The sequence below is a fragment of the Vulpes vulpes genome, chromosome 1 (genome assembly GCF_048418805.1).
Source record: "Vulpes vulpes isolate BD-2025 chromosome 1, VulVul3, whole genome shotgun sequence".
NCBI classification, from domain to species: domain Eukaryota; kingdom Metazoa; phylum Chordata; class Mammalia; order Carnivora; family Canidae; genus Vulpes; species Vulpes vulpes.
The window spans coordinates 66,101,381-66,162,328 of record NC_132780.1 but is presented as its reverse complement, the minus strand read 5'-3'; the positions used below and the strand labels follow the sequence as shown (position 1 = coordinate 66,162,328).

Below are 60,948 nucleotides of genomic sequence, written 5' to 3'. Positions count from 1 at the left end.
AAGGAGAAGCTGATGCTTCTGACTTGGCTCTCCAGCCCCTCCTGCCTCTGCTCTTTCCGGGTGGGCAGGACCGGGGAGGGCTGGAGACCACTGCCCCGGCCCCCTCGTGGCCTCTAATTGTGCTCCCCGCTCACCCCAGCAGCCAGATGACCCAGTGGACAACAGACACTTGGCATCGTTTTCCTCGTCTGTCCATGAGGCCTGGAGGAAGGACAGAAATAGGCGCCCCTGCCGGGCTCTAGTGGTTTCTCGGGGTCAGCCAACGGTCCCTGCGGCCCATCTGCCAAGGACACAGGGCACTGGTCCTGGCCTCCCTCCTCCTCCTGCCTGGCCACCCTCAAGTCGCAGATGGCTGGGGTCAGGGTGATGGGAGACGGAGCCTAGATGAGCCTGGCTTGTACCCAGAGTAGCTGGTCAGAAGCCACATGGCCCCGATGTGCCCAGGCCTGCCTCCCGCAGGTGCAACAGCCGGGCCTGGTGGGGCCTGGGGCGTGGGGGCAGCCGGGGGGCACCCTTCTGCGGCGGATCTCTGGCGCCCTCTGGTGGCAGCCGGGGACAGATGCAGCGACCCCCAGGGCCTTCCTCCAAGCCCTGCCCCTCACCGCGTCCCTGTGCCTTGGCGCCTTGGCGTGTGCAGGGCCCGGCACCCCCAGCTGGCTGCCACCCTGGCTCCTCGGGCGTGGCAAATCAGTTTGGGGGCTGAGCTCCTGTACCCTCGCTTCTTTGAAGGAAAATGATCCCCATAGACAGAGCTCAGAGCAGACTCAACCCCTTTGTTGCTCTGGGGACTGGTCCTGGTATGATTTTGGAGACTCCTGGGAGAGCCGCAGCCCTGACCTCACGCCATCCTGCTCGGGGGCCCCTCCCTCGGCTACTTGCTCTTGGGGCCACCAGGCTGGGTGACCTCCGGGGCCTGGGGCCTGGGTGCTTCCTACACAGGGGCCAGACGGGCAGCCTGGGAGGCCGCCCACCACCCCTGCCCCTGGCAGGCACCCCGCTCTGCTGGCACCTGCCCAGGGCGGACACTTGACGTGTATCTGGTGAGGGGACTGGGTGACCGCAGCGACCCCTGGCAACCCCCGGGCCCGTCCCCGTTCAGGCTGCAGATGAAGGAGGCCAGAGCAGCCTTGCTTCTCTCCGAGGCACAAATTTGGTAACTGAGCGCCCCAGGGCAGGAGAGGTCCCCGTGGCCCCCCATCCAGGGAGTGCTTGGACACAGCGCATGTTCACCGGAGCAGCCCCCGGCGGCGGCGAACGTTCCCAGCTTGGTCCTCTACCAGTGTGACGTGGCTGCCCGGCCCCCGGCCGCCCCAGTGCAGGCCGGTGCACGTGCGTGTGAAGGCGTGGGTTCAGTCCTTTATTACACGGGCCCGGTGTGCACACACACAAGACCCGCACCCCCCCCCTGCCCAGCCATGTGCATGCACGCACATGCACACACGGGCTCCAGCTCCACCCTCCGTCTGAGCTCCCGTGTCGCTGTGTCGCTGCGGCCGCCCCAGCACGAGCACCAGAGACGGGGAGGCGTCACGGGCGCAGGGCTGTGTGGCAGTGGGCTCACCATCGCCCGCTGAGCGCTCGGGGCCTCCAGACAGGCAGGAGCCGGTCCCTCCAGGTCAAGGGGACGGCAGGTGTGCGGGTGCGGATCTTGGGTAGGGGGGAGCCCAGAGGGGCCCCAGGTCAAACAAGCCGACCCATGCCCTGAACCCCACTAGGAGCCTCCGGCTCGGGGCTGGTTATTACCCGTCTCACATCCCTGCTCTCAGGGCTTCTGGAAGGGTTGCGAAGCCCACCTGGGGCTAGGAGGCAGGTAAGACAGGCCCTGCTTTTCCTCCCGGGGCGTGCAGTCCCTCCACCGGTGGAGGCCACCTGCAAGCCGGGCTCAGCCTCAGGGAAGCCAGCCTGCCTTTGAAAGGAAGGCACAACTATGCAAATCCTCCCAGCGTGGGGTGGCTGTCGCAGTGCTCCCCACCCACGTGGGCCAACCCATGCTGGGGCTGCGGCTGCGGCCCTGCACCTGCCGTCCAGTGCTGCTTGCTCACGGGCTCTCGATGCACCCACGGCACAGAGAAGGTCAGCTGTCCCTCAAAAGCACACTTTCCCAGAAATCGCTGCCGCAGGAGCTGTGAACCTGCCAACCAGAGTCGTGGCGAAGCTGGGAACACAGTCCCAACCCCAGCCCTGGAGCGTGGGTCGGGTGCAGAGGGTGGCGGGGGGCTGGTCCCTGCTCCACCCCATCTCACCTGCAGTCTTGGACCCCTAGAGGGTACTCAGCACTGTCCCAGGGCAGGAGCCCTGGCCGCCCCTGTGGGCAGATCACCGCTGCCGTGTGACCTGTGATGGGAGAGGACCAGGACACCGGGCTCTGTCTTGGGGCTGAGGGAGGAGGAGTCAGAATCGAGATGATGGCTTCGCTGGTTGACCAGCTGCCTGTCTGGCTTTGTGAGCTCTGCAGGGACCAGGTGTCCAGGTGACCCTGCAGCTTCGGGCATGGTGCCTCCCGGGATGTCTGTGCCATGTGGGTGGTGGACAGGGGTCATCCACCAGCCAGGCCTGGGGTGACAGCCGGGACCACACCTCACAGAGGGATTGCAAACACTGGGCTAGCGGAAGCCTGTGGCCAGTGCAATGACAGGTGACTGCAGCCTTGGGTCAAAGACTCCCACAAGGCTGTGCGCGTGGTCTGGCCCTCCATCAGGGGTCAGTGCAGAGGGAACCTGCGGGGTCTCGCCACCGTGTGGGCACGGCTACCACGTCCTCCTTCCCAGAATAGATGGGGAAGGGCTATCCAAGGGGCCAGCCCCCACTCGCCTGGAGACCGCATGGTTGGACCCTGACTTCCGCCTCCTGGTCACACGGATGGATGGAGCTTGGACCCGTCATGGCTGGCACGAGAGTGGAACCCTCCAGGTCCCCTCCAGGCCTGACGTCAGAGCCAGCTCCACACCACTGACAGGTGATCATACAGGAGGGGGGGCAGGGAGGCGAGGGGAGGGCCTCAGTCAACCAGGGCGTGGCCAGAGCCTCCAGTGCAGGAGGGGGTGAGGGCCAGAGGCTGTCCTGAGGTGGGAGGAGGTGTGGGCCAAGCCTACTGGGCGGATGCAGCTGTGCTGTGTAGACAGAGCCCCACGTGGACAGGACTTGCCACATGGACAAGCCATGTGTGTAGACAGAGCCCCGATTGGACAAGCCGTGCCTCGTGGATGCAGCTGTGCCACGTGGACAAGCCTTGCAGCGTGGGTGAGCCCCAAGGGTGCAGACCCCCATCTCTAGCGTCTACACCACAAACTCCTCCAGGAGCTGGTCCTCCCTGCACAGGACCAGGTAGAGGCTGTTGGTTGACCTGCAGGTTCCCGGCGGTGTGTGGTCCAGGCTGTGGTGGGGTGGCTCTGCCTCTGGCATCTGTAGGGGGACAGTGCGAGTGCGTTCTGCTTCCTGCCCTGCCTCCTCATCTTTGGCCACGGCTCCAAGTCTGTCCTCCCTGCACCCACACCCCCTCTGTCCCCGCCCCCAGATCCCTCACTGCGCCCTGCTGGGCCCACTGTCTGCACAACCAGCCTTCTCCTGTCCCTAGTGCCCGCCACAGGTGCAAGCTCTGTGGGCAGGAGAGGGACACGGGCCAGGACGGCTCAGGCAGGGAGCGGCTCCTTCTGCACCGGCTCCTCCCTCTCCTCCCCTGTCCTGGGTCGCCCCTGGGGCCCTACGCAGAGCCCGCCCCTGTCGGACTTGGTTACTATTTGAATGATTTTAGGGATAAGACCTGGAAGCGTCCTCGGAAGTCAAGGAGAGCCTCCTGCCTCTATCTCCTGTGTGAGGAAGCCTGTCCAGTGCCCGGGCTCTGAGGTGGCCGCCGGGGGGGGGGGTCCTGTCCAGGTGGGGGTCCAGCTCACACCCACCACACCGAACTACTGCAGCCACTTCGCATCCCACAGGGTGAGCTCACCACTGCAGAGGGGCTGAGCGCGCTGGCGATGCAGGCTGTCTCATCGCCCTTTGGGGGGCATGTCCTATCCACTGTCTCTGCCCAAGGACCCCCAGGGGCCCAGGGCACCGACCCTGCCCAAGGCACCGGCTTCTCTCTCTATCCCTGGGAAGTCACATCACAGCCTTATGTTCTCTCTGTCCAGGGCACCACCCCCAGGTCTGCTCCAAGCAAGGTGGGGAACCCTCTGCCCAAACCATTGGTGTCGGTCTCTCCTCTGCCCCAGGGGGACCTGGAGCAGCCCCTGGAGTGCTCACTACCCGGGGTGGGGGGGTGGACTCTGCCACCCACTGAACACTCAACCAGGAAGGTGGAGACCCCAGGGGGCCAGCCCCTGCCTGCCTTGTTCCCCGGAAGCTACCCCACCGCCTGACTACAGGTCCAGGGGTCTCCACCCAGGGACCTCTGGTGGGCCTAGACGGGCCAGGAGAGCAGGTGCCAGAACCAGCCTGGGGCTGCCCGGCCTGGGGCTGCCACGGGAACATACCTGGTACAGGGCCTCCGCACACCTGCCCCTCATCCTGATCAGTGGGACCTGCACGACTGCCGAGGCCTCCGGGCCAGAGGCTGTGAGACAGGAGGAGGCGTGAGCAGAGGTGGGATGAGCCCCCGCCGCCCAGCTTCTCCCCTGGGGACCCTCACTCTGACTTGGGACTGGGCCTCCATGCACCCCCCTCCAGGGCCCTTGACCTGCAGCGTGGTGGTGGGAAGGTCGGCGGCGGTCACACCCTGGTCACCCGTGCTCCCCCTGACGTGTCTGAGCCTCCTTGAGCATGCAGGCCACGCTCTGGACCACCTGGCTCCTCCTCGCCCATGGAAGCCCCAGCCCCAGCACAGGATGCCGGCCCTCGGGGCCCCCATGGGACTAGCCCTGCAGGGTCCCTCTGCCGTAAGCCTTGCAAGGGTCCGGGCCCTCCCCACCCCCATCCCGTGGGCTGGCACCGTCCCATCCTTCCTCACTGGCACCAGGGCTGCTTTGGTTGACCAAACGCCCTGATGTCCAGTCACAGCGCGCTCTTACTGGGCAAGCTCCGTATCATTATTATCATTCACGTTGGATTGCAGACCACGAGCTTGGACAGAAACAGATGGAAGCCACGTGGTCCTTTACCACCTGCCCCTGGCTGGCCCTGGTGTCCTGAGGTGACCCTGGGTGACCCTGGGTAGCCCTGGGTGGCCCTAGTGGCTGGGACCTGCAGCTGGTCCCCACGAATGCCCCTCGCAGCCAAGGGTGCTGCGGATGGTCAGGGAACAGCAGAGCCAGTGGGACCTTCCTGAGGTGCCGGGGAAGGCGCTCCAGGGCCCCACACGCCCAGACCGCCCCAGAAGCACCCCTGAGGGCTGAGCTGAACAGACATTGGGTCCTACAACTCCTGGGGCTTCTCATCTTATGATTTCACTGACCCGTGTGGCTGCAGAAAAATCTGGGTGACACTCCCTGATGGCCAGATGATGAACGAGGGGCCCCGAGGAGCCTCTTGTGCCCAGCTGCAGAGAAGGCTGCAGGACCCCCATCATGCTGCACCCCACAGAGGGCCCTGCCGTCCTGTCTGACCCCTGATCCCAAGGCCCACCTCATGGCAGGGGAAGGGCGAAGGAGTCGCAGGGAAATCCCAGTCACCGCAGCCTCTCTGGGGACGGTCTGTGCTCATCACCCTGGTGCCCACAGCAGTGGCCCTGCCAGGGGCCGGCTGGGGCACACTCACCGTCTTCCCGGGCCCGGCCATCCCCCTCTGGCTGGCCTCTGCTGGCAGCCTCTGTGCCGTGGCCGCTCCAGCTGGAGCTGGAGCCGCAGGGTGGCATCTCCACGTGGAGGGCCTCAGCACCCCGGGGCTCGTCCACTGCCATCTCCCCGGCCTCTCTGACGCCTGACGTGTGGGAGCTGCTGCGGCTGTCAGCTGACCCAAGGGAGAGGCGACGGGGGACGTGCTGGCTGCTGCCCCCGCTGCCCAGGGAGCCCATGCCGCCCGAGTCCGGGTCCAGGTCCAGGTCCAGGTCCAGCGTGTCGCTGATGTAGGACTCACGATAGCGCTCCTTCTCTGTGTGGGGACAGGACCGACAGTCCCTGTCGCTTACACCCCGACTGTAGGTATAAGTGTCTTCCTGGAGCTGCAGGCTGCCAACAGTGGCCGCCCACCGTCAGCTGGTGCTGAGGCCCAGGAGGCACAACATGAGGGGTTTGTGGCCCTGGGTACCCCCGTCACAGCCCAGGCTGCCCAGGTGGCATCTGTCACCCTCAGCCAGTAAGCTCCTGATACGTGCCCCTTGTGATAGTTTCCCAAGGGCTCTTGCGTGGCTCTCAGCTCGAGGGACCCCGAAGCCGTGCCTGCACGCAAGCAGCATGGTCACAGAGGCACGCCGCTGCCCACACAGCCACGGACCCAGGAACCACCCAGCCCCTTGAGAACTCTGACCCAGAATCCAATAGGTCTCTAGGCCGCATCTTTAGAACTGCGCCCCGGTAGGAGTGGAGCTGCCTCCTCCCCCTCTGAGGGGGTCACAGGAGCCAAGAGGCCACGCCCCACAATGGGACCAGTGGAGGTGCCACCAGCCGCCGTGCCCTGTGCCCGGCGCAGGTGAACCCCGGTGCCCGGAGAGTCGGGAGCGCGGGTGGACGGTGCGCACCTTCGGCCTCCTCCCGCTGCCGTAGCCTCTGCAGCGCGGGCCGCAGGCTGAGGTGGAGCTGGTGGCTGGCGCTGAGCAGCTGCAGCAGGTGGCGCGAGCGCCAGGCGCAGCCCGTGTAGTACACCAGCTTCCGCGCTGACGGCAGCCCGTCCAGCCGCATCTCGAACTTCTTCCCCTGGACAGAGGAGACCAGGTAACTGCAGGGAAACCATGTGACAACAGGACAGAAGTGTCTGAAGCAGCGGCCCCGACCCCAAACTAGGAAGCCAGCCGGTGCGCAGGCGGGAGGTTAGGGGCACGAGTCTAAGGTGGACACCGCCCTCAGCCTTGGCCAACCCGGGGGCTGACCGCATTGCAGGACGGGGCGCCAGGTTTCGCTTCGCCGTCCGGAGCAAGGGTCCAGGGCCACCGTCTGCCCGGGGCCTCACTGTCCTTGCGTTCAGCCCGAGTGCCAGGCCCGGCTGGGGAGGCCTCGTGAGGCCAGGACACACAGCGGGGGCACGTGGAGGCTGTCACCCCAGAGGTGCGTTTCTATGGCTGACTTCTCACTTCCCTTGAGGGAGCCCGAAGGTCGCCGGGGATCAGAAGGCGAAGGCCGGGGCAGCCACGAAGCACTTCCCAAGGGCAGGGCCACTATGCCCTACAGCGAAGAGCCAGGCCCTGGACGCCCCAGGTGCGGGGGCTCGGGCTGGGCCCCACGGAGGATGAGGGCTCAGGGGATGGCCTGAAGTCCAAGGGTGGGCTGGGCCCTCCCACCTCAACCCCGTCAGCTCGTACCAGAAACGCCACCTTCCCAATGTGGGACCAGGGGAAGTCATAGAGCAGCTCGGGGGCACGGTTCACCTCCTGCAAAGGAGAGAGAGCCACTCAGGAGGGTCCACCCGAGGCAGCACCCAGTCAGCCCTCCAAGAGGAGGGGAGGGGTGGGGAGGTGGAAGGAGGTGGGAGGAGGGGGAGATGCACCGAGGGAGAGAGAGGAAGAAGAGGGGAGAGAGGTGGAGGGGCAGGGAGGAAGGAGGGAGAGGAGAAGGGGAGGAGGAAGGGAGAGGGGAAGGGTAGGAGGAAGGAGGTGGAAGGGGGAAGAGAGGAGAAAGGAGGGAGAGGAGAGGGGAGGAGGGAGGGACAGGGGAAGGGGAGGAGGAGGGAGGAGGTGAGAGAGGAGGAAGAGCGGAAGGAGGTGGAAGGGGGAGGAGGGGAGAGAGGAGGTGAGAGAGGGACAGGGGAGGTGGAGGAGGGAGAGGGGAAGTGGGGAGAGAGAAGAAGGGGAGGAGGAGAGGCAGGGAGGAGGGGCAGGGAGGAGGGGCAGGGGGGAGGGAGGACGCTGCAGGGACTCTTCGGTACCTGGTAGACTTGCATTCCCTTGAGGGTCAGTCCCAGGATGATGGTAGGTCTGTCCTCCTTCTTGTCCTAGAGGACATGAACCTCAGAGAGGCCCAGAGCCCTGTGCCGGGCGGTGGGTGGGTCCCGCCACGACAGCAGGGCCCTTTCCCTGTGAGGCCAGAGGCCTGGTCCCACCTCCCTGCCTCCTTCACCTGCTCTAACTTCTGCGTCCCTGGTAGCTGAGCTCCTGGAGCCCCACTCACGGGCCCTCCACCCAGCTTCCCCCAGACCGTGCTGCCTGCAGACTGAGGCAGGAAAATGCCAGAATCAGTCCCATTCCACAGACGGTCCCCCTCGCTCGGGCTCCAGGTGGGGCAGCTCCCACCATAGGAGGCCGGTGGGGTTGGGGCCCAGGCCAGCTGTGGGGATGCCGTCCACCCTGTCCCAGGTCAGGGCCCGGTCCCGGGCTGGCTGTGGGGACACTCTCCGCCCAGTCCCGGGGTCAGGGCCTGGGCCCAGGCCAGTGGTAGCAACACGTCCTGGCTGCCCCATGGGCTCAGCTCATCTGGGCCCCTTGGGCAGAGCAGGTGTGGGGCAGCCTGAAGTCCTGGGTCCTGCAGGGCCTGACCTTGTACAACCTGAAGAAGTGGACGGGGACGTCCTCGAGCCGACAGGCCTCTCTGATGAAGCACAGCACAGCCTCCTTGGGGTTCAGGCCCCGCTGCTCACGGTGCATGGCCGGCGCGTGCCTGAGGATGTAGGCGCGGCCCCTCTTGGCGATGATCTGGGGAAGGGCCGCAGGCCTGTTGGTCCCTGCCTGCTCTCTTGTCCCCCGCCTGCCCCTCTGGCCTCCAGGGACTCCGCCCCAGGGCCTGGGCCCAGAAGGTTCTCCACTGCGCTGCTGAGTAGCAGGTGACCTTACCCACGGCGGAAAGTAGGCCTGAGGCTCGAAGTACCTCCCCGCGTGGACCGGCTCCCGGTGGTTGCCCAGGTCGGCCTGCAGCCCGTAGGCGGCCAGCAGGAAGTAGGCCTCCTCACGGTGGGCGCACTGGGACCTCAGCACCCGCTCCTTCAGGTGGCAGTAGTACAGGTGCCTGGCCGTCTGGTCGCTGGAAGGCAGCAGGTGGTGCCGGTGGGAGGCGGCTCCTGCCCCGCCACAGCCCGGGGCCCGCCTGCTGCCCCCCCCTCAGCCCTCAGAGCTTCTCCGAATCCCAGGGGTTCCCGTCCCTGTCACACCACAGGCCACTTTCCAGCGTGGCACAGATGGCCTTGGCCGGTGACCTCTGCAGCCGAGAAGCCCGGGAGCCTCGGTGCTCAGAGTGGAAGTGCTGAGGTCAGGCTCATTCCCTGGCCAGGTCACGCCCCGGGCCGCATGGGCAGTGCTCCAGAGAAGAGCTCATGCACCGCTAGCTGGGATCCCATGGGATCCACTGGGACCCGGCCCACCCAGCCTACACGGATTTCCTTCTGCTAATTTCCCAACATGACAGGCAAGAGCAGGCTCAGATCTTCTAACACTAGTAACGTGATTGGTGTCACAGCACGGGGCCACTACTCTCCACCACCCTCCACCTTCCAGTTCTCCCATCTACACTTCTCCAGAACCTTCCAAATGACCACCCACTCCCCACTCTCCAGAACCTTCCCCACAACCACACGTGCCCACTCCTTCCTCCCCAGCCGTCTGTCACTGGCCCTCCGGCAGGAGCTCAGGGCATCCTGGGGGCCGGGCCCCGCTCACCTGGTCCAGTGGCTCAGGTCCCCACGTGGTACCCGGGGCAACCCCTTAAGAAAGCAGCCCCACAAGGCAGGAGGCCCCAGGGGCACCTGCCCCACGCCCTTGCCCCTAGGCCGAGAGCGGCGCCCCCCCCCGGGACAGGCCAGTCCTTCTGGGTGACAGGCACAGATGCCCCCCGAGAGAAGCCGAGTGGGAGGGCGTCGCGTTCCCAGGGCGCGTCGCTGAGCAGAGCCCGCCCTGCCCACGACCTGGTTTCCGGGAAGGTCACCTCTGTCCCATGAATGTCCTTGGACTGTGGCGACTTACCTTATGACCCTTCCGTTGTCCACGTAGTACCGCACTCTGAGGAAGGTGACGAAGGGCGCGGGAGGCCGCCCACCGGCCTGCGGGGGGAAGCACAGCCGGAGGGCAGTGGCCACCCAGGCAGGCCCCAACTCGGTGCCACCGGGTCCCCCACCTTGGCTCTGGCGGCGACAGCCGGGGCACTTCCAGGACTCTCGTGACGTCGTCTTCCTTCCCAGAAGGGGACATCCCGGCCTGTCATCCACCCACTCGGGAGCACCCCTCCCCACCGCCGACTCCGCGGGCTGTGGCTGTGCCCCCCAGGGACCGCTCTGGGGACACAGCAGACACACGCTGCCCGCGGGTCTGACTTACCTCGTGCGCGTCCCGCTTCCAGTCCTTGGAGAAGTACTTGCTGAGCTTCTGCTCCAAATCCATGAACACGTACTCGTCGTCTAAGGGAAGCAGGGCCTCGTCAGAGCCTCCGCACCCAGGTACCGCGGGGGTCACAGGGTCACATCGCCCGCAGCTTGGGGGAGCAGGCCACCACGTGTGCCGGGTCAGGAGGTGGCCGCTCCACCAGGCGGCTCTCCAGGGGACGGGCAGAGCCACCCACGCCAGTGCCTGCTGCACGCTCGGGCTCAGGCAAGTGGGGTGCAGCCTCCAGCCCCTGATGGGTCCTTCACGGCCAGACCCACCTGCGGGCAGGGCGGCCCCTCATTGCCTGGAATCCGCAGCGCCTGTCTTGGCCTCTGTCTCTGTCTCTCTGTCTCTCTGTCTCTGTCCCAGCCCCCCGGGCTGCATGCAGAGGTCTCCTGCCTTGGTGTTGGCTGTAGACCTCAGTCCCCAACATGTGCACCCCTCACAACCATGGGGTCACCAGAGCATGACCTTCCGTGACCCTCCCACTTGAAAGGTGCAGGTCCCCAAAGGAAGGGCTCCATCCCATGACCAGGAGGGTGCGCAGTGGTCCAGGGCCCCGCGGCCAGCAGCTCAGCCGGAGGGACAGGCCGCGTTGGGTGTGCACTGGGTGCTCGTGGTGGGTGGAGCAGCTCTGCACTGTCTCCCTTTGCAGAGAAGGAGGCCGGGCAGGCGGTGACCCCAAATTCCTTCCTGGAACCTGCCCACCCGTTTCTCAGCGTGGCCATCTCAGATGTCCCGACTCAGGAAAGGTGAGTGACCAGGAAGGGCCGCTTGGCAGGAGCAGCAGACGCTCGTCTGGGAACCCCCGCTGAGTAAATGCACCTCCTCCAGGAAGACCACCCCCAGCCCCCTCGGCCCCCAGCCCCTGCCGGCCCCCTCCACCCTGGACCGATCCTGGGGGCCCCCACTCCCGCCTGGGCCCCCCGCAGCCTGGCTGGTCAGTTTGTATGCCCAGAGGAGGGTACAACTTCCGTGGGTGTGCGCACACACATGCACATGTGCACACGCATGCACACACATGCACACACACGGAGGTCACAGCTGAGAGCTGATGTGGTCTCCGCCTGGGTTCCAACTCCCCAGCATCATTATTCAGGTATTTGGGTCCAAAGCCACCAGCCTGAACACTGGGGACGCTGAGCCACAGGCCCTGCTCCACAAGCTACTGGGGGCTCCCAGGGACTCCATTGTGACAGGGGGGTTTGCCTCCACCTGCCAAGGGCATGATTCCTCCGTGTGAGGACCCCAGCCCAGAGGTGGTCCCCGTCCCACTTACAGGCAGGACCCTCCACCAACATTAACTGCCCCCCCGCTGCTGTTCCATCACGTCTTCATGAGGCCTCTTGGCCGCAGGGACCCTCAAGGGTCCATCTGCTTGTCCAGCACACACAGGGGGGACTCTTGGGGCTGCCTTAGGCCATCGAGTCCAGGGGAAATGGCACACTTTGGTGCTCCCCCCAACTAGGGCAGGAAACCGGGAGCACACAGAAAGTGGGCAGAGCAGAAACCAGCCCCTTTGTCCTGAGATGACTGCTGTCAAGCCTGGCTCACGTCCTTCTGGCACTGACTCAACCTGCCCTGTGGGGTTTCCAACGTGCCCCTAAACACTCTCCTGATCCTTTTTTCTTAAAGCTACTCTAAACCCTCAAATGCCAGAGGGGGCCAAGAGCAGAGGGAACACGCCCCCCCTCTACTTCCCTGCAGACAACGGACTGTCCTCTCGGTTCCTGAGGCCACAGAGGGGTAACCACAGAAGCCAAGGTCAGAGACCAGCTCCGTGGCGCGGACACCGCCATCCTGGAGCACACCTTGCGGCAATTTTTTTTAAAGATTTTATTTATTCATGAGAGACACATACGGGGCGGCAGGGGGGGGAGAGAGAGAGAGAGAGAGAGAGGCAGAGACACAGGCAGAGGGAGCCTGATGTGGGACTCGATCCCGGGTCTCCAGGATCACGCCCTGGGCCGAAGGCAGGTGCTAAACCGCTGAGCCACCCGGGCTGCCCCCTCGCGGCGATTTAAAGGCAGGAAGCCTGGCAGCCTTGGCTTCTCTGGGGGATACTTGGAAGGAAACGCATCTGCAGCTTCCTGCCCTGCACTGGTCTCTGGGTGACACCTGAGTCCAGAACATTCCCTGCACATCCATCCACATGCGGCCCACACCCAGAGCCCCAGTGGGGCCGTGATGGGTCAGGTGGTGGCAGCCTGTCCTCTCAACTCCTGGCCAGGCAGGTGGATGGCGAGCCTGGAGGCTACACAGGACCAGAGACGTCGGGGGTGGCAAAGTCCCCTAGAGGGACACGGGCTCTAGGCGGTACGGCTCAGGGAGGGGAGAGCACCACTGCCCCCCCCCCCCCCCCCCACTGCCTCCCTCCCCAGATCAGGCCCCAGGCCCCACCAGCCCGGGCTTCAGGAATTCATTGCACATCCCTGAGCCCCTCTCTGCAAAGCGAGCTCCAGCCCTGGGCCCTGGGGGTCCTGGAAGATGAGGCCTGCGTCAGGGGCCAGGGGCTCCCAGCAGTCCCCCAGCAGGCTCCCCACTGCTTGGCCTTCCCTGGGGTCCCCCAGGGAGTCAGGGGCCTCCTGCCGCTGATGAGCCCCGTCCCAGGAACCAGGAGTAATTCCACTTACGGAGCTTAAAACCCTAACCCCTGGCACACACCCCCCCCCAAAGAAAGCGGGGTTTTATGTACGTGTTTATTTCCTTGGCTGTGTCACCTCTGTGGACCCAGACACAGAGCAGCAAATTGTTAAAGTGGGGGTTGTAGACGTCAACCTCCAACTGGGGGTAAAGCTACCCATTAACTCAGCTTTCTGTGCAAATTGGGGAAAGTCTACCAATATTAAAATTTAACAGCAAAGCCAGAAGCTGCTGCTGCAAACCCAGCCCCGGTCGCGCTGCCTGCCTGTGGTCCCGTCTTTCTGTCTGAGCCCCGGAACTGGAAGGTGCTGCCCACAAACAGCAGAGCAGGGGACCGTCCAGGGGCCTGACAGCCTGGACCGCCGACACAGGATGCCCTAAGGCCGCACCACATGGGCGGGGGCAGTGGGCCCCACGGGCAGGTCATCCGGGGCAATGCGGACTTACTTCTGACCACGCTGAGGCCAAAGAAGTGGGCTTCCTTGATGCTGGTCACGTCACACACCTGCTGGAAGAGCTCACGGCCGGTTGCCTGCACCTGCAAGGTGTGGGCAGAGGCTCAGGGCCCCTAAAAGGGGTGGACAGTCCAGCGGGAGCAGGAGGGCCACCGCTGCTTCCACCCAGGCCCCTGGGTGCCTCCCCGCACTGGACCCTGGTGCCCACCAACCCAGCAGGGCCATGAGGGAGCCAGGGCGGGGGAGGCTGAGCATGCCCTGACCTCGGGACAGAAGCCCACTGTCTCATCCTGGCCTGTGCAGGGGCTGCCCAAAGATGGGGAGGGGGGATTCTCGTGCCCCCCAGGGCATTGCCCGTGGCCTTTGTCCTCATGTACACCTCCCTCACCTGGGTCACTACTGAAAGCAGGCCTGGGGTGTGGGCACCCAGAAGTGGGCCTGGTTGCTTGGGAGTCAGAAGGGGCTGAGGGTGCTCTCAGGTCACTGGGCCCGCCCAGCGATCCCCGCAGTCTGAGCAGGTCGGCTGTGGGATCTGAGCCTTGGGCCTTTGAAGAGGGGGGACCTTCCTGCCTCAGCCTACCTGCAGGTGCCTCTTGCTGGGCGACAGGCCCAGGCGGACCCCCCAAGCCTCCGGGAACGCCGGCCCTCCCCCATCACCTGCGAGGCCCCCTGGCTCCCACCCATGAGCGGGAGCTGCCGCTATTCCTGAGCAGTATCGCTCCTCAGCTGTGTTTCGCCTGCGCGGCAGGGAAGGGCGGGCTCTCCCATCTCCCATTGTCCCGTCTACTTCACGTTACCCCGACAGTGCTTCGTTACACCTCAAAACTGAACCATCTCCTAATATCAAATATCCAGCCAGTGTTTGTATTTCCAGCTGTCTCATGAATTCAACTTTTTCACACTTTGTAGACTTGAATCAGGGCTTAAGAAAGGGCCAGCGCTGGGGCCTGCTGCCAGGTTGCCCTCCCTCTGGCCGCTGCTCCGTCCCGGCCCCCATGGTGCTGCCCACGTCTGCACCCACTGGCGCCTTTCCTCCGAGCGCCTGGCACGCTCCTCTGTCCTCGGCATTTCCTGGGGCTGGTGGGCAGTCCCAGTTCATGGTCCAGGCCACGTCTCCAGTGTGCACCGGATACCCTACCTGTGTCCTCTGAGAGCAAGCGCCTCGCCCGCCGCGGGCCACCCAGGCTCTGATCCCTGCAGCAAGAGGGGTGCCCTCACACAAACCCATGGGCGGGAGCAGGACAGAACCGCGTGCTGAGCTCGAATCCGCAGACTCTCGCCCAGCACTCTGCTAGGAAGGGGTGTACTGGGCACGGGGCAGCCCCAGGGGTTCCAGGACCTGTCTCCCCACCGGCTCAAGTCAAATGATGCACCTCGACTTTGCAGCCGTGAATCGCTGTAACACTGGCTCAGGTGTCCTCCATCTACTAATTTGGCGGCAGATGTGGAGCCAAGCCTGCCACAGGGGTGACGCGTACCTCCGGCTCGCCGAGGACACAGGTAAAGGCCGCTGTCCCACCCCACTGTCGCTCCTGGGTCAGAGGCACCTCAAAGGACCCCCGGGACACCCTTCCATCAGCTCCAGCCTCTCATCACCAGATGGGTAAACTGAGGCTTGGAGAGATTCTGTTGCTGATGTCAACGTTGGCGTTGACCCAAATCCAGAAGTCCAGAGGGACTCCAAGTGCGTCATCACCAGCAGGCCAAGTTCCACCCGCCCGGAGGGGGGACCCGTGAGTGGGCAGCAGGATGCAGGACACGGGCGGCTCTCGCTCTCTGCCAAGCCTCGCCCACGTTCGCGCTGCATTATCATGAACCCCACTTTCCCTCAAAATGAAAACACCGTCTCCAGGGTCAGCTAATCTTCTAGGGTTTTCTTGTCCCTCTCAACTCAGTGGAAACATGGCGAGGGAGAGTGGAGGGGAACAGCAGTTCCTTCTGCCCCGGCCAGGCGGCCCCGACCCTCCGTGTTCCCAGGATGAGGCGCTGGGACTGAACTTGCTCCCCGGCCAGCAGTGTGTACCAGGGACCTTCCGCCCGAGGCCGGTGAGAGGGCGTCCTTCCCGCTGCTCCAGGCAGGGGACCCCGCAGGGCCTGCTCTGGTCCCTGCTGCGAGGGCACACACCCATTCAGCGCTCACCCTGCTGGGCCTCAGTGTCCCCTTTGTAAAATATGACTGATGAGACCGAGGAGGAGCGTGCGCAGAGGGTTGAGTGAGCCGGTGTGCATGACCCCCGGGGTGCTCGGCATGGGGGCTTCTGGTACAGGAGGGGGCACGCGGGATGCTGACGGTGGAGAGGCACAGTCCCCTGCGCACCAGAGACTGCCTGCATTAAGGGTGCTCGACACCCCTCCACTTTTCACTCAAACAATTGATGAGAACTGGAAGGGACCCCCTGTCCCCCCAACCTGGACCTGACCTGTCCTGCTAACCGCCCATGAGGAAGGGCCCAGAGCGCAGCACCCTCAGAGCTGAGACAGAGGCTCTGGCTGGGCGGTGCTTGGAGTTTTCCATACAGCGGATCCCCACTGAAGTTTGCTCCACAACCAGTCCTCACGCACCCCAACAGGTGAAGCACAGCGAAGGGTCTCCGTCCCCCAAGCCTGCCACATGCCCCTGGGGATGTCTTTGTCTACCAGCCCCACCCCTGTTGAAAGCCGGACCCTAATCTTCCAATTCTCCTACTTAGGGATGCAGCCTCGCTTGGGGTGGGGGGGAGGACAGAGCGGGACCCAGTCTCCAGGGGGGCCAGGTGCAGGCTGACACTCCCCGTGACCGCGGGCCACCCTGGAAGTGATGGCCTGGGGACCACTCTGCCCCTGGAGTGACAGGTCGCACAGGAAGGGGTGGCTCAGGAGGAGGTCGTGGCTGCACACAAGATGGCCCCGTGTCCGGGGGCAGGTCCACCGGAGCGGGCTATGCAGAGGGTGAGCACGGGAAGTTTGTCTGCAGTCGGGTACACAAGCCACTTCTCGTTACGCGTCTTGGATTTTTAAGCAACTGCATCGTCTGATGGAGGTTTGCAGAAGAGCCACACGGCCCTGTGAGCAGAGTTTCAGGCATCAGCCTTCAAAGGAAAGCTCCAGGGAATCTTGATCCCGTTTGAAACACAGGTTCCACAGTCTGGCGGGTGGCGGGCAGGTGGCTGGCAGCCCCAGGTCAGGGCGCCCCGGCCTCTGCAGCCGCACCTTCCCCAGGGCTGTCAGCCGTGCTCGGGCGCACTCAACGAACCGTGGAACTGATGGGTTAGGGGGTCAGCATCTCGCGAGGGGGGCCTGAGTGCTGGGATAGGTGGAGGCCACGCAGGGCCCGTGGCGGAGCCCATCACGGGGAACCCACGGTCGCGATCTTTCTGTGGGCACCCCCAGCCCAGGCGCAGGAGCTTGGACAAAGGCAGGCAGCCCTGGGGGCACCGCTTTGGCCAGGGGGGTGGCGGGCTGGGGCCCCTACATCTGCCGCAGGAGGCGGACGCCCAGGCCAGCGGGGCCCTCATGGGTGGGCGTCCCCGGGGAGGGGGTAGGTGCTGCAGAAGAGCCCAAGAGGGTCACCTCCCTGAGACGCAGGGCAGGCAGGGCGTCAGAGAGCTCTGGGAAAGTGGGGCCTCGCTAGAAGCCAAGTGGGGCCGATGAAGAATAAAAGGGAAGAAGGGCCGAGGGGACTTGTCCAAAACCAAGACAAGGCCACACCAGCTGCCTGCTGGCTTCCAAGGCCACAGAGCTTTGGTGTTTGAGATGAAATGTACCACAAAACGCCACTTCGTACTTCCTAACATCTTCGCCTTGTTGGAAGAAGGGACCTGTGACACCCCACACCGCCCCCCTACAGTGCCCTCCACGGTCCTCCCAATAGTCACCCCACGGTCAACCCCCTGGGTCCACCGACGGTCCCTCCACTTTCCCCCACGGTCACCCCACGGTCACCCCCACTGTTCCCTCCACAGCCACCACAGCCCTAGCTCTCCGCCACGCTCACCCCCACCACCAGCCGCAGCTGCTCCCGCGTGGGCAGCAGAACCAGGACATCCCTGGCCTCTGCGGTCATCTCACTGTGTCACGGCGCTCCCGTGGCCCCACGCAGGCTCTCAGGACGGGGCCTCCTCCATGGCCTCCTGTGGGGAGGGACTGGTCAGGGGCATGGCCGGGGAGGGGCCGAGCTGCCAACAGCCTGTGTGCCACCCGGATGCCCGGGGCTCCGTGTCACCACCCGGTGGGCCCGGCCCAGCCCCCCAGCCACAGGGGGGGAGCACAGCACCCCTAGACTCACCCCACTGCAGGTTAGCCGGGGGCCGGGCTCCTTGCTGAGCTCCTGGCTGGGAAGGTAGGCGGAAGGCAGCCCGCAGCTGGGCCAGGACAAGGTCCAGGTTTATAAATAGCTGGGGCACGCGTTGGCTGGAATGCAAATAAACAGCGTCAGGCCGGCCCCGCCCTCCCCTGGCCCCTGTGACCCCAGCTCCCCTGGGACCACCTCGCGGCCCCCCTCCTTCCCGGGGCCCGGGACAGAGGGCCATGTAGAAGCCCGTGAGGACACAAAAGCCAGCACCCGGATCATTCCTGAGGTTCCTGGAGAAGGTGGGGGCAGAGGGAGAGCGGAAGCCAGAAGGGCACCTGCAGCATCAGGGCACCTCCCCCGGCCCCAGCACCCCCTCCCCTGGAGGGGAGAGAATCAGGAACATGTAGCAACACTGTTCCCCAAACAAACATGTCCTGTAGGCACAGTCCAACTCCCTTTAGTGCAGGAACTCCGGTCACGGCCCCTGGCTGCGGGTCACCTGCTACCTGCCCCACAGTGAGTAATGCCTGCCACGGGTGAAGGTCGGGTGAGCTGCCACCCGTGAACCCTGACCCTCTAGGCAGAACGGTGGCTCCAGACCCGGAAGCACAGGGGACGGACAGCAAGCCCCCCGGAGAGGTCTCTGCTTGGCCGAGCAGGTGCTCCTGTCACCCAGCCACCCAGGGGGTCCCATGAGGGTGGCCCACCTGCCCCTTCCACCCAGACTCGGGCCCCTGAGAGCTGCTGTCCTTTCTCTCCCTGGAGCAGGTGCAAAGCTGTTCATCATCGGACACATGCATCTCCTTTCAAGAGGGCGAAGAGCCCGAGAGAACACAACCGGGATTTCAGGGGGTTCACTGGCTTCCGCGGCCTGTGGTGCAGTGACTACCGGTCCCCACGGCTCCCGTCACAGCACAGGACACGTGGCCAGGAGCGTGGGCACACGGCGAGGACGTGCAGCGGCAGGGCGACTCCACAGAGCACACACATGCCAGACCCGGGGGGGGCGCGGTGGGCAGGGGCCCTGGGCCGTGGCAGGAGGGAAGCAGGTGCTGCACCCCCCGGGAAAGGGGAGCTGAGAATCACTGCAGCGGACGCCCAGGGCCATGATGCGTCTGGCCTCGGTTCCTCCGCTGTGCGAGGGGGTGACGGTGCCCCCGCAAGCTTTATAGGACCTGCGGCCAATGAGCTCCAAACACTCCAGTGAGAAACAAGGAAAAGAAGCCCCTACGCTCCTCCCAAGAGTGCGACCCAGGGATTCTCTAAGGATGGAAAGCCCCCACCCCCACCCCCGCCCACCCGCCTCACAAAGTCCCTGGGGTGGTGGGGGGCAAGTCCCAGGGCACGGGCCTGGCCACGCGGCCTCCAGGTGAGCCCAGCTCCGCGGGCCCCAGGGCCGGCTCCCCGCCCTCCGCACCTGCCCACCCGTCACCGACCACTGTTTTCAGGCTTGTCGGGAGGGTAAAAGCTTTCCTCCCTTGGGAAAACAGAAATGTGGCGAGGCCCCAAAATAAACACCACTTCTCAACGCTTAATTGTCTTCTGGATGAGCTCATGCCATCAAAAGTGGGGAGGAGCCGGGAGAGGCGTGAGGGAAGCAGCGGCCTGCACCCCGACCGTCCTGCGGCCGTGCCAGCCCCTCTCTGGCTGCCCCCCGATAGCTGCCCCCTACTCCCCCCTCCCGCTGCAGACCTGGTCTTCGTCCTCTGCTAAGAATGCTCTGAAAATAGAGCTTCTGAATCTAAGTCCGCAGAGCACAGGCTCACGAGCGGCACAGGGACACCGTTCAGCAATGCCAAGGCGTGACGGGCCCGCACGCGAACGGACACCCAAACGTCCTGCTGCCCGGGACACGCCAGCCCACAGCACGCATTTTGTGTGAGTCCCTGAAATGTCCAGAAAAGGCAGCACCTGTAGAGGCAGAAAGCGGGTTTGTGGCCGCCCACGGGCACGTGGTTTTGTTTCAGGGCAATGGGAACATTCCGTGGTGGTGGTTGCACAACTCACAGATTTACTAAAATGCGTTACACCGTTCACTGAAGAGGAAGGTATTTTACAGTGTTTCAGTCAGACCCCATAAAGCTGTTTAAATACATAACATGGTATAAAATTATAGAAAAACGCAGAAGTCATCCGGCAGATGGCAGAGCTAGGGCCCTGCTCGGCAGGCGTGTCGTGAGCACACGTGCGTGCGTGAATGTGCGTGGAGGCATGTGGGTGTGCCCGTGCAGGTGTGTGGTGTGCACAGCCTCGGGGACCCAGGGCACCCGGCTGCCAGCCTCTCCTCTGGCCCTTCTCCGCCTGGACAACAACCCATCTTAGGGGGAAGGACTCTGAGCTCAGAGGTCAGGAGGCCTCCCCTTGCCTGCGCCCTGGCACCCGGTGCGCACACACCTGTGGCACCTCGCCCTCGGGCCTCGTGGGCCCTCACAGCACCTCACGAACGCTCCCTCATCCCCACTGTTCCCAGAACGGAGTGGTGGCCCGGGGCGGCCTGCCTTGCTCATTTGCAAAGTAGGGAAACGGAGGCACAGAATGTAGAGAGGCCTGTCCAGAGCCCCTGGCTCCGGCGTTTCTAAGGCCCAAGCCTGCTGAGAACCTGCTGGAATCCCACGGAAGGCGCCCACTCCTACTAACAGTTCAGGAATGAGCCGTCAGCATTTCGGGAAGCACGAGACATCTGCAGTGTGCCAGGGCAGGGCAGGTGGGGGCTCCCGGTCCCCGAAGGGTCAGGAGGAGCTTGCCAAGGACAGGACAGGCGGCTGGAGGCTGTGTGCTGACCACGCAGGGCCGTGTTTTGCTTGCTGCCCCATCAGAATTCTTGACCTCAATTAAAACCTGCAGCCCCACAGCAGGGCATGTGGGAGGCCGGTGCGAGCGCCCTCGGCTCTGGGCCACGCCAGCTGCCTTTTCTCCTCACTGACCTTTGCTGCGGGCTGCAGGGGACAGCCTGCGACCCTGGACAGACGTGTGGCATCCTGCGCGTGATTGCACATGCTTCTCGAGGGTCGAACAGCAAGCCCGGCCCTGCCGTCCTGCAGGTAGATGCGGGCCCCTGGGCTCACACCCGTCCAGCCACCAGCCCGGCCCAGCACCCTGCCACAGGGCACCTCTGGGCATGGGGACGGGACAGACCAGGGGAGCTGGTGGGGCCCAGGTTGCATGGACACAGCGGAACGAGGGCTGTGAATGTCCCAGCCACAGAGCACGAGGCTGTTGGGCCCCTGGGGAGTGACCTCCTGGGCGGACCAGAGACCACCGCCCCCCAGGCCCACGCAGCGTGCCATCATCTCTTTCCGGTGGAGCACAGGTCAGGCCCCCAGCAGTGCTCCCCCCTCCCCTCCTAGACAGACCCTGCCCGGCCCCGGGCATCAGAGGTGGGGAGGGTACCTCCAGGCCAGGGGCAGGTGGTCACTGTCCTAGGCCAGCTGGGACAGACGTCCTGGCCACCCTTCATGAACGCTGCCTTCGAGCAGCCACGGAGCGTTCAGAAACCGTTCAGTACGTTCTCGCTCAATGGCGTGTGTCTTTTGTGTAAATTCTTACGGAAGGCTTCCCCTTCACGGGTGAATCACCGTGAGTCACAGCGAACACGTGTTCCGAAATCAGGAAGGTCGGCCCGCCCAGCTGAGCGAGAGGCTCCGTACGTGAAGTGACCTGAACAGAAGAGCACCTGGGGACGGGAACGGGCAGGGTGGGGGCACTCAGTCGCCCCGAGAGCCAACAGGGTCCCCAGGGTCCCCAGACTCGGGTCTGCCAGACAAGGACAGGGACGCACCCTCGTTCCCAGGCTGGGGGCCACAGCACATCCTCTGCACCCCGGGGAGACGGAGAAGACCGTCCCGTCCCCCCCCCCCCCCCCACTGTAGGAATCCATTCATCACAACATGATGCTTTACTTCCGACCTCCCGGAGCCAGGGTCTCCCTCCGCTTGGCCCTGAAGGCTCACGGGGAGCCTGAGTGCTCGCCCCACAGAGCACCAGGTGGGGGTGGCCGGCAGCCCAGGGGCCTCTTTGGGGACAAAGACAGGCGGTGAGACCAGCTTGTTGGCCAGTGGAGTTGGCCCGGCCCCTAGCGTGTCCTGCTCGGTCATCGCTCGTCGGACTGCAGCTGGTGCCCCGTCCCCGGGGCCCGGAGTCTGCGCACCAGCCGGAGGAGCATTTCTGGGGCACGAGCAGAGCAGGGGACATGGGGTCTACATGCAGGGAAGGCGGTTACTTCACATCCGGGGTGTCAGGATGGGATGTGCGGGATGTTTGTGCATCCTCAGTGTCAAACGCTTGTAACCACAAGGTTAAAAAAGCCAAAGGGAGTCAACAGTCCCAGCAGGACGGGTCGCGGGAGAAGCGGAGGCGTGGGGATGCAGGTGCTGGGGTGCCCCGGCATTGGCCTCTGTGGGGCCCCCAGAGACTGCAACCCTCCTCACCAGCAGGAAAACTGCAGGGACAGAGCTTCCCAGCCACACCCAGTGGGCCGCCTCCAAAGAGCCGGGCTTCAGCTCAAGGTCGCTTTGCCCTTTAGGTCACGACAATGCAGACTTTTGTAGAAAAACCAGAACCCTCATCCTTTCCATGTTATTCTCCCCAGACCCGGCTCTGCCAGGCACGGGGCACAGACGGAAGCTGAGGAGGGCGGCCCCCCGAGGTCAGACACCATCCCTCCCTGTCTAGGGGGACAACGGGCCTCCGTGACAGTGGCGGTGGCTGTCCTGCTCAGGCAGGTGGTCAGGGAGCGCGGTCCCAAAGGTGATGCCCACAGCACAGCCTCAGGGGGGGCAGAGGGTGTCCTGGCCACGGGGAGCTCATCCCTGGTGGGCTTGGGGCGGGCCACAGAGTGCAGGGGCCTGGGGAGGAGGGCGGCCCCCATCACCAGCCCTGCCTCCAAGCAGAAGGGGCATTGCGGGCCTCCTACGCCGCCTGCTGCCCAGACACAGGCCTGGAAGCTGAGGTTGCCCCGTCCTGGTCCACCTGTCTGTCGGGGGTTCTAGCCCCGAACGGCTTTAAGCACCAAGTCTGCACAGAACTTGGAGGTGCAATCATGAGTAGAGGTCTCCCAGCCGTCAGGGGTGCCTGTGGGGACCCAGGCCTTCCCACCCCCAATCCGGGCCCAGCCCTGCCCTGACCACACAGACAGAGCTGCTCCTGAGCCCCAGGCCTCCTGGAGGGGTGTCAGTGTGCCCTCTGTCACAGCTTTTAAGGGGGGGAAGCAAGCCGTCCTCCTCATTCCGCCCTGCCCCTCATCCCCACCACTAAGCCCCTGTGCCTGGGATGCTAAGAAGCACCTGGCTTCTGGTGCTTTTCAATCCTCACTGTCCGCCCCTGGGCCTCCCGGACATTCCCAAGGGCACCGTGCAGGCAGGGAACCTCAGGTAGACGTGGCCACGGCAACGCTCTGCTTTAGACAGAAGTGCCTCTGGGGTTTAGTGCGAAAGCAGGAGTCTGTGCCAGAGGAAGGTAAGACCCCACACGGCAGGCACGGCCAGCACCTGGAGCCAGGAGCCTGGAGCCCGAAGTCGGGAGCTGGGAACCCTGGAGCCCTGGAGCCAGGAGCCAGGAACCCAGAGCCAGGAGTCAGGAGCCAGGAGCCCTAGAGCCAGGAACCCAGAGCCAGGAGCCAGGAGCCAGGAGCCCTAGAGCCAGGAGCCCGGAGCCAGGAGCCAGAAGCCAGGAACCCAGAGCCAGGAACCTGGAGCCAGGAGCCCGGAGCCAGGAGCCTGGAGCCAGGGGCTAAGAGCCCTAGAGCCAGGAGCCTGGAGCCAGGAGCCAGGAGCCAGGAGCCCTAGAGCCAGGAGCCCGGAGCCAGGAGCCAGGAGCCCTAGAGCCAGGAGCCAGGAACCCTGAGCTAGGAGCCCAGAGCCAGGAGCCAGGGGCCAGGAGCCCAGAGCCCTGAAGTGGGGAGCACCGTCCCCAGCAGGCCCCAGGTCACCCCAACGCTGGCAGGACCCCTTCACACATCCAGGGGACAAGTGCTGAGCCCCACTGACGAGCCGCCAGGTGCTATTCTTGTCACCAAGAAGTGAAGACGATGGCCTGCTCAGCGATGACGCTCTGTCCTTCCCACTGCTCAGGACACAGGACTTGTGGCCACCTCCTCTCTCTCTCCCCCCTCCCTGTCCCCTAAGCCCAGACAGTAGCAAATCCCAATGTTTTACCTTGGAAACACCCCTGCACCTACCTGCCCACGTAGCCCCCCACACACCTGGTCCAAATCTCTCGTCTCCAGCCTGGACAGTGACAGTAGGCTCCCAAAGTCTCTCCTTCCAGACTTTCCCCCCATACTCAACACCTTAGCCTCCAGAATCTTGCTGAACAGGGGGAAGATCACCACACTCCTGCCACAAACCCAAAAATAGCTCCCCCTCTCTCAAGGGAGAAGCTGGAGTCCTGGAAAGTTACAGTGGCCCTCAAGCCCCTCCAACGGCTGGTCCATTTGCTCCCTGGCCTCCCTGCCCTCCTGCCCCGGGGCCTTTGCACCTGCTGTTCTGCATGGAAGGCTCTGTCCTGCACATCTGCCTGGCTTGTCACCTCGCTGCATTCAGAAATCAGCTCACGTCTCCTTGCTGGGGAGGCTCATCCTCACTTCCAGCACTACCGTCCCCGACAGCACTGAGGTAACTGGACACGTTTGTTCATTTATGTCTGTCTGTCCCCACTGGCAGGCAGCTCTGAAAGTCTTACTGCTGCAGGCCCCCGTAAGAGCAGCTCTAGGCCTGCTGTGTGGGCTCAACAAATATATGCGGAGTTAAAAAATACCCACTACTTGTCTAGAACATTTGCCGACTTGATTCAGTGCACTGATCCTCTAGGGGGGCTATTACTGCCATTGTACAGATTTGGAAACTGAGGCGCACCATCTCTGAAGACCAGCTCTCCTGGCTTTCACCCATGGCTTCCCTACCTCTTTCACTTCTGGCCTGCTTGGTGGGCTCTGGGGTGACCTGCCTGGCCCGCCGACCCCTGCAGGCCCCGGAAGGAGCTGCAGCCTCTCCAAGCCTATGTGGGGTCCCTGGGTCCATTTCTTCACTGCCTTGGGCTCAGTAGGAAAAGGTGCCCTGTGAACTACTAGGTGTTGCCATTGCCAGTGCGAGCTGCCAGCTTCCCAAGGACTTGATGGAAAAAGACTAAGGTCACCCCAAATCTTCCCTGGTTATGAAGAAGACTTCTCACATCCCCGGCATCAGGGGACCCTGCGGGGCAAGTGGCTCGTTGGGCCCCATGCTACCCACACCCCTATGGGCCCTGCCCTGAATCCTCGCCCATGAGCTGCTTGCTGCGCCTCATAGGCCCACCTTGGGTCTTTCCACCTAGAATATGTTCCCCACGCTCTTCCTCCAGTCGGTGCTCGAGCACGTCAGCTTCCCTGCCGGCCCTCCTCCCCGGGGTGCTGTCTGCAGACTCCCCACACCCGTGGGCCTCTGTCTCGCCTCTTCAGGGGCCCCTTGCCCCAGGGAGCAGGGTTCTCTGACACCGCACATCTGTAACACGGGAACTCTGCAGCAGGCCCCGCAAGCTCGGTGGGGCCAGAGAATCTGCATTTTGATCCAGTCCCCAGGACCGTGCCTGAGAACTAGGGCTGTGGAGTGACACACAAACCCAGCGGGCACCCAGAAACCTTGCTGAGGGACCCCGTGTCTACTCACTGCCGCGCAAAGGTCAATCAGAAACAAAGGCCTTGGCTGCTCACCTCCAGGTATGAGGCCGACCGTCTCATCCCCCCTCCCCCCTCCAGAGCCCGGTCCTACCCCACTCCCCCTCACTCTGGAGCAGGTGTATCGTCATGAAGAAACTGTCTGGACAGCTGCAGTGCCCGGTCTCGACCATTGGCCTCGTCAGCGGGCGCCCTTCGGCAGCTGGAACAGAGGAGCCCTGCGCACCCCGGCTCCCTGGGATCTCTCCCCCAAGGCTGTGCTCAGAGCTGCTTAGCGTGGCCGATGGCTCACTCTCATCTCCTTCAAATGCCACCTCTGTGGAGGGGGCTCCTCTGGCCACCCAGGCCACAGCTCTCCCTCCAGCGACCCGCAGGCTCATCACCATTTCTGTTTCTTCCCAACATGCAACGGGACTGAGATGGTTTCCCTAATTTCTTGCTGATGACATGCCTTGCCCACCGACACAAGCTCCTCCACAGCCAGTGTGTGTGTCCTGGCTACCGCGTCCCCACGGCCTTGATGACCATCTGGGCTAAGGTTAAGTTCTCAATAACAACCCACTAAGTGGATGGACACCTGGCCCAGGTAGAAGGCCACCACTGGGCTGACCTTCATGGCTGCTGTCTCATGAGGCAGGCCTGGCCAAAGAAGAGAGCACAAAGGCAGCCTTTGACTTGTATGGAGCACACAGCATCCAATCCTGGAAAATGGTCTAAGGACCCAGAGCTGTTAGAACTCAAGGTCACAGTCATCACACATGCTCCGTGACCCCAGAACTAAAGGTCACAGTCATCACATGTGCTCCCCCACCTCAGAGCTCAAGGTCACGGTCATCATATGTGCTCCCCCACCTCAGAACTCAAGGTCATTGTCATCACACGTGCTCCCCACCTCAGAACTCAAGGTCAGGGTCATTACACGTGCTTCCCCACCTCGGAACCCAAGGTCACAGTCATCACACGTGCTCCCCCACCCCAGAACTCAAGGTCAGGGTCACCACACGTGCTCCCCCATCTCAGAGTTCAAGGTCACAGTCATCACACGTGCTCCCCCATCTCAGAGTTCAGTCACAGTCATCACATGTGCTCCCCCACCTCAGAACTCAAGGTCACAATCATCACACGTGCTCCCCCACCTCAGAACTCAAGGTCAGGGTCATCACACGTGCTTCCCCACCTCAGAACCCAAGGTCACAGTCATCACACATGCTCCGTGACCCCAGAACTCAAGGTCACAGTCATCACACGTGCTCCCCCCACCTCAGAACTCAAGGTCACAGTCATCACATGTGCTCCCCCACCTCAGAGCTCAAGGTCACGGTCATCATACTTGCTCCCCTACCTCAGAGCTCAAGGTCACGGTCATCATATGTGCTCCCCCACCTCAGAACTCAAGGTCACAGTCATCACACGTGCTCCCCCACCTCAGAACTCAAGGTCATTGTCATCACACGTGCTCCCCCACCTCAGAACTCAAGGTCATTGTCATCACACGTGCTCCCCCACCTCAGAGCTCAAGGTCACAGTCATCACACGTGCTCCCCCACCTCAGAGCTCAAGGTCATGGTCATCACACGTGCTCCCCCACCTCAGAGCTCAAGGTCACAGTCATCACACGTGCTCCCCCACCTCAGAGCTCAAGGTCATGGTCATCACACGTGCTCCCCCACCTCAGAGCTCAGGGTCATGGTCCTATGCTCCTGTACTTTAGAACTCAAGGTCACACTCACCACTCATGCACTACTTCTCCTAGTCTGTCACACACTGAATCAAACATTCAGTATTACACTTGGTGATGTCCAGCCACAAATGGGGATGTCACTGTAGATCAGAATGAGGTTCCATCCAAATTTATATGTTAACTTTTACAACATGGTTCAGGTTTCCTGGACCAACTCCAAAGTTTTCACCTGCTCAAGCTGGTAGCAGTATCCAGAAGGGCAGACCCAAACAAACTCACAGTCTTTTTACAGAAACTCCAAAGAGGTTCTTAGATTTTTGCAGCAAACATGGGATTTAGAGGCCAAGTCTTTGGAACTCTTTATAGACTCTAATCGTGCCTTCGTGTGGAGTAAAATAAATGTAATCTGGACCTCCATGATTAGACTCTCTGAACAGCCACCTGGAGAGCTGCTCTTCATCCAGAACTTTCTGCTCTTTCATTTAGGAAGCTGACTTCGAGGGCAGATACACCGGAGCTAAAGAGGCAAACAAACCCTTTTTGTTAGGTTTTTGGCCTCATTGTGTTTGCTGTTTCATTTGTCGAGCGGCGTGGCGCTGTGTCACCATGTTAAACAGCGAACCCCGGCGCCTGGTGATCAGCTGGGTCCCCTTGTAACAGGTGCCCGTGCTGTACAGGTGACCCGGGGCCCGCCAGCCACTCACTAGCATGTGGCCTTGGAGCGTCAGCTCTCCCAGGAGGGCAGTCCCTGGACCCTCTGCCCCCTTCTGGGCTGTGGTGTAACCGCGGGGGAGCCTGGCTGACACCTGACACCTGTACTGCATATTTTATTTACTATGTGTCACATTTATGCTTTAAGCTGTTCCAGGCGCTTTCATACACATGGTCCCATAAGACAAGGCTAGTGTTGGCTCCACTTTACGGCTGGAGGAGACAGAGGCCCAACAGGGATAAGACAAATGTTCCAGAACAGAACAGATTGACGAGGCTAGTAACAAACTCCTGGGCGGGGCTCTTCCACCCTTCTCTGTCTCCTCAGGCCTGGGGCGGGGCCTACATTCCCAGGGGCCTCGGGACCAGGGCTGTCCCCGGTGCAGCCCCCAAGGGCCCTGGGCCTTCCAGCCTGCCACGGCGCAGACCACCCCCGTGACCCCACAGACAATCGGCACAGGAGCCTGACGCGAGGGGACAGCGCCTGGGTGTTCCGGACGTCCTGTCATGAATTTACAAAGCAGGGCCGGAGCGCAGGCAGGGAGCCCTGTCCCTTCAGCCACCGCGAGACGAAGGGGTCCCACGCCCAGCAGAACCGACACACACACACACATACACGCAACCGTGTCAGCAAACTCTCAGAGCTGACAGGTCAGCCTGTCCCTGTGCCTGCGGGTGGAGGGGCGCTGGCCTCTGCAGGGGAGGTGGCCCAGAACTAGCCAGTCACCTGGCAAGCGCCACAGACTTGGGGAAGGGGGGCAGATGCCAGAGCCGGGGGTTGGGGGGATGGCGTGTGGGGTGGGGGGTGCAGGGGGCCGGCTGGCGGCGCAGCCCTGGGGAAGGGAAGGGCTGGGGCCCCAGGGCCAGGCCAGGCCCCTAGACTTTGCTCAGATCTTCCAAAGCCTTTGTGATGTGTCCCCTTCCTCAGGGGACAGAGTGGCAGTGGGGGTGGGGCACCGCTCAGGTGTGTGTGTGTGTGTGTGTATGTGTGTGCCTGGACCCAGGTTCTGCTGAGAGGGGCCTGTCCTGCCCAACCACACCCTCTGCCGGGCGGACACCAGGACTTCTGATCTTTGACTTGCTCATTAGCAGCACCCTGGAGCGCCGCCCCAGGGCACTTAAGGCCCCAGACAGACGATGAGTCAGGCCAAGTCCCTGCGACCAGTGACCCTCCCATGCCCAAGGTAGGGTGCGGTGGGAAATGTCCCCAGAGGGTGGAGGCTCCTCACACTGGGTGGACCCCAAACGGCCTCAGACAACATTTATTTTGCACCTACTGTGTGGCCCAGACTCCTGGTTTCTGATTCCTACTGTGGTCCCGCAAGGGTTTAGGAGGCTGGGGTCGGGTTGTGTGTGGGGGGACTGGGCAAGCCGCCCAGAGTCCCACTGAGTCACGGCCCCGCATGCTGAGCTCCACAGTGCCTAGCTGCGCTCCAGGGGCTCTTCCAACTTGCCTGACCGTGGCCCTCCGTGGAGCAGTATATCTAGTGACCTGAAGCACACGTAAGAGTGTATAGAGCTCTGCAGGACACGTGAGGCCACCGGCTTCCCCTCACCTTGTCCTGTGCCCTCATCAGGTCTGTCAGGTGTGGGCCTGCATCCTGGCACACGGTACCCACGTCCAGTGTCCCCCAGCCCCGGGCCACTAAGCACTGACCTGCGTGCCCTGGTATTGGGGGAGGTCTTCAGGAGGCCCACACCTCCCCACCTTCACCCCACCCCGGGCTGGACACGGTGTTTGGAGGCGCAACCCTGCTCCCCTGACCCCGAAGGCACACTCTGCCTGGTGGCCTCAGCCTGGGGAGACTGAGGTGGTGTTGGGACCCACTGGACACTACACATGACTGAACCCCATGAAGGTGGCCCTACAAATTTGTAAGGTCCTGGCAGGCCGGTGCGGAGAGCTTCGGGCCTTGAGGTCGCCCACCGCTAGCCTCCCTCTAAGTCCCCTGGCTTGTTGAAATAGCCGCCTCCCCATCGGGAAGGGCCTGGGTCTTTCCTCAGCTGCTCCCCTGGCCCCTTTGAATTCCACCCAGGAAGCTCCCGGGGTTTCAGACCAACAAATGGCAAAGCACAGATGAAGTGACAGTGGATGCTGCTCCATGAATTTATGCCCCTGCTTCAGGAGGGCGTGACAGAGCACGGCGTAACCTTTATTTGTGGGGGCTCATAGCCCCTGGGGCCCCAGTGCCCCCAGCACCCGGAGGGGCCAACAGGGACATGCCCAGTCATGAGAACCAAGCACAGCCTTGCCCTGCAGAGCCCCGGGGACGTCAGTTCCCGTGTCCCCCTGGCCCGGCCGCAGTGCCCAGAGGAGGGGTTTCTAGGTGAGATTAACCCTTGTCAGTCCACTTTGAGGAAGCACATGAGCCTCCTCCAGGTTGTGTGTGGGCCACACCCCATCAGTTGAAGATGTCCAAAGAAAAGCCTGAGTTCCCTGAGGGGAGGGATTCTCCTTTGGATGCGAGCGTGGTGTCAGGTCTCCGGGGGTCCCAGCCTGCAGGTCCGCCCTGCAGGTTTCAGGAGTGCCAGCCCCACAACCACGTGAGCCTGATCCTTAAACTCAGTCTCTCCCCAGATCTCCCCCATACACATATCCTGGCGGTTCCACTGCTCTGGAGAACTCAGACTACGCTCCCAGTTCCACGCTCCACTGTCTAAGTGCACGGCCTTGGCCTCAAGGGCACCCAGGGGTGCTCGATGCTTGAGGGAGGCACCTGAGCCTCCCACCCTGGCCCTAGACCGTGGGCTCAGCTGGCCTGTGTGCCCGGCTGCCACGGGCTGGCTTTCCTTCCTGCGCTCCCTGCGATGCGTCCTCCTGTCACTCGGATGCTTTCCTCGTCCCTCTGTCCACCCGGGGGTCTCCTGCATGAGGCCCCGGGCAGCCTGCTCACCCTGACAGCTTCCCGTCCTCCCTCTGTCTCTCCACACAAGGGTCCAGACATCCGGACAACGTGATAAGACAACATGAGGGTCCCACTGTCCCTTGGCCCCTCTGACCCAGCCTCCCTCCTGCCCTCTCCTGGTCAGGAATCCCCAAGTCCCCCCTCCGGGGCCTTCCCTCCCTCCCTCACCTGCCATGTGCTACCTCAGACCCTGGCCCCTTCCCACCGCAGCCTCGGCTCCCCAGACTCCCCTGGCTGATCCCCACATAGGTGCTCTGCCTCCGCAGCATCTGCAGGTCTCCTCTGAGCACCAGTCTGGCTGCAGCACCACCTCTCCCTGTGACCTAGTGGCAGCTTTCTGACCAGGGATCTGGGGTGGGAGCAGAGTGGTGACCGGTCACCCACAGGCCAGTGTATCCTGCCACCAACCCCACTCACAGCACACAGCAGGCCCTCCACAAGTATTTGTTTGAAGGAAGAACTGACTCCAGTGTCAACAGGGCCTCCCTCACCCCCCTTCAAGCCTTGTCTGGGGGCCACGCGTCAGTCCCAGCCAGGCCAGCAGGCAAGGGGAACCTGCAAGGCAGGGCCTGTGCCCTTTCCAGGTGGCTGCGAGCCCGCCAGGCAGGCACCTCCTCCCTGTGGGGGCTTGCCGCCCACGGTTACTGTTGGGGTCAGGCTTGCCTGATCCCAAGAGCAGGATTTGGTGTCCTGGGTGTCCATGGACACTCCATACACATCCACTCCTTCCTCTTCCGTGAAACTGTCAGTGGAGGTGACATGGGGAATGACCACCCCCAGGACCACTGGCTGCTTCTCAGTATTGCACCCACACTTCGAGGGTGGGCCAAGTCCCGGGAACCAGCCCTCATCTGGTGCCACCAGCGACCGTCCCTCCATGCTCCCAGGGGAGGGGGGCTTCGATGCAGGGTCCTAGCCAGGAGCCATGAGCAGGACAGTGAGGGCCCAGGGCCAGGCAGGCAGCTGGAGGAGCACAGGCCAGAATTCAGGGGCCCGATCCCCCTACGGCCCTTAGCTGGGGCCGGCGCGTAGTCCACTGTAAGCATCATCAGGATGTGACGGTCTCTGCCGCACACGCTCACATCAGCCTCTGGCCAGGGCTTCCCAGCACCAGCACATGCAGGCCCGGAGAGGCAGGCTGGCCCTGCTAGGGGGGTGCAGGGGAGAGGCTGGGAGGGTGGCTGGCCACCTAGACCCACTGTGCTGCCCCTGCCCCCACTCACCCCTACACTGGGCGCCCAGGGTCACGCCACTTGTTCAGGGAGAAGAGCTAAGATTGGGTGACCCCTGCGCCGTCATGGTGACAGTGCCCTGGGCCTGGGGTCCTGAGCTGCTCTTCAAAACCCGTCGTTTTAAGAGCAGAATGCAAAACTCCTGCCAGGTACAGAAATGCACAGCCTGAGCCTTAGGATGGTACTTCACACAAGTATTTAAACAAGCGATTCTGGGTGGGACAGTTCTTTGGAAAACCACCGTCTTAAGAATCCTGAGCCTTAAAAACAAACGTTGACACCTCCTACAAGTAAAGAAATAGTTCCGTCACTGGCTGCACAGAGCAAGCATTTGTACAGCCGCAGACAAATCTGCGGTGCAGAGCACCTCCCCCGGGGTTCTGCACCCCATGCGCCCCTGTGCAGCCTCTTCCCAGGATGGAGTAAAGGAACACAAAGTGTCCCGGAGTAGCTGCGGATTTACTCACATCCTATGCCTTATCCGTGGATGGTTTAACCCACTGTGAGAGCAAACGGCCCCGGTTAGCCCACGCCGGCCGTCAAAGCTCCTCGAGGTTACAGCAACGTGTAGAAGACACACAACGAAGACCCCCTCCAGGACCCTGTCAGGAGGGCGGGGTGCGCGGCTCAGCAGACCAGTCTGCTGTCCTGGGGCCTGGCGAGGGGACCGGGAAGCAGGCGCTGCCCCCTGGTCTGGACAGCAGGTCACCCACCCCTGCCGCGTCCTGCTGCACACCAAAGTGCTAGGATTCCTGCCTTTCTTGGATGTCTATGGGCTGAGGGTTTTCTGAGGCTCCACCCCACAGCTCTCATTTACTGGAGGGGTTTGGTGCTACCCCTGAGCACCTGGGGGACTGCACTGAGCTTAATCAGGTCAGGTCTGCAGGCGCCCTCATGTCCCCACCATCCTCATCTCCAGAAAAAGAATGACATGGACACAAGCACCCCCCTAAATGGGGGCACTTACAGAGCCTCCTCTTTTAGGCCCCCAAAAGTGCACAACCAACATGGGCTCTGGGCTGACCTTCCCCCCAGGCTTCCTTCCTCTGTCTGTCTCTCCTAAGACAGGCTGGATGTGTTCCCATCTCCCCCACCAGAACCTGCGGGGTGGGTGTGGGATGCAGCTCACTTCTTGCTAACAGTTGTCGGGAAGCTGAGACCCCCACAGAAAGGGGGGATGAGCCTGTTTCAGGACCACCCAGCCGGCAGCAGCCTTCCCATGTTTGCCTGAAAAGTCCTCTCTGGTGGGAACACGCCAGCACCCATGCACGGACTCCCTGGAGCCCGCACTCGCACACCCGTACCACCTCCCCGGCCCCGGCCTCCGCAGCGTAACTTTCAGGGAAGGAAGAAAGCAGGAGCTTTCCCGGGATTCCTCCACTTTGTGACTGGATGCTAACGTGTCGTTTTGTCACCTTTTTCATTACTCCCCCCTCCACACCTCTACACAAACCACCCAAACCACCTAAGCCTGCCAACAGGTACCCCCGTGGTGACCCCACCTCCAGCTGCCAGCTGCAGGCACCGAAGACCCAGGCCCCCAGCCAGCCTCCCGCACCTCCGGCACCTGGGCGCAGCCTCTCCAGACAAGCTCAGGAAACTGAAGTTTCAGGCCACACGGAGGACGCTGGGGCCGGGAAACTAAGGAGGCCCGGGAGCCCCAGCGCCCCTGCACCTGCTGGGGCCACGAGGAAGCAGGGGAGGGTGGAGGGGGAGAGGGGTGGTGGGGGGACCCAGGGTGGGGGCAGAAGGCCGAGTGTGGGCAGCAGGGACTCCGACGTCACCGAGGGAGCCCCTGAGCCCCTGGCTCGGGACTTGGGGCAAAGCCCTTAAGGCGGGGGCGTGGAGGCGACAGCCCGCACCCGGTGTCCGCCCCCCCCACCCCTGCCTGCCCGCCGCGGGGTCGCCCGAGGGGACCGACGCGCTCACCTGCGGGGGTCGCGGTCCCTGCGCGGGTCGGGCTCAGGCTTCGGGGTCGGGGTCGGGATCGGGGAGTGGGCGGGGGTCGGGCTCCGGGTCTGGACTGGACTCCGGGTTAGGGTCCGCCTCCGGGTCGGGGTCGGGGTCGGGGTCGGGGTCCGGGTTGGGGTCGGGGTCCGGGTCGGGGTCTGGCTCCGGGTGAGGGTCGGGGTCGGGGTCGGGGTCAGGGTCGGGGTCGGGGTCGGGGTCGGGGTCCGGGTCGGGATGGGGGTCCAGGTCGGGGTCCGAGCGCAGCGGGGTGAAGGCGGCAGCCGTTATTCGGGACCTCGGGGAGCCCGGGGAGGAGGCGGAGGGGGGGGCGAGCCCAGGGGGCGCGCCGGGGCCGCGGATTGGCCGGCGCTTCTGCCCCGCCCCGCCCCCCCCCCCCCCGGCCCGGCCCCGCCCCCACCCCTCCCCCGCTCCCCTCCAGTTCCTGCCCCGCCCCGCCCCCCCCGCTCCCCTCCAGTTCCTGCCCCGCCCCGCCCCCCCCGCTCCCCTCCAGTTCCTGCCCCGCCCCGCCCCCCATCCATGCCCGGCCCTGCCCCCTCCCCCACCCCCTCCAGGCCCGGCCCTGCCCCCTCCCCCCCCCCCCCCCCGCTCCCCTCCAGTTCCTGCCCCGCCCCCCGCCCCCCTCCAGGCCCGGCCCTGCCCCCTCCCCCCCCCCGCTCCCCTCCAGTTCCTGCCCCGCCCCCCGCCCCCCTCCAGGCCCGGCCCTGCCCCCTCCCCCCCCCCCCGCTCCCCTCCAGTTCCTGCCCCGCCCCCCGCCCCCCTCCAGGCCCGGCCCTGCCCCCTCCCCCGCTCCCCTCCAGTTCCTGCCCCCCGCCCCCGCCCTGTCCCCTCCCCTCCACCCACCTCTCTTCCCGCCCCGCCCCTCCCCGGCCCCCCGGGGTCCCCACTCCAGAGGGGAGGAGCGAGGCTCTCCGGCTTGGGGCAGGTGGGGCGGCCGCCCCCTGGTTCGCAGCCTGCCGAGGTGCGTGGACCCCGGGATTGCGCACCTGCCCAGGGCTACGGCCTCCTGGGCTTGCAGCCGTCGGGGGTCGCCCGTCGGGTCGTTCCGAGCCGGAGGGGGAGCGCGTGGCCTCGGAGAAGCCCCCGCGAGGTCGCACCCCCGCCCTGGGCGCGAGCTGGGCCCCGTTTGCCGGGCTCCGGCCCCCGCCCCTGCGCAGCCAACGGCGCAGCCCGCCCCACCGGCAGCCCCACCGGCAGCCCCGCGCGCACCCGCACCCACTCGCGCCGCAGGTGCCGCGCTCTGCCGGGACCCTCAGAGGGAGAGTCGGCCCGGGAGCGCGGGGAGGGCCCGGGGTGCTATGAGGGGTGCCGGGTGCGGGTCCCACTGCTGTGGACACGAAGCTATTGCAATTGCGGGGGCCCCAAGGAGGGATGTCCCCGAGGCAGGACTGAGATTGTCCGAGGAGCAAAAGCAGACCCTGGACGGCGGGAGTGGCTGCGAGTGAGGGGTCCTGCAGGTTAGACGTCACTGGCTCGGGTGGGATTTCTCAGATCCCTCCCTGGGGGTGACCAGCGGACACAGTGACATTCCCCAGAAACCTTTAGGGGCGGGTCAATGGGCCTAGACCTTGGAATAGCAAGTACAGACCCCTGAGGCCTGCGGCAGGCAGTGAATGGGCTCAGGCGCCCCTCCTCCTAGGCCGGCTGGGCTGCCCCCCACATCCTGGAAGGTGCCCCAGCTCAGTGACCCCTGGGCTCCAGGTGCCAGCATCCATCACAGCCCCAGCCTCTGAGAGGCTGCTTCCGCCTCTCCCTCAGGTCTCTCCTTCTCCTGCCTGCCCCTCGCCTGGCTATCCCCAGCTTTGGTTTCCCTTCTGTATCTCCTAGTGCATCACCTTACGCACAGACGCCCCCACTTCCAGTGTGAGCCCCACCACGGTCTCTCTCATTTACTGCTGAAATCCCAACACCCAGAGGAAGTTCATATGTCAGGGCCACACTCAAAAGTAACAGCTCAGGCAAAGCTTTTCCCACCTCGTTAGTGGCTCTTCCTCTGGACTCTGAACCCTCAGGGCAGACCTCCATCCTATCACAGATTCACTCGCAGCATGGTTGCTTACATCTCCCCATTCAATCCCGACAGCCTCACAGTTGTGCACAAGCGTCAGCCATGCCAGCCGTCTACGCCGTGTTCGTGGTTATATAGAATTCTGCTGAGCAGGAACCAACCTTCCCGATTTACGGAGGAGGCCACCGAGGCTCAGAGAGGATCCCGGCTGCAGGGCCGCGTGGTTAACAAGCAGGAAACAGCCTTCCCTGTTCTGGAGCCCGGGGAACCTCCCTCGTCCCCGCTGATGGCATTTACTCGCTGCTGCACCCGACACTTAGTGGGCAAGTCTCCTTAGCAAGCAGGAGCTTCTTGAAGAGATGAGCATGTTAGCAAACCATTCTAAAGTACGCCGTTGCATCTGTTACTTAACTTTCATACGCCTCGAAACAACCCTCTCCACTAACTCACGTGATTGGGTCCGAAGCAAAAATTGACAAGGGAAGTATGAGCCCGTAGCTGAGCACGTGGATTCTGCAGCTTGACTTTTGAGGCCCAAACCCTGGTTCTGTCACTTCCTTGCCCTGTGATCTTAGGTAGCTTAGCATCTCTCTGCCTTTGTTTCTCTATCTGTAAAATGGGGTTAATCATAGTACTTGCAAGGCTGTGTGAGGATTGAGTCAATATTGATAAAACATTCAGAAACTGGCATCATAAGGGCTTACGCAACTTTTAGCCTTTCTACTTTTGTCTTCACAGCAGAACTGTATGTGGCCACGTGATTAAACAGTGTCAAGCAGGTGGAAAGCACCAGGTGCTTCACCTCACAGCCAGGAGCTCCTGCGGGCCAGTCTTAATTTACTTTCCCCTTTCGACTCCTTGTTAGCTGCAGGGGTGACGGAGCAATGACCCATTTGAATGAAGATGGCCTGTGCCATCTGTGAGCCGGCACAAGGAGGACAAATGGATGGCAAAGGCCTTGGTGCTGGGGACAGGTCATTGCAGACCAGCTGCTAGACAGCTCAGAGCCTCCTCGGGAGATAACCTGCCAGACGCAGACCTCAAGAAAGGCTACGGTCCAGGGGTCATGACATCTGGCAGGTGTGTGTGGTTCACACGCCTGTAGGAGAGCTTTGCCAACTTCCCCCGGACCCATACTCCCAACTTGCCGTCGAAATCTGTCACAGTTCACACCGACGGCCAGGAGGCCCCCTCTAGCTGTTCCCTCTGTCCTGTCCTCAGAAGGGTGGGGCCACAGGGAACCCTTCTCTGTCAAGTGCTGCAAGTTGGCAGTGGTGGCGGCGCTGTGCTCTCCAGGAAGGTGTGCAGAGTCCTTCTTCAGAACCTGTGAACATGACCTTATTTGGAAATTGGGTGTTTTCAGGCCTATCAAGGTAAGATGAGGTCATGTGCAGGGGTGCGTGGAGCCCCAATCCAATATGACCGGTGTCCTTAGAGGAAGAGGAGAAGAGACACAGAGGCAGACAGGAGGAGATGGCCATGAGGATGGAGCCAGAGACGGGATGAGGCGTCTGTAAACTAAGGCTGGCGCCACCAGGCAATGATGAAGAAGAGGGGACCCTCTCCCAGAGCCTTCGGGGGCATCGGATCTCCGCCTTCTGGTCACCAGATCTGTGAGAGAAGAGAATTTACTGCTTGAAGCCCCATCCGGGCTCCTTTGTCTCACCATCCCAGGATGCTAACGGATGCCGTCCTGCATGTGGCTGTGGTGCGTGGCCCCCGGGCTCCGGCTGACGGTGGCACAGATCGGGGCGGCTCAGCGTGTTCTTGCATGTGAGCGGCATCAGGGGGTACCTGCAAACGGAGGCCAACAGGAACCCATGTATCCCATTTTCTCAGTGTTTTGTGCTGGGAATAGGCCCCAGTGAGGTGGGGCTGGGGTGTGGTTTGAAGGGGGACGTAGGTACAGTTTCCAGCGACCTCACGAAGAGCTCCCCATCCTTCACGTTACTGTGCCAGGAGACGCCTGGCCCTCTGTGTTGAAAGTGCTTGTGTTTTCCTGGAAAAGGTGCCAAGTGCAGCTAGGTGCAGCCCGGATGAGTTTCCCAGGGTCACTGGCACAGAGTACCACCAACTGGGAGGCTTAAAACCACAAGAATTTATTCACCCCGGTCCCAGAGACTGGAAGTACGACCTCCAGGTGTGGACAAGGTGGCCCCCCGCCCCCGACATCCCAGATGTGGCCTTGCCACCACGCTGGGCATCCCTCGGCTTATAGACGGCTCGCTCTGATCACCTCCTCGTCCTCACCGGGCCGTGGTCTCTGAGTTCTCTCCTTCCCTCTTCCTATAAGGACACTGGTCATACTGGGCCAGGGCTCACTCTCCTGCTCCAGTGTGAGCTCATCGGAACTAATTACATCTGCAACTAGCCTATTTCCAACCAGCGCATTCTGAGGTGCCGGGGTTCAGACTTGAACATGTCTTTGTTCAGAGAAGGGACACTAGTTAACCCCCCATCCCAGATTCTTTAATTCTGTTTCTCGTGACTAGGGGCTGTTCTCAGCAGGACGGGGCTTCAGGGGAACACAGGAAAGGCTGCTTCCCCAGGGACGTGGGGCTCTCTTCAGGCTGAAAGTGGGGGTTGGCAACAGTCATACCCGCAACTAGGCACAATGGTTTCTTCTAGAAGGATTGGCAGTATTTTCCAGGAACAGATCTAGCTTCTGCACTGATGGCCCCGGGGTATGAGCTGGGGGTTTCCTTGCCAGTGATGGCTCTTCCAGCAGAGAGGAGTCTCCCAGCTGCCCGCTGCGTTGGTGACAAGGGACCTGGCCTCTCGCTCGGCACCCCCAGGAGCCCTGGGTGCTGCCTGCAGCTCAGAAATGAAGTGAGAGTGTCATCAGACACCAGTCCTTGCTGGTGCTCCAGTGGGAGGATGCCAACGTGACACCTAAGTACCGTGTTCAGGACAGGAAGCCACACCACTGCCACCTCCAGAGTGCAGGTGACAGAAAGGATGGAGGGACCCATTTTATTATCTTGTCATGAAACAAAGAGGAACGTTATGTTGGGAGCAGAGTCAGAGGTTTCTCTGAACAAAACAAACCAGCTGCCATTGGCCTCTGTCCTTCTAGCGAGAGCTTACGGGTGACATACTGTCCCTCACACGTACTTAGTCACTAACCTGTGAAACTTTAAGAACGTGCTCATTATAGATGGGTACCTGTGAAATACACCCTATTATCTTCCTGCCTCTACCTAAATCGTGTACTCACCACCCTGTAAGCTTTTTTTTTTTTTTTTTTTTTTAATTAATCTGCCTAGGGATACCTGCGGTGGCTCAGTGGTTTAGCACCTGCCTTCAGCCCAGGGTGTGATCCTGGAGACCCCAGATCTAGTCCCGCATCGGGTTCCCTGCATGGACCTGCTTCTCCCTCTGTGTCCCTCATGAATAAATAAAATCTTTAAAAAACTTAATCTGGCTAATATTTCTCAAATTTCCTACGTCACAGAGTGATGTCCTTGGAGACAAATAAGGCGTCTTGCACGGACTGCACCCACTCTAGTGGCCCAGGCTGCCAACATCAGTCTAAAATTTATTTTTCCCTTGGACGCCTGAATGGCTCAGCAGGCTAAGTGTCAGACTCCCAGTTTCCACTCAGCTGGGATCTCAGGATCATGAGGTCGAGCTCTGGGTCAGGTTCTATGCTCAGCGGGGAGTCTGCTTGAGATTCTCTCTCCCTCCTAAAATAAAATTTTAAAAAGCGGTTTTCATTTTATCTATTTTAACTTTTCTATCTGTCCATTATTAATCTGTCAGTTATCCACTTGGTGTGTAAGCTCTGTCTCCTATCACCCCTTCCTTTCCCTTCTCTCATCTGCGATGGCTCAGTGATGGCTCAGAAGAGGGTCAGAACCATCCTGGGATACAGTGAGCTGGCCCCATGGAAACGGCCCAGATACTCCTAGGTGAGTACAGTGAGCACCCCTGCTCCTAAGCTTTGGGGGTTTCCTTTCCATCATTCACACAGATCTTCTTGGTCTGTGTCTTAATTCTTGGTTGTGGTGTGGACAGCTGAGTTTATCAGTGACCTTCTGGTAGAACAGACATTGTTATATTTGGTAAAACAGGTTATGTGTGTTGTTACTGCCGACAGGGGAGAAAAGAGAATGAGATTTAGGATGATTTCAAGAGCCTTCCACTCCGATCCCCTCTCAGATTGGGGATTCATTAAGCCAATCAAAAACCATCTACTGAGCTCTCACTATTTGTCCTGAGGCCCCAGGGAGAGGGGCAAACACACTCTGAACCCAGAGTAAGGACACCGGCGGGGAGGGTCACCCAGAGTGAGGACGACAGCAGGGAGGGTCACCTGGAGTGACGACCTGGTGGGGAGTGTGGCCCAGAGTGAGGACACCAGCAGGGAGGGTCACCTGGAGTGAGGACCTGGTGGGGAGGGTGACCCAGAGTGAGGACGACAGCAGGGAGGGTCACCCGGAGTGAGGACCTGGTGGGGAGGGTCACCCAGAGTGAGGACACCAGCAGGGAGGGTCACCTGGAGTGAGGACCTGGTGGGGAGGGTGACCCAGAGTGAGGACGACAGCAGGGAGGGTCACCCGGAGTGAGGACCTGGTGGGGAGGGTCACCCAGAGTGAGGACACCAGCAGGGAGGGTCACCCAGAGTGAGGATGCCAGCAGGGAGGGTCACCTGGAGTGAGGACCTGGTGGGGAGGGTGGCCCAGAGTGAGGACGACAGCAGGGAGGGTCACTTGGAGTGAGGACCTGGTGGGGAAGGTCACCCAGAGTGAGGATGCCAGCAGGGAGGGTCACCTGGCATGAGGATGCCGGGCAGGATGGTTCAACAAGGAATCAAGTACTGAGGGCCCTGCAGAGTGTTAGGTGGGAGGAGGGTGGTAGAAACTGTGATGGGCCCTTCTTGGATTTGTTGTGGAAAGTGAATACACCGTCCTCATGAATCCATACCTGAATCCTGTGGGCTCCCCTGTTGGGGAACCTCAGAGCTCGCTGTCCTCTCCCCGCTGACCTCGAGCAGCCCGCATCCTGCAGCCACCCTCTGAGGAGCCAGAGTGGCGCACCCACTAAGGGTGCAGTGGGGGCATCAAGCGTGCCTGTCAAGGGAGGCGCGGAGGTGGACGTCGAAGCGAGCTGCAGGGTGTGATGCTGTTAAAACACTTGTCCCAGAAGTCCTGGAAATGAGCTGGAGGCAGCTCCCGAGTCCTTTGGAGAGACTGACATTAAGATACAGATTCCAGAACCTACGCAAAGCTGCACTATTTAACTCACTGTTAATTGTATTTGTTCAGGACTGAACTAGCACAGTATTTCATCTTTAAGGATTTTATTTATTTATTTGAGAGATCGCCCTTGCACAGAGTGAGGCTGGAACAGGAGGAGGAGCAAAGGGAGGGAGGGAGAAACCCAAGCTGAGTCCCCCTGAGCGCAGATCTGCACTTGCGCTCAATGTCAGGACCCTGAGATCATGACCTGAGCTGAAATCAAGTCTGACCTCAACCAACTCAGCCACCCAGGCGCCCCTGAGCTGGTGTCGTAATTCAAATCAAATGAGTGTGACAACAAAGGAAAGCATGTTCGCTGCGGCCTTGTTTACAGTAACTGTGATGTGGAAACATCCTAAGTGTCCACAAAGGCATGAGTGGATAAGGAGAGGGTATGTATGTGTGTGTGTGGCGGGGGCTGGGCTGGGGAGTGGGGGTCTCCTGGGGCGAGCAGTTCTAGACAGCAGCTAAGTGTCCTACAGTCCAACCCAATCCAGCCACTGCCTACCTGGAGAGACACCCCACACACTGCCCCCTCTAGACTGTCACCCATGCTCCTGACCAAAAGGTTCAAACATCAGAGGTTCCCACAACCTTCTTTTGAGTTTGATTATTGTGCTAGAGTGGCTCAGCAAACCAGTTGAACTGGTTCCACTAGTTAAACTCAAGAAACTTGGGAGATCACCAGTATTTTTGGAAGGAATAAGACTTAGGAATGGCCAGATGGGAAGGCTGCACAAAGGGTAGGTGAAAGGAGAAAGGGTTTGGGGCTTCCACAACCTTCCCAGGTATGCCACTCTCCCCAGATCCCCCGTGTTCACCAACCCTGAAGCTCTCCACATCCATCCTTTGGGTTTTCACTAAGGCTTCATCACACAGACCTGACTGATGAAATCATTGCCACTGGTGACTGAACCCCACCTCCAGCGCCCTCCCCTCCCCTAGGTCAGGGGTGAGATGGGAAGTGCTAACCCTCTCATCAGGTGATTGGCTCCACTGGCAACCTGCCCCTACCCACATGGCTTTCCCAAAGTCACCTCATTAAACCACCCAAGACACGTTTGTCAGTCTGGCCACTTGGGAAGTTCCAAGGGTTTTAGGAGTTCTATGCAGGAAATTGGGACAAAGGCCAAATATATATATAATTCTTATTGTAAGTCCCTACATGACAGGTGGATGTGAACAGGATAGATGGATAACGTAGAGCATCAGATGGAAATCACCCTCAGGAGTCTGCAGGAGAGAAGGAGGAGAAAAAAGTCCAAGAGGCTAAAGGGACAGCAAGAGTAACATGAGAAGAGTGCAGGTTATAATAATCCCTCAGCACCAGCTTACAGGAATCCCCAAAAGATCCTTATCAAATAGGAGAAGTACAGTGGGGAGGAAAAGCTGAGTGGCCTCTGCTCGGCAGCCCCAGGGCAAAACCAGAGGGAAGAGAGGCACCAGAGAGGACCTGGGGCGGCCCAGGCAGGCAGGGAGAGAATGGCCGGTGCCCAGGCAGGTGCCCAGGGTTTCAGGGCCGGTCGGGTCGAGGGCACAGGGTCCTGTAGGGTCATTTCCATACCAGTCTGCCCTAGCTTCTTTTTGGAGGCCCCAGCCCAGTAGACTTCAAAGCCCCCCGCCCCCAGTCCCCAGGCCAGGTTAGCTCAGGGGGGCCAGAGGCATCCCCAGCTCAGGGATCCAGGGGTGCAGGCTCTGATCCAGGATGCCTGGTGTCCTTAAGAGAAGAGGAGAGTGGGACAAGATGCGCCCAGAGGATGAGCATGTGGGGATGGGGGAAAACAGCCGTCTGCGCACCCAGGAGCGAGGCCTCAGCAGAGAGGAGCCTGCCCTAGCCTGAGGGTCCCACCTCTCGCCTCCAGGACTGGGAAAGAATTGAAGCCACGGGGTCTGTGGTTTGTCGTGGCGGCCAGAGCCGACCAACACAGTCCACAGACCATCTGGCTACTGTAAAGAGTCACCAAAATGTCCACACTTCTCATACCCACCCCACTCCTGGGTGCTTTAAAAAAGGACACCCCCACTCCTAAGTTTGTTGCAGCATCGCTCACAAGAGCCAAGACACAGAGACAACATGCTCATCCCTGCAGGAAGGGATAAAGAAGACGTGGTGCATGACATGACGGAGGACAGGCCAGCCATGATCAAGGAGGACAGCCTGCCATTTGTGACACCACGGATGGACCTGGAGCACGGAATGCGAAGTGAGAGAGGTCAGACAGAGAAAGACAGGTGCTGCATGATCTCACACGCGGAACCTAAAGAATCAAGCTCAGTAGGATGGTGGTTACCAGGGTTTGGGGGTTGGGGGAAAAGAAAGATGGTGTTTAAGGATCCAAGCTTGTAGTGAGTAATAAATGGGCCTCAGCGATCCAGTGCCCAGTATAACGAGCACGGACAGCCGTGTCGCACCACAGCCATCAAACCTACTAACATACCAGAACATAATCATTCCAACCCCTGGAAAGAAGGGATAATTAAGCAATGTAATAGAGGCTAACTAATGCTACACCGACAATCCTAGTGCAATACATAAAATTAAGTCATCAAATTAACACTTGTGCACCCTGTAATTAGACAATGTTGTGTGTCAAATGTATTCCGTAAAAAATGACATATATGAAGATGCTCATCAAGTTTACCTTTGTAAGAGGTTAATTAAATTTATAACAATGGAAACATATAAAGGAGGGATAAGTAGCAACAGCATATTGTGCGGTGGTTAAAAATTGGAATGTGAGGATCATAACACCATATGAAAATTATTTATAAAGGGATGACCAGAGAAATGGGCAAGTCCACATTTCACACACCTCACTATTACTAAAATGATGTGAATAATTTGTAGAGGGGAGAAAAAAAGATCTTTTTTTAAAAAAAGATTTATTTATTTATTTATGATAGACAGAGAGAGAGAGAGAGAGAGACAGAGACAGAGACAGAGACACAGAGAGAGGGAGAAGCAGGCTCCATGCAGGGAGCCCGATGCGGGACTCGATCCCGGGACTCCAGGATCACGCTCTGGGCCAAAGGCAGGCGCTAAACCGCTGAGCCACCCAGGGATCCCCGAGAAAAAAATGATCTAAAGTGTCAAGGCTAAATAATAATTTTTTAAAAAATAATTTTTGAAAGTGTTGCAGCTTTACTTTTTTAAAAAAGCTTTTAGTATGTGAAAATATTTCTTTAGAGGAGAGGAAAAAGCTAAGGGCACAGTGCTCCTCAGAGATTTCCTTGAGCAGGACCCCTCCCGTTCTCTGCTAAACACATGTGCGTACAAACATGTGCACAGGTGTGCATGCATCTACACCTGCAGCAGACTCTACCCCCCCACGGCAACAGAGGTGACCACCCGTGTGTACAAACACACACACACACACACACACATGCACATACACATACCAGCTGCAGACTCTCCCCCTCATGGCAACAGATGTGACTTCCCTACACAAAGTTCTTTTAATATATAAAAAATTAAGAAGCCATGACCATTCTAGGATTGGATGTGTAAACAAACACAGAGAAACCCATCATCACAATGCATTATATTGAGAAATTATATTAAAATTATATGGTAATTTGCAATTGCTCTAAAATTATTTCTCAAAGTTCCAGATATTTTCCTGGTAAATATTTGATTGAGCTGATATAGAAATACACTTTATTCTTATTTATTTATTTTTTTAATTGATGTTCAATTTGCCAACATATAGCATAACACCCAGTGCTCATCCCATCAAATGCCCCCCTCAGTGCCTGTCACCCATTCACCCCAAAACCCCTGCCCACCTCCCCTTCCACCACCCCTGTTAGTTTCCCAGAGTTAGGAGTCTTTCATATTCTGTCTCCCTTTCTGATATTTCCCACTCATTTTTTCTCCTTTCCCCTTTATTCCCTTTCACTAAGAAATACACTTTTTTTAAACAGATGAGTCTCTTTACAAATCGAAATCCTTCTTGGCAGTGAGACACTAGATATGCACCCACTGGGATTAAAACAGGTGCCCCTACTATTACTTAGTGCATATTGCATTGTTCTGGAACTTCTAGAAATGCTATGAAATATATGAAATATGAAGGAGAAATAATTGGCAGAATGTTAGTAAGGAAGACACAAAATTATAATTACTCGTAGATGATATAATCATTGTGAAATAGATATTGTAAGGAGTTTCTTTGTAAAATTATTTTACAAGGATACCTCATTTATAATAAGATGTCCCAGTGCATTTAAAAAATTTCTGGGCAGCCCGGGTGGCTCAGCGGTTTAGCGTCGCCTTCAGCCCAGGGCCTAATCCTGGAGACCCAGGATCGAGTCCCGTGTCGGGCTCCCTGCATGGAGCCTGCTTCTGCCTCTGCCTGTGTCTCTGCCTCTCTCTCTTTCTCTGTGTCTCTCATGAATAAATAAATGCAATCTTTAAAAATAAATAAATAAATAAAAAATTTCTGACAAAAAACAAATGTGTAAAAATAGTCAAGAAAATGTTGGAGGAAATGGGGAATGAACAGGACGTAGTCACGATTGTTTTATCGTGTGATCTTCAAGCTGCACCAGTCACAAGTGCGGGGTAGTAGCAAAAGGACAGGCCGACGGGTCTACGTGTCCGTGGAGACAGACACAGATCCTGACATGCGTATCCATGCACACTGGTCACATGACAGCGTAGGTCAGGAAGGGGGGCTGTTCCATAAGCCGTGCTAGGAGCACCATTCAAACATCTGGGAAATTTGGATTATTTCATACCGTACAGTAAACCAAGTCTGTGTTAACCAACGAGTTAGATGTAAACAGTAAAGCACAACAACACAGTAGTTTGGGTCAGGCACTTTCCCAGGACCTCACGTGCATTAATGTAAATATCTATATACAAGAAAGCTAATGCATTATCACTTTTAATATTAAAAATACACAAAATGCCATTTAGAGCAGCAGTTGAGAATAGGTTTTAAAGTATTGTTTTGATTTGGGGCACCCGGGTGGCTCAGTTGGTTAAGCGTCCGACTCTTGATCTCAGCTCAGGTCATGACCTCAGGGTCGGGAGATCGAGGCCTGCATCGGGCTCTATGTTCAGCAGTGAAGTCTGTCTGAGACTCTTCCTCTGCCTCTCCCTGCCTAAAATAAAGAATTCTTTTATTCTTTTATTCAAGATTTTATTTATTTGTTCATGAAAGACACACAGAGAGAGGCAGAGACACAGGCAGAGGGAGAAGCAGGCTCCATGCAGGGACCCCGAGTGGGACTCGATCCTGTGACTCCGAGATCACGTCCTGAGCCAAAGACAGATGCTCAACCACTGAGCCACCCAGGGGTCCCAAGAAATCTTTTAAAGAAAGTGTTGTTTTTATTCAAGATAATCGAATATTTCTGCAGATTGTACCCACTGTATTTTAGAAGAATATTTTTTTTCACAAGAAAATTGCCATCATATGAAATCACAGGATATAAAACCATATATAATACAATCCAGATTCAACTTTTAAAAGTGGAAGGAAATACATTAGAATTTTAACAGTACTGATTAGAATAGATACTGCTATTTTAGGTACTAATCTTAAAATAAAAAACGAAGTTGTGAAAGCCCAGTGCACCTGCTCCTTGTAAGAGGAGGTCGTGGGGCAAAGCCTCCTTTCAGGTGTAAGTAGACACGTGTCAAGCTTAGTCTACTATTCCCCACGTCTCTGCAGACCAAAGTGCTGTCAGATGGATGCAGACTTCGAGATCTTTCTACGTGGTTTCTGTGGACCTGCAGCTCTAGCAGGGCTTCACGCAGACCCTCTGGTCCTGAGGCCGGGCAATGCTGGCAGAGGACCGTGTGCAGATGCGTTTCCAGCATCCGGGTGGGGGGCTCGTCTACACAGCAGTGCTGTCAGCACATTCTGCGAGCCTCGCCAGCAGGAAATCAGGAGGATCCTGGCTGAGCTTGTGAGGAGAGTAGGGCTCTCATCTCACATTTCAGGGACACTGGAGGGACACCTCAAGTTTACCAATACTGCAGTTTCTATCCTTCAAAAAAATTTATATTTCCGGAAAAAATGCTGGATTCTCTTTGGTCTTAGGACCGTTTCTAATGAATTGGAGCCTGCGGACCCAACTGCGGTGTGAGCCCGCTCACACAGACACATCATTCTCCATCTTCATTCGTGCCTTCTGCATTTTAGCTTTTATCACCCTGAACAAAAGTGAGTTTGGTAAGAGATACCAATGAGATCCGTGGAAGATAAAGCAGAACAAAACCAGAAACACAGACCTGGTGACATCGACACAGCAAATACGACCGGGCGACACACAGACCGTGGCGGGAACGGGAGGGTAGCAGGTGCCGAGCGGCCGCAAGCACCTGCCCCGGTCAGTGGACACGTGAGCGTGGCTGTCGGCACCGGGGATGCCAGGCTCCAGACTGAAGCAGCCAGCTGGTGGGCACTGTGTCTGGGGGGAGAGACACTGCTCTCTCGGGGTGATGTGATAGGTAAGGTTTTAAAGGCTCTTCCCTTCAAGTTTGCTGGAGGCAATGCTTGTGTGAGTGGGCCTTGGGGTGTTCTCCAAGGCCACACCTGGAGAATGAAGAGTTGCCAGCTCCGTGGTACCCCCTCCCCCCACTCCCCATTTCCATTTACTTCATGGCCTTTGACCTCTGAAGTTTGTTTGAGGGACAGAGGGCCTTTGTATGGAGCTCGGAACTGCAATGGTCCTCGCATGCTGACCCCGTGGGAGCCAGATGGGGAGGGGTCTCATGTGTGGGGTCTGCTCTATGAGGCAGGCCCTTCTCTCCAGGAGCCTGGCGTCGGGTGCACGCTCCAGCCCCTGATCTGGGCAGAGCTCCCCGCACCGTCGACCTTGCTCAGTGCACACACCTCTTGGGACATGACCCACAAAAGTACACTTCGGCCGAACCATGCAATGGAAAGAGGCTGCCAGAGTCTTGGGTTGGGTCACAGGTGCTGTGGGGACACCAGACACCTGCCTGTGCCGTGAGCCTGTGGAGCTGTGCGGGAGCCTGGTACACAGGGACCATGCAGGATGCTCGCGGGCTTGGGGGCATAGGACCAAACCCACTCCCCAAGAAAAGAGAAAGCAGGAAAAGAGCATACGGCATGTATTGCCCTGTCAAAGCTCAGACGTCATTTTCTGCTGGGGAATTTGTGGGCTTCCCGGGAGCACCCATGGCTGCTGCTCTTGGCTCTTCTGCGGCCGGAGCAGAGCATCCTGGGGACGTCTCCCCGCCCCCTCACAGGCCACATCCTTCCTCGGCAGCCCCACCCACCTCACACTGTGCTGCTCCTTCTGTCCAACAAGGGGAGGGACCCTGGGAAGCACGTGTGTTTGCTCCCTGTCGGACCTGCCTTCGCCCCGAGACCCACGGAAGGAGGTGGACTAGGCAGCTCCCTGCCCCATCAGCAGCCTTTCCAGAGGATTCCACAGGCCAGGACATGGCTGGTCAGCAAGGAAGGATGGAGGCTTTTCATCTCAGCAGGACTCCGAGGCTCTGGATTTATCCTGAGGTCCCACCTCAGGTGCCATCTCTTTGGGAGACACCTTGAGATAGCTGGTCAGGCCCCAGTCCCGAGGAGGCCTTGGGGCCCCTCCAGAAACCGCGGTGAGCAGATGGCAGCCAGCCCCAGGTCTCCGTGCCGGGTCACAGGGACTTTAAAGCTTTCACACCTATTCTAGACTGGCCTCCAGACTCATGCCAATTTACATTCTCTCATCTCCTCGGCAATATTAACAGAATTCTAAACTATCTCCACCAAGCCAACAGGTGAAAGTCTCTAAAAACGCTCTAAAAAGCCTCTAAAACTCTCACTTCAGTGTGTTTCTTTGGTCACTAGGAGGTGGAGCTTTGGGACGCGTCTGGAGCCCTTGCGCCTCTGCTGCTGCGGGGCTGACGTCCATCCTGCCTCCCTGGTGCCCGCTGATCCCATGGCTCAGCCTTGGGGCCTGCCTGGAGGAGGTGCCCTGGCTGCACAGGGTCCTGGCGGTTTGGGCCTCCGGGTGGGAGTCCTCAGAGGGGCTGCCCCGCCCACAGAGGCTCACTCACAGAGCTTGTGGAGGTTGTGCGGGGAGCCTCCTCATCAAGAGAATGAAGCTGACCTTGCCAGGGCCCAGCTAAGGGCCTGAGCACAGGAGCCTATGTTTTTATAAATACTTTATAAAATTTGCAGGTTGATGTTTTCATAGAAGCACAGCTTCTTCCCATTCCAACTCCCTCAGAGCAAGCCCCTGCCCTGGCACACGGGGCCTGTGGGGGTCTTGCGGGACATTCTGGAGCATGAAGGCGGCCCCCACGCTATGGCCCGGCCCGGCAGGTATGCGGGCCCCTTGTCCGGGGCTCCTCCAGGTGACTGTGCACACGGCACACGGGCTGGGCCCGGGCTGACCACCAAGCTGAGGCAGGACCCTGGGGGCACTTCCCAGCACAGATGAACACCTGCTGTGTGTGTGTGTGTGTGTGTGTGTGCGTCCAAGCACGTGTGTGTGGGGTCCGAATTTGTAGCGTGGCCTAGAGCAGTCTAAACAGATTTCTGCTTTCTCCTCAGCATTGATACTACCCCAGAAAACAAATTCAGGACACAGGACACTTCCTTGACCCCAGCTTGTTCAGTCCCTCAGGCCGGCAGGTGAAACGTGGTGCCCAGACCACGTTTCTGGAGCTGGCTGGACGCCTGCTTTCCGAGGGGCAGGAACAGGCTCCGTGGTAATCGTGACTCCACGTTCAGTGTCCACACGGCAGGTGGCTCGGGTTTGCAGCAGACAGTGTATCCCTGCTCCCCCACGCCCCCCCTGGTGCCCTGGGCCTCCCCCGTGCTGGGCAGGCCTGCTGAATGAAGGAGGCCACCCCCTCACTCGTGTGTGTCCCTCCCTGGCATCTCGTGGCATCCCTGTCCCCGGGGCCCAGGCACTGTGCTGGGAAGGAGGCGGTGTGGTAGGGAGCCTCCGTCTTGCTTCTAGCTCCGTCAGCCCCTGTGATCCTGTCCCGAGCGGAGACCAAGGACAGCTTCCCCAGGATGTGGACAGAAATGCTGCCCTGCAGCCCTCACCTCTCGGGACTCTGTTACACAGCAAGAGATAGCTGGAACAGGCTCGAAGCCTGTGAGGTCAGAACTCACCACACACAACCAGGTCATGCCCTCACGCTAATTCTGGCACCGGGTTCTCCTGCTTTCACTGTGGATGATACACCACTGGCTTGAACTCACACCACCAGGAGGACTCAGAGCTGGGACCTGGCGGCTGCACCACACCTTCACAGGGCATTTGCAGAATCGGTGACACTGGAGCTTTCTCCACTGTGACAGCCCCATCCGTCCCCTGGGCAGGTGCCAAAGGTCAGCCCCCTCGGAGCAGGTCAGGCATGGGTACTGGAGGCCCGTGGGCTGTCAGTAAGTCAGAGCTAGGTTGCCGTGGAGAGAGCGCACACGCATGAAATCAGAGAGGACACCGTGTCCCCATCATGCCCTGCCTCCCACTGCCTGTGTGGGTTACACTGTCACACTCTGCTCTGGTGTCACCTGCACTCTGGGAGACGCTTTCTCCGCCTTGGTCTTCCTCCCACAGCATCGTGTGGTGGCGTGTGGGCTTCAGCCAGGTGGCTGGCAGGACTGGTCTGTGCCCCGGCCAGGATGATAAGCCTGGGAACGCGGCCGGCCTGCCCCAGGGCATGCCGCCCTGCTCCGCCCGCCTGTCTGGGGTGCTGCCAGTTTTACATCCTGTTTCCCACGGGATCAGCAAGAAGGGAGGGTGGAGGTGGTCTGAACCATGTGCAGAAGCCACTCTGTCCTCGGAAAGGGCAGAGGTCACCTGTATGAGTCAGCGAGGGAGGTGACAACTTTATCCCTATCCCCACCACCCAAGCGTATCTGGTTTTTACGACCACAGGCTGGGGCGAGTAAGAAAACACTCAACATATATGAAAGTCTAAGGGCAGACCATGGAACTAAAATGTATTTTGTTGAATTGAAATGAAGACAGGTTGTGGTCTGAGACGGAATGACGGGAAGTAACACACAGATTGCAAAAGGCCAGAAATCAGATTGACAAGGTAAAGCGTACTTTGATTTAAGGTTATACGTGTGTTTTTAAAAAGTCAGCTGTGCCTTATAGAATTGCAGGATTTTAATACAAACTTGTGTCATAGCGAGTTGAAAACAATATGTCGCAAATAGCCGGTCACACGAAAGAATAGGGTTTTATTTTTGCAAATTACCCAGACCAGCATCACGGCCGGGTTGGTGGCTCCATCTGGTGGCAGCAGGTGGAGCCGTTCGCTGTGTTTTTCCCGACTTCTCTGGGGTTGCGGCCCATGTGCTAAGGGCTCTCTTCTTTCTCTCCACAGCTCGAGCTGGGGTCATTTCCTGCTGGGCACTAGCATTCTCTGGGCTGCCCATACCCCACACCCTCTCACGCAGAATGCCTGGATCAAGAGAAAGGAAAATTGCTTCCAAAAGAAATGAGTTACGTCAAGTCAATGTGCCGAGACCCCGCAGGTCCCTTCATGACGTCCGATCTCAATGCACCTAATCCACTTCCTACTCTGAAGAATAAGTAACCATTTCGCAATCAATATTTTTTCCTCCTTTCATTTTTTTTTTAAATTTTTATTTATGATAGTCACAGAGAGAGAGAGAGAGGCAGAGACACAGGCAGAGGGAGAAACAGGCTCCATGCACCGGGAGCCTGACGTGGGATTTGATCCCGGGTCTCCAGGATGGCGCCCTGGGTCAAAGGCAGGCGCCAAACCGCTGCGCCACCCAGGGATCCCATTTTTCCTCCTTTCAATACTGACAATTGCTGTCACATCAGTTTCCTCTTTGGACTCCCTTGCATAGTAAGTAGGTATTTGTACATTATTAGCTTAGGACTAACGCCGCATCTCTACATCCATGTCATGGGAATCTGCTCCAACAGTCACCTCTCATTTTCTCAGGCCCGATGTACAGCCTCGCAGTTTTGTAGGTGTGGCCTGGTGTCTGTCCGGGAACGTTCCCATCCGTATCAAAAGCCTGCCGAGAAGATCCAGGTGCGTGCTATCTTGATCTACACTCTTCAAAGTCGAGAAAATTGTCCTCTCCAATTTGAGTGGTCCTTCAGATGCACCCAGCCCGCCGGCTGTGCTTGAGATGGCAGGATAAACACCCCGCTGCGTGGGAGGCGTCTGTCTGGGCTGTTTCTCACCGGTAGTGCCAAGTGTTCAGAAATTCTTCAAGTGCCCTCTGATGGAGCTCTTTGTTTTGTTTACCAAGCTCATCACTGTGCAGGTGACTTCATCTTCCACCTGACGGACAGAGCTCTGCCTCTTGGTCTAGACATTTTCTCTCCTAATATTTCATTTTTTTGCGAAGAGGTTTAGTATTGTTCTCGTGCTGCTGGATTGCCAGTCTACCTAGTAGTACGGAGTGTTTTATGGCAGCCACCAGCTTCTACTTTAAAACTGTCACTACTATCATCAAGATCTCCATCATCACCATCTACTTTAAAACTGCCACCACTATCAAGATCTCCATCATCACCATCATTATCACCACCATCATCACTATCACCACCACCATCATTGTTACCATCTCCCTCATCACCATCATCATCATCACCATCATATCATAACCATGACTACTATCACCACCACCATCACCATCACACCACCACCACCATCATCACCACCACCATTGTCACCGTCATCATCACCACCATCATCACCACCATTGTCACCATCATCACCACCATCATTACCACCGCCATCACCATCATCACTGCATTATCACTATCATCACTGACACATAAACTACTCTATCTAAGGCAAAAATGGTAGGAGTGATGGAGAGGTTTTAAACTCTGGCAGCAACTCCAGAGGGTACAATCATGCCCAGTGCACTCTATTATTCTCACTTTATCTGTCTCAGTTTCTTCATCTATAAGCTGGAGATAATAACAATACCCTCCTAATGAAGGTGCTGTGTAGATCAAATGGTCCCATGTATAGAAGAGGCTTAGCATGGCACCTAATATGCACCCAACAAATGTTAGTTTGTAGACCCCAGTGATGTGTTTGCTAAACCCTCCATGAAATAATGTGTTATTTTTTCAGCAAACAGCTTAGCTTCTGCTAAGTTCAGGGAGAGAATGATTTCACCATGGGAAGACCACCCACTGGCAACCCCCTGTTACACTGACTCCCAGTGACTGTGGCCATAGAGGGCCACCATCTTGCTTGGGCGGCCCAGTGACTTTGATGCAATGAACCTGAATTGCAGGGAAATGTGTGTCCCCCTCACTGACCGAAGGCAAGTGGGTACTGGCATGTGCACAGTTTCCCTTTCTCTTCTGGCCTCAGACCTGGCTTCCCCTCCCGGGAGCCATGGAGTGCTTTGTCCTGCCATCTGTGGATGCTCACAGCTGTGATTACAACCAGGCATGGAAAACGCTGCTTCAAAGCAGTCAGCATGGTCACCATGTTTCAACTCCAATGTCTTCACAGACCCCAAATAATTAACTTCTGGGAAAACATCTGCACAAAGGGGTGCTGGAGGGAGAGACAGCAGCTGCTCTGGTTGGACCCCCCACAGCCCCCCAGCTCTTCTGGCCATGCTGCGGTCACCCAGTTCCCTGGTGGGAACTCTCCAGTGGTGGGCCTGGGCCTGGGCAGAGAGAGCCCCCCACGGGACTCCGTCCCTGCTGCCAGCCTTCAGTCACTCACCAAACAACAGTAGAGCATCTGTCCTGTGCCGGACGCCCGCACACTGGGGAAATGAAGCCGATCCAGGCAGGGTCCTCGTCTTGGGTGAAATCTGAGTCTTGTCAGGGGAAGCAGGCTGCAGGGCTCTAGGAGAGCCCTCGGAGAGCCCTCGGAGAGATAGCCAGGACAATGGACCGGTAACAGCCGCTGCATGGAGCACCTAAGGTGCCAGCACGAGCTGCGTGCTTTGCACACACGTTTTATGCATGAATGCACTCCATGGAAATATTGGCCCCAACCCCTTTCTCAGAATGAGTAATCACAGACTCTGACGGCTCTTGGGAGCCAGCTTTCAGGATGAGGCTCAGGCCCCTGGCCTGGCACTTGCCTTGTCCATCTGCCTTTCTAAGCTGTCCTCAGCTCATCGCCATACTGCTACGGTCTCCAGGTTGGCATCCTCCCAAATTCATACACTGAATCCTACCCTCCAATATGAGTATTAGGAGCTGGGGCCTCTGGGAGGTGACTAGGTCATGAGGGTGGAGCCCTCATGAAGTGGGATTAGTGCCCTTACGTGGGAGACCCCAGAGAGCCCCCTCGTCCTCTGCCCAGAGGACATGGTGGGAAGAGAGCGTCTATGCACCAGACAGTGGGTCCTCACCACACTGACTGCTGCTGTCAAGAGTCAGGGGTCTTGGACTCCTGGCCTCCAGAGCTGTGAGAAAGAAACGTCTTGTCTACAAGGTCCGTGGTCCTTTGTTAGAGCTGCTGCAATCCCGTGACTGATTTCTAGGGACGAGTCCCTCACCCCTTGAGAAGGGACCTGAAGCTCCCTGGAGCGTGGGACTTAAGCCAGGGCGCAAGGCTACCTCCTGCAACCCAGGGCCTGAGGGAGCTCTCACAGCAGCACCTTCCCCCACCACCAAATGACCCTCCCAAGTCCAGAGGTCACTTGGGGAAAGTAGTGTCCCTGAGAGACCAGCTTTGTGTAGTCCAGGAGCCCAGGCTGTCTATTGCTGGATGCATGGGGTGGGGGACCGGTCCCAGTGACTGTCCATCTGAAACACCCCAGCATCCTGACCACCAGGGGATGTGCTGCTGGGCACTCGGGGCCCCTAAGGGCAAAAGGAGGAGGTGGTAATGGTGGGACAGTTTTGGAAGACCTTGGGGACACACAGGTGCCCAGTGTTACCATCTGGGGCCCAGAGAGAGTTTCCCAGGAGGCTTATTTTCAGACACATTTGAAAAGAATCAAGACTCTGTCCTGGTGATGGTTGCAGATGAGGAAGAGAGGGGATTAGGGCATCTTGTTTAAGGGTGAGACATATGGGGTGCATGCAGATGGCATCGGGGGTCCTTCATCCTGGTGACCCGGCTGTGAGTGTCATGGTGCCTCCTGGGTCCGGTCAAGAGCGCAGATTCAGATGATCTTGACCACTCCCAGTGGTTGCTTTAGTCAGGGAGAGTTCTCTGGAGATGGGGCATTGGGGGCGCTCTCTGGGGGCCCCTTCCTGTTCGCTCCACGATCATACTTGTCACTTTGTATGTCCTGGAAGATTCCACGATTTCCAGGTCCTTCTTTCAAGTCTGGAACACACCTGCTCACCCCCACACCACCACACATTGACGACCTGCCCACAAGCCTGCTGAGTGCTCTGCAGAACCTCCTCTTCCAGCTGTGAAACAATGAAACAACAGTCATTCTTCTGGTCTGACACTGTCTTTCCCTGCAGAGCAGAGGGCAGGAGTGCTCAGCCCAGGCTCCCTGTGAAGGAGGGGGAGGGGGGAAGGGGAGGGAAGGGGAGGAGGGACAGAGGGACAGGGAAGAAGGAGGGGGAGGAGGAGGAGGAGGGGCAAGGGAGGAGAGAGAAGGAAGGAGGGAGGGGAGGAGGGAGGAGGGGGAAGGAGGAGGAGGGAGGAAAGGACAGGGAGAGGGAGAGGGGAGGGAGAGGGGAGGAGGAGAAGAAGAGGGAGAGAAGAGGAGAAGGGAGGAGGGAGGGGGGAAGAGAAGGATGGGGGAGGAGGGGGAGGGGGAGAGAAGAATTGGGGAAGGGGGAGGGGGAAGTGGGGAGGCCTGGAGACAGAATCAGGGGCAGCCCAGTGGGGCCCCACATCCCACACCTCCGCCAGGTGCTCCTCAGTTCCTCACTGACCCATCGGGGTCACAATGCTGACCTTGGGGAACCTCCTCAGACTTGGAAGAGAGCGCGCGTCTCAAGTACCGCAGCTTTGGCCACGCTGCCAACAAGCTCACGGATGGATCCTCCCGGTGGGTCCATAAACAGGACGGGTGCCAGTTCTCAGGGCAGGTGCCCCCTGAGCAGAGGCGCTGCTCCTCACCACGGGGGTGCGGTCCTCACCCTGCGCTCTGGGCCCCAGGGAGGGCGCAGGTGCCCAGCAGCGGGTTCTCCCCCGGCCCTGCTGGGCGCTCGAGGCTTCCAAGGCTCCTTGCGACTGAGGTCTCGGGGTGTTGGGAGGGTCCCGTGGGGTCCTCGTGCTGGCCACAGTGTGTCCCCTCAGTGCCCAGAGAGGGTTATGTAAGTGCCTGCACCCAGGGGCTGCCCGGGGGGGGGGGCAGGGGTGCCGAGCCCGCGGTGGCTGCTGACTGGCTCCACAGGACACCCTGAAGGGCCCATGCAGCACACTGGCCCCAGAGCAGCCCATCTCAGGTGGGCCTCTATGTGCTCAGCCCTTCCGCAAACCGCCTCCCAAGGCCCATCCAGGGCAAGCTGCTCTCACCAGCCTGCGGCAGATGCACCCCCGCCTGCCGGCGGAGCCCGTGTGGCTGCAACAAGGGGAACCCTGTCAGCTTCAGCCACAGGTGGTCGGGGTCTCCCGGGAAGGACAGCCACACGGGGCGGGCTGCACTTGCTCTGAAACCTCAGCCTCCCACCCTGTAGCACCGTTACCCCCACGGCCCTCTTCTCTTTTCCTGGTGGTGTGCACCTGCCAGCAGGCTGACCCGCGTCCCCGGGAAGCTCCCACATGTTAGTTCTGCTATTTGCTCCCATTTTGGTGCCATTGGCCTTGTCCCTCTGACCCCTGTCTGTGGCTTCAGCTCTGCAGAGTCTGGACAAGGTGCTTCCTGCCGGGGCTGGGCTCCTCTGCACCCGAGGAAGCAGGCTTCGTGGCCTGCCTGGGACCGCTAGGCTCCTGCGTGGCCCCGGACCTCTGCTGCGAGGCTCCGCATGCACCTGTCATCCGGTGGTATCATCTGCCGATAAAGCAACTTCTTAATTGAGTTCCATTTTTCTATCCCTGTCATCTCTTCAAAGATGGATGGAATTTGCTGGAATTAATCTTCAAAAATCAATCATTATTTGCTGGAATTAATTTTCAAAAATCAATCATCAATTAGGGTGTGAGACTCATACTTAGGGTTACCCCAAAGTGTAATTTGTTCTTTCTTAGGGCAGGATGATTACTTAGTTCTTTCTCTTGGTTTATTTTCTGGTAAGTTCTCACTTACCTACTTACTACATCTTCTGTTTATTCTCTGTCTCTTGTTGCTGGAATGTCTGCTCCATGGTGTGTTGTCCCCACGGTCCTGGAACACCTGGCGGACCTGGAGCACCTGTGAGTGTTTGCTTCATGAGGGGACGACTCACCTGGGGCAGCCAGACGGTGCATGACCTTGAGCCCTGTGGGACATTGCCTGGGTCCCCAGGCTGCCCACCGTGTCCTCCTGTAACCTGGGAACAGACAGTAAGTTCGCAGTGGCTGCAGGAGAAGGCTGATGGGGTATCAGATGTTTCCAGTACATTCCATTTGCTGATTGTACAGCTCAGCTCATGGCCGCTCCACAAACTGGCCTCAACCTTTCAATTAATTAGATTGCTTGGGTTAATAGAATGCCCAAGCAGTGGTCTTGGAAACAATCTGATAATATTGTGATAACTTTGAAGATTATGTGACAATATTAAAGGAGGTTTACTTAATCCCTCCCACATAAGAACACAGAATTCGATGCCCACTGAGAACCGTTTGGCAGATTTTGGGGAACTTTTGGGAGGTGGCTTCACACTAATCACTCCACCTTGGCGATCTGGAGAGTGGAACAAGGGTTCTGGGAGCTCAGGGGTGTTGGCTTCAGGGCACGTGGGGCTGCACAACACCCCCCCCCCACACACACACACACCTTCCCCTTGCTCTCTGGAAGCTCCCGGGATTCTCATCCCCTGGCGGGACTGCCCGTCCGTCTGGGATGCTCTGCTAACCTGATGCAGAAAAGTGTCATCCTCCTCACCATCGTCTCTACCAGAGGCTCACATAGATGGGGTGAGGCTTCCGGAGCAGTGCACAGGGTCCCGCAGCCCATCCAGCCAAGCCCGCTGCACGGAGCCCCTGGGCTAGCGTTTGCTGGTGGACAGGTGTTTGCGGAGGGCGCCCTGTGAACAGGGCCAGGAAGGGAGAAGGGTGAGCACACCGCAGCACCACCCTCAGGAGCGGAACATCCAACAGAAGCAAGAGAGATGCAGACAAAATGGGTTGTGAGCTACATAATAGGGACAGAAGGGCTGACACGGATTCACACGACGGGTGCGTCTCACCCCAGCCGAGCACCCCGTTTCTCTCCAGATCTCGAGGACTGCTCCATTCCGAAGCAGAAACCTGTCTCGAAGGCGTCTCATGCAGTCATTTCCTTGGTGCCTGGAGCCGAGCCCGAGTGGGGGCCACGCGCAGACCCCGGGCTCCAGCCTGGTCCTCGGTGAGACTTTCCTCTGGCTGCGGGACATGTTACCGGAAACTCAGGCTCACCCGGAGCAGGCCGAGTGGCTTCTTTGCACCGATTCTGGAACCATGAATCTCATGCCCTGGAAGGGATGAGGGAACTCCGAACTGTGGTCGGGGGCAGGACGGGCAAGGCGTCTCCCACATCTTCCCACATCTTCCAACACGTTCATGGCGCCAAACAGCAGAAGTGTGAACATCTTCCGTGTTTGTTTGGGGGATGCGTTCCACAACTTTTCTAGCTTTGAGAACGCAGCTTCCCAATTGTGTTAGGTGGGCCAAACTGGAAACAGCCTTCATCCTGTGGGTCACACACCTGGGAAGTGCACATGGTTCCAGGATGAAATTTTGCAGAAGTGGATGGATGCCCTTTCCATCCGCTTCTAGATGTGCGAGATCCTGGGTAGCTTCTTGCTTCCGTTACACCGGCTTCCTCGTCTGTAGAGTGAAGACAACCTTAGGACCAGGACCACCTCCTCCTTGGCGTCCTTAGAGGTTTAGATGAGGTGATGTGTGTCTGCTGGTTGGCCCCACCGCCCCCATCACCGTCACTGTCACCGTCTCCGCCACCCCGAAGAACGCAATCTCAGGTAGAGGGGGGAGGCTTGCAGGAAGCTTATAAATTATTCTGTACTTATATGATGACGTCTCCCTAGGTGACAAGGCTTATTCGAACATCAATTTTCTCATCAACATTTTTGCATTCCAGTGGAATCCTTAGGTCCTTGGATATGGTGTCATGTTAAACTACAGGGTTGCAGAAAACATCTGAGCTCTAAGCCGGGATCCCCCATCTGACCTGGGATCCCCCATCTGACCCATCTCACGGCTGTTGTGAGAAAGTCTCCAAAATCAAAAGGTGCTTATTACTTCTGTCGTAAAAGGTCCTCTAGGCAAGACCGGTTTTTTGCTTTTGTTTTATTTGGTCTTTGCCTCTATATCCAGCAGGTGGCAATGTGAGCCTGTTGCTGATGCCGAGATGCGGGCTGAGTTCCTGAGGGGTTTGTGAGGCCTGGGATGTGCAGGATCAGTCCCAGGACGGTTTGTAGGTGGGATTCTCCTTCACGGACGGAGAATTGTTCACTGAGTTTTCAGAATGAGTTATAAGAGAAAATCTCTCATGATATAAAATCCATAGCTCTGATTTTTTAGAACTTTGTGTGTCTCCTGATACCCTACCATGCAGTAGGTTTGAAGATGCCTTTTGCTCCCGGCACCAGCCATGAAGTCCAGTTGCCTCACAGGCTATCTTTTAACATGGAAACCGTAAAATACTAGAGGGGAAAGGGAAAAATGTATTCATGATGTTGGGGCACAGATAGAAAGGATGAAAACGGACAGCGTGTGCCCTGTAAACGTAAAGATGTCTGGCAGGAAGGAGCCAAGTCAAACACAAGCATCACAGTAGAGGAGATATTTCTCTCTCATGTGACAAATAAAAAGACTGTGATTCTACTCTACCCACATATCAATGGGGGGGATGAAATATTGAAAAATATGCAAAAGATGCAAAGAGATAATCCTCAAGGAAAAATACCAATGGCCAGTAAGCGTGAGGATCCATGCTGAAGCCCATGAGACCCGGGGCGGCTCCCCACAGCAGGGCTGCTTCCGTTTCCACTCAGCCATCTGTGGAGACAGACCCAGAACCTAGGCCGTGCACACAGGTGTTCTCATCGACCTGGTGGACCATAAATTTCCTTATTTTTTGGAGGTCAACTGGCAATATCTGTCGAAATTATGAATACGTCTGCTCATAGGCCAGAAACTCACCTCTGTGCGAAGATGTTTATTGCAGAACTTGTTTGAAATAACAACAAAATATTAAGAAATCCAAAGGTCCTGAATAGAATAAAATGGGCTAAGTAGAATAGCAAGTAACAACATTCGGTACGCCATCAAAAATGATAGGAATGCTGAATTTGTACAGATGTGTGTAGATGCCTAGGTTTATTTAAGTGAAAAAGTTGCCAAATAGTACTTATGTGTTATATATGCATATGCGTGCACGAATAGGTTTATATATAAACATAGATATAAATTTTATATGTTCATATATGCAGAAGGAAATTTACTATCTGGAAGGTGATATATCAAATTTTCAACAGTAGTGACCAGTCTGGAAACATGGCACATCTCTCTCCGGCAGCAGGGACCCCGTACCAATGGGCCTGTTTCTCTTCTGCTGTCTACACGGTCTCTTCACCGAGGGTGAAACTCTCTTATTTATTTATTTATTTATTTATTTATTTATTTATTTATTTATTTATTTATTTTTGTCTAATGTTATGAATACCATCCATTTGCTTCAATTCTAAAATTTGTATGCAAAAAACCTCCCAAAAATTAAATAAAATTTGTATGCAGAGAACTATGAGTGTTTCCTATGGCAGGTACGCAGGAGGAGAGCGTGGAGGGCGTATCATCT

The 60,948-nt window shown here is 59.0% G+C and overlaps 1 protein-coding gene across 5 annotated transcripts; it reads right to left on the bottom strand.

The window, feature by feature from the left end:
• Nucleotides 1-1,336: 1,336 nt before the first annotated feature.
• Nucleotides 1,337-34,169, bottom strand: FRMD1 (FERM domain containing 1). 5 transcript variants are annotated; one of them, XM_072765945.1, is made up of 15 exons: nt 33,842-34,071; nt 33,415-33,590; nt 17,729-17,853; nt 17,438-17,573; nt 13,457-13,547; nt 10,322-10,401; nt 9,971-10,047; nt 8,849-9,035; nt 8,555-8,710; nt 7,948-8,013; nt 7,385-7,453; nt 6,608-6,782; nt 5,689-6,021; nt 4,470-4,549; nt 1,337-3,402 (listed from the first exon to the last, which is right to left on the bottom strand). In XM_072765945.1, exons 4-15 carry the CDS (start codon nt 17,504-17,506, stop codon nt 3,277-3,279), a joined length of 1,509 nt encoding a protein of 502 aa, XP_072622046.1. In that variant the 5' UTR covers nt 17,507-17,573; nt 17,729-17,853; nt 33,415-33,590; nt 33,842-34,071; the 3' UTR covers nt 1,337-3,276. The 5 variants fall into 5 exon arrangements, with proteins under 5 accessions (XP_072622046.1, XP_072622043.1, XP_072622061.1 ...); XM_072765942.1 differs by lacking the exon at nt 33,415-33,590 and having other exon boundaries at nt 33,842-34,169; XM_072765960.1 differs by lacking the exon at nt 33,415-33,590 and having other exon boundaries at nt 13,457-16,506; nt 33,842-34,072.
• Nucleotides 34,170-60,948: the final 26,779 nt, after the last annotated feature.

Bases quoted from the DNA above. Each gene is read 5' to 3' on its own strand.
- FRMD1 (XM_072765942.1), bottom strand. From the start codon at position 17,506: ATGACCGCAGAGGCCAGGGATGTCCTGGTTCTGCTGCCCACGCGGGAG. The intron at 13,548-17,437 runs GTGAGCGTGGCG...CACACCTTGCAG, and splicing joins AGCTGCGGCTGGTGGTGGGG to GTGCAGGCAACCGGCCGTGA. The intron at 6,783-7,384 runs GTACGAGCTGAC...TCCTCTGTCCAG, and splicing joins TTGGGAAGGTGGCGTTTCTG to GGGAAGAAGTTCGAGATGCG.